The following is a 72,089-nucleotide window of genomic DNA, read 5'->3' as shown; positions in this document are numbered from 1 at the left end:
AGGATAATCACCATCAATTTGAATAACTTGAAAAAAGTATATATTATGTGGGCATTGAAGTACCTCATGAATGTTTGAATGAGGGAAATGTTAAGCTTTGCACCACGTAGAAATTCCTTCACATCTTCTTTGCTGATCCATGCAATTGCATCCTCATCATAGTGGAACATTGCCTTAGGAAGTGCAACTTCCATGGGATCGACCAAATGACAAGCACGGTTGTGAAGAAAGGTCATGTCAGTAGAGAGCGATTGAAGAACAATGTCTTCAACAAGTGGAGTAGGTGGCATGGGTGAACCTTTCGAAGAGTGCAACTTCGACGCTTGTTCACTCTTGGACCGTTGTTCACTTAGCTTCTTCTTAGGTTGATCAATTCTTTTAGGCTTCTCCACCCTCTTTCTCTTTGAAGTTTTGCTTCCATTGGAAATCTGAAATAGTTTGAGAAATAATAAGTTTCAACTCACAATCACTTATACATATGTAATTATGATATGGTTTGAGAATGTATAAGTTTAGTAGTTGAGAAATGAAGAAAATAGCCAAGTGAGTAGCCATTTCGGCTCAAAATGGCTTTATTTTGATGAATTGGACCCAAAAACTTAGAACTTGGCGATTTTTATGTAATTTCAAATGAAAAACACTTATAAATATGTTATTATGAGTTTTTTTGAGATGCAAGGAGTTTATAAGTTGAGAAATGAAGAAAAAATAGGCAAGTAAGTAGCCATTTCAGCTCGAATTGGGTTTATTTTGATGAAATGCGCCAAAAACATTAGAAGTTTGCTTCTTTTATGCAATTTCATGTCACAATCACTTATACATATGTAATTATGATATGGTTTGAGAATGTATAAGTTTATTAGTTGAGAAATGAAGAAAATAGGCAAGTGAGTAGCCATTTCGGCTCAAAATGGCTTTTCTTTGATGAATTGGACCCAAAACCTTAGAACTTAGCGATTTTAATGTAATTTCAAATGAAAAACACTTATAAATATGTGATTATGAGTTGTTTTGAGATGCAAGGAGTTTATAAGTTGAGAAATGAAGAAAATAGGCAAGTAAGTAGCCATTTCGGCTCGAATTGGCTTTATTTTGATGAAATGCGCCAAAAACATTAGAAGTTTGCTTCTTTTATGCAATTTCATGTCACAATCACTTATACATATGTAATTATGATATGGTTTAAGAATGTATAAGTTTATTAGTTGAGAAATGAAGAAAATAGGCAAGTGAGTAGCCATTTCGGCTCAAAGTGGCTTTAGTTTGATGAATTGGACCCAAAACCTTAGAACTTAGCGATTTTAATGTAATTTCAAATGACAAACACTTATAAATATGTGATTATGAGTTTTTTTGAGATGCAAGGAGTTTATAAGTTGAGAAATGAAGAAAATAGGCAAGTAAGTAAATAATTTACCTCCTTATTAATCAACTTCACCCATGCACGTGGCCAATCAACGAAGCTACCTACAGCTTGCCAAAACCTTGTTATCTCAACCTCCTCTATCGGTACGGGTAGTGGGATGTCTTCGAACCCCGCAACCACTGAATCGATCTCAACCGAGTAATGATGTGGCCCCGCCGTAGCACCCGTCGTCGGTTGGGCACTACCATACGCCACCAAACTCAACACGGTACTATTTGCATGCCCCGGGGCTAGAAGTTCACACCGGGTGTCTTCCTACACAAGTATATATATAAAAAGAAGATAGTTAAATAGGACTTTTACAACAACATAGATATAACAAAATTCATTAAGGTAGAGGGTTACAAATCACCTGTAACTCTGGAAATTCATGCGGTGTTGGATTTTCAAGCTCCCTCGAGTCCGCATGTGTAGGAGTAGGAACCTGCAACAGTACATCAATCATTGCACCTCAAATCTCAATTAACTCGGTATTTTAAAACTTTTAATAACCCAATTGATTTTACCTCAGGTGGCACATCTTCACCACGTATCTCATCTCCTCCATGTCTATCACCTTCTCCTTGTCCTTTTGGTTCAGAACATGAGTCGACCGGGGTACTAGTGAGGAACGGCAAAGTCGGTAAGTTCATCAGCTTCGCCCAAGCATTCAATTCACCAACTAACTCGTTGCGTACTTGTTCCTTAATTGATGCCACCTTGGCATCCAACTCCCCCGGTGAGTTAACACTGGCTCGAGATCTACCCGATTTTGTGTATTCGGGACCCATCACCTTATTCCATCCAAGAAATGACCCTCCTGAACCTACTACTCGTCCTGGATGGTATGGCCTTCCCAAAGCCATGGTGAAAGGGTCATTCTCCACACTTGGTTCAAATTTGCCCTCCACCATCTCTTGAGTGTGCTCAAGCTATAGCATAAGGAAAAATGAGGTCAGTAAAACAGTTAATGGTTTGTACAGTGATTAGATGCAAAAGTGACTTAATTTCAACAATTCATAGGTAACTTACTAGCTTATCCGCCAGTTTTTTGGCTTCCGGACCCTTGATGAACCATTTTTCGGTTTTCTTATCAAACGAATGGAGAGAACAAAAGAAATCACCGGCACGACTCACCAATGTAGTGATCGTGGAACTAGAGGGTTCCTTCGATGCCACTAGAAGCGCTTTAAGGTATAAACCCGAAGCGGCCCACTCAGGTCTCTTTTCAGCAAAAGTCTTAGGACCCATACGATGGACGTATTCCTTCTTTTCTGCATTTGCTTGATTTTGCTCTCGAAGTTCCTACAAAACAAAAAATGTTAGTCTCATTAATACAAAAAGCGTCAAGCTATTATTCAATTGAGATCAGATTTACACAAACTTACAATGGCTTTCTTTTGACTCTTCATTCTAACGAACTCTTCCCAATCATCTTTTGACACGGTCGACCATATTTGCCACGGGAGACGGTCATCCTCTTTGTCATTCTTCTTCTTTGTTTGCACCTTCTTCTTCTTGTGGATCCACCGATTAGTCAACTTGGTCTTAAAGCCTCTGAGTCTTTCCCCTAATAAAGAGACAAACACCCTTTTCTTCTCGGGATCATTAGGAATAGAAAACTGCCTCTGCAAGCACAAATTAAAACCGATTATTAGTTTCTATTTAGTAACAACCATAAGGTTAAGGTATCTTAAATTGTCTAAATGTGCCAAAAACACACTTACCCTTGTATCATCCCAAAATGCTTGAATCAAACCCGGAGGTACTTGCCGCATTACAAGTGTAATGGGGATTTTCCGCGAACATAAGCCAACTTGATTAGCATATTGTCGACGCCATTTGGGCCCGGGTTGGCCTTTGTTGTCATACTCCAAGACCATGGGACCGTCCGGTTTCTTAAAGATTCTCGTCGGACCCCTTCTTTTTGTTTCAGCCGGTGCCTTTTCCCCCCCTCCACCACCTGTGTTGTTTTCATCTTGTCCTTGGCCTTGACTTTCAGGAGTCGGGTTCTCACCAACAATCTCACGTTCTGTATTTACAATGGCCGGTGCACGTTCAACTGACATTTCAAAATCGTCAAGCCTACGCTCGAACTCATCTTGAGCCTGATCCTCTGGCTCACCCAAGTCATCCTCCTTATTCACATCATAAGGCACATCACTATCATCGGAGTCGTCATCCTCGTACTCGTCCTCATACTCATCATCGCCAATGTCCTCTACCAAAGGAGGATCATGATCGTCCGCCATGAGATATAAGCACCTGTCAAAGCAATCATAAAACAATATTAGTGTATAGTAAAGTATATGCATGATAGTTATTATGGTTATGTAGAAGCTATTTTAGCCATTTTCACCTACTTATTATGGTCCTATAACCTTGTATATGCATGATAATGAGTACAAAATGCCAATTTCAATCTACATATGGAAAATAGGTTGTTAGAATGAATAAATGTTAGTTCATACACAAAACAAAGGAGTTGGGTTAAGTAGAAGCTATTTATGCCAGTTTCACCTACTTATGGTCCTATAACCTTGTATATGCATGATAATGAGTACACATAGGCAATTTCAAACTACAAATATATCATTTTCGCCTACTTATGCTCCTATATACATGATAGCTAAACTATATTTGCAATGAAACCATTACTAACTTTTAATCAAACTACCTCATTCTGAAATTCCTTCGTTGTGGTCTGATCGCATATAACCTGCTTCGTTGTCTATGTCATTTAGTACAACAGGTCTAGGAATAGTGAAAGGTGCTGAATCATCAAACGCATCATATTCTTCCTCATCCTCAACATCTCTAATGCCTAGGATTCTTCTTTTGCCAGCTAGCACTATAGACCATTTTGAATCCATTGGGTCAGTTACGTAGAACACTTGCTTAGCTTGAGATGCAAGGATAAATGGTTCCGCACTATCATTCAAGTGGCCAAGATCTACAAGAGTAAATTCCTCATGTTTGACGTTACGCCTGATATTATCAACCCACTTACACTTGAAAAGAGCAACCGTGAAGTCACAATAATCAAGCTCCCATATTTCTTGAATTCGACCATAGTATGACAAATCTGCATCGACAGGTGATTTATCCTTAGAACTTGCAAACTCCCTTGACGATGCCACAAGAGTTACACCACTGTTTTGGGTGGAGGAAGATTTCAAATCACGAGCCTCGGTCCAAAAAGTGTACCCATTGATGTCATATCCCTCAAATGAACGGACATCATCCCTAGGACCGTACGCAAGCCACCGTACTGTATCGGTCACATTAGTATCATTCAATCCACTCATTACTCGTTCACGAAACCAATCAACAAATTTCTTATTATGCAACTACATAAGTGCCCTTTCACCTTTGGATGGAAATTTGGCACGCAAACAAGCCCTGTGCTCGTCTAAATATGGGTGCACATCTGAAACATGGTGCAATACATAAAGGTGTGCTTGTAAGAACTGATCTCGGTCTGGTGACATTCGTTTCGACCCAATTGTGCCATGACCATCAAGTCTACCTTCATGTCGAGAAGTAGGAAGACCAATAGGTTGAGCAAGGGCTATGTAGTCCGCCACAAAGTTACCTATCTCCTCACCCACTGTCCCTTGCATTATACTTCCTTCAGGGTGAGCTCGGTTCTGTACTTTATCTTGTAATCTACCCATGTGTCTTTCAAAAGGGTAGCACCACCTCATGAACACTGGACCGCACAACTTAATCTCACGCACCAAATGAAGAACCAGATGAACCATTATGTCAAAAAATGAGGGTGGGAAATACATCTCAAATTTGCACAAAGTCACAACCACATCTGCTTGCAAAGCATCTAGTGTACAAGGATCAAGAACTTTGCTACAAATTGTATTGAAAAATGAACAAAGGCTTGTAATCGCTTCCCTCACGTGTTTCGGTAGAATACCACGGATTGCAATCGGTAGGAATACTTGCATCATAATGTGACAATCATGGGATTTCATACTTGTCAGCTTCAATTCTCCATTTAAGGTTACAAATCTTTTCATGTTAGATGAGTACCCTGAGGGAACCTTAATGTCGTACAAACATGCACAAAACATACGTTTCTCTACCCTTGACAATGTATAGCAAGCCGGGGGTAAATAATTCTTTTCATCCTTCCCTTTACCCTTAACTTTCTTCTTTGACGCATCTTTGGCCTTTCCCTTTCCCTTGCTCTTCTCCTTCCCTTTTTTCGAAACACTTTCATCTTCTATTCTCGGCTCCTTCCCCTTTCTAACCTTTTCTTGAGGCCACAATTCTGGACGAATCCCCATCTCTTTCAAATCTAACCGTGCACCCTTTCCGTCCTTTGTTTTGCCTGGGATATTCATAAGCGTCCCCAAAAGAGCATCACACACATTCTTCTCTATATGCATCACATCAAGACAATGCCTAACGTCATGTTCTCTCCAGTACGGCAGCTTCCAAAAGATTGATTCTTTCTTAAACAGAGCAGCTGAGACCACAATTTTTTCTGATTTTCCAAACACCGTTCGTATCCCTTTCACCCGAGCACTAATCTCAGCACCAGTCAATGGTCTAGGCGCAGTATCCTCTTCCACGGTTCCATCGAATGCCTTTTTCTGCCTACAGTACGGGTGATCACGCCTAACGAACCTTCGAGTCCGTAGGTAGACATCTTTGTGAGAATGAGTCAGGTATACGCTTGATGTGTCATCAGTACATATGGGGCATGCTTTTTTCCCTTTGACCTTGTACCCACACAAGTTGTCATATGCAGGGAAGTCATTCATGGTCCACATAAGGGCTGCACGCAATGTGAACATCTCGTTCTGATGAGCATCGAAAACGGAAACCCCTTCGTCCCACATCTTTCTCAAGTCGTCAATAAGCGGCGCAAGGTAAACATCTATGTCGTTTCCAGGTTGCTTAGGACCAGTTATTAGCAATGAAAGCATTACATACTTACGTTTCATGCACAGCCAAGGAGGCAAATTATAAATCACTAAAAGTACCGGCCATGTGCTGTGTTGGGTACTAAGAGTGCCAAATGGATTCATCCCGTCCGTGCACAACCCAAGCCTTAAATTTCTAACTTCATTACCAAATTCCTCAAACTTCAAATCAATGTTCTTCCACTGTGGAGAGTCAGCTGGATGCTTCAGCATTCTGTTTTTCTTTCTTCCCTCTGCATGCCACCTCAAGTTTTTAGCGTCTTTTGGTATTGAGAACAGACGCTTAAACCTTGGAATAATGGGAAGATACCACAACACCTTAGCAGGAGGTCCCTCCGTGCCAGGATTGCAACTCATGCGCTTGTACCGCGACCGCTTGCATCGTGGACACTCCTGCAGTTTTTCATACTCATTTCGATACAAAATACAGTCATTAGGGCATGCATGTATCTTCTTATACTCCAAACCAAAGGGACACATGAGCTTCTTTGCGTAATAATAAGACTTAGGAATTTCATTCCCATCAGGCAACATATCACTTAATGCGGTCAACAAAGAAGTTAAACTGATGTCCGTCCACCCATGCTTCGACTTAATGTTGAAAAGTGTTAGCACGGCCGATAGTTTGGAGTATTTTTTGCACCCGGGATACAAAGGCTTTTTGGAAGCCTCCGATAATAATTCAAACACTTCACCTTCAACACCTTGCAACATCTCATCCACTTGTTCATCCTCGACCTCATCCGCCTGATCTTCATCGGCTCCATCCTCACCATTATCAACAATATACTCATCATTCTCGTATTCCTCGTCCACATGAATCTCAGTGCATCTAACATTCACATCATTCCGATCAAGATCCCCACTGTACTCTCCACTTTCTCCGTGCCAAATCCACACATGGTATAATTGCCTAAACCCACGACATAATACATGATCTCTAATGATTTCAACACTATCGACCACATTCACACAATTACAATCAACACAAGGACAATAAAGGCCTTTGCCTCCCAATTTGCGTTGATAAGCTAAAGCCCTCTCGCAAAACTCTTGAACCCCATTCCAAAATTCCAATGTATCGCGTCTACCATACATCCAACCACGATCCTTATCCATTTAGTAAATTGTCTCTAAACATATATATAGCACCATATAATTATAATGTGTAAGTGCTACATATTTTATGTAAATCAAATTCAAGTACAAAACGTGAATATACCATTCATATAGTGAAAAAATGCATGTTTCCAAAGGGTCCTTATCACTCCAACCTAACCCATCCTTGAATGTCTACTCTCACTAGTGAATGTATGTCAACTTTCCAATTTTAAGGAAAATCCGGCAGCATTTCCCCCTAGTTCTCCAAGTACACGATGTAGATAATTAATTACCTACATATGTACCCTGAGAACATAGTGAGGAAATGGTAAGCCAAGATGTTCCTTAAAATCGAAAAGAAAACATACATTCACCACCTAAGTGAGAGTACACATTCAAGAACAGTCCCAATCGGGGACTATTCAAGACTTTCTCCTAATGAGAAAGCCTTGAACGGGTATCTAGGCATATGATGATGCAATTAAAGTATTCTATATATTGTTGTATTTATTTGCAATTAAACAATATACAAGTTGCAATTTCATGAATAAACTTTTATTAAATGGATGAATAGAAAGAAATATAGCTAAGTAAAGTTTAGTAGTCATACCAATATAGCAACTACCCACTTGAGCTCAATATGTAGTCCTCAAGCTAATTAAACTCTTGCTTCAATTCACATATGAATCTATATATTAAAAAAACAAAAAACAAAAATTAGGTTAAATATTATGTATGTACTTCTCATAACAAGTCAATTCACTAATTTATTTCTAAGCGAAAACACATCATTCATCGAACTAACAATTGCTAAACTATGTATTCACTACTTTAATTTGTTCAAAATTCATTTTTTTATTCAAAATTGCTAAACTAAAAAGGTTACTAATCTCTAATTTTTTTCATTTTAATTATTCAAAATTGCTAAACTAAAATGGTTACTAATCTCTAACCATTATACCAAACCAAAATTCAACTAATTAAGTAACAAGGCTAATATTCTCTACTTTATTCAAAATTACACATCAAAACAAATTAAATTAACCATTAAAACATACTAATATCCAACTAAATGAGTAACAAAGTTACTAATTTCTAATATTTTCACAATTTCCCAATAAAAAAAAAAACCAATTATTGAAACAAATTGAAGTAAAATTATATTCTAACCTAAATTTTAATTTTCCTAACAATTCTTCAACATGCAAAACAAATTAATATAAGTTCATAAATGGGAAATTATTGAGAATAAATAAAAAAAATTATACCTAAAACACTCAAATTAAGATTTTAGTGGTCAGTGGTGCGGTGGTCAGTGGTGCGGTGGTGCGGAGGCAACCTTCAGCAGGGCGGTGGTGCGGCGGCAACCTTCAGCAAGGCGGTGGTGCGGCGGCAACCTTCAGCAGGGCGGTGGTGCGGCGTCGAAGAGATGAGGTCGGCGTGGAGGGGGTTGAGCTGAGGGGAGAAACACCACGACAGGGGAGAAGAGAATGCCAGGGGAGAAAGAGAAGGCCAGGGGTGGCGGCGGTGATGGTGGCCGGCGACTGTTGCGGCAAGAGTGCAGGTGAGGTGAGGGGTTTCGTAGGTGAGGTGAGGGGTTTAGAGAATGGAACAGTGAAGAAGAGAACGAGAATGGAACAGCGAAAATGAAAGAAAGAGAAAGAGAAGGAAGAAGGAAGAAAGAAAGACGCGGTTTTTTTATTGTTTAAATTAGGCATCGGTTCATTTGGCACCGGTTCAAACTGGTGCCTTTTACAATTTTGGCACCGGTTTGAGTTGAACCGGTGCCTTTTCCCTTTGTTTAAAAACCCGCCCAATTTTGGGCCGATTTTTGGCATCGGTTTGGGCTGAACCGGTGCCATATGGGGGGTGCCAAATGCAATTTTTCTACTAGTGATAAATACGTGCAAAATTCATTAAAATCGGCGTGAGTTTGGAGGAAACTTACATAGATCGGGAAAATGGATGGAATAAGGTTTGATTTGCAACAAATTTGAGCGAATTTGGTTGAGAAACGAGCAAGAACGGATTAAATGAAGTTCTGAGAATTCTCGAGCAAGAAACGCGAACAACAGCAGCAGAAATGAAGAAGAGAAGGGTATTTAAGGAAAACCCGACTCTAGCGCCAAGCGCCAGACCTTGGCGTCCGTCGATAAGCTTAGCGTCTGGCGCTACAGCCAGATAAGTGGCACTGATGTTATTTCAGCGGCGCCAGAATGTTCAGCCACTCAGTACGGTTGTTCCAACTTTTTGCAATATGTTTCGGGTTCCTTGGTACGCCAATTAGCCCCTCTAAGAAATTTGACACGATTTTAGTAATCGACTTGATTACATAAAGTGATCGACCTGATGAAAGATCGTCTCACTTAGCTTAAAGCGCCTAAGCATTGGCTCATCGCAAAAGGCACCGACATACTAGTTCATTCAGCAAAAGGCACCGATATACTGGTTCATAATTCAGCAAAAGGCACCGACATATAGGTTCACAAGCAGCAGAAGCACCGACGTACAGGCATAGCGGAAGCAAAGTTCAAGCGAGCTTTTAAAGATCGACAAGCGGAGGTCTTCGTTAATTTCCTTTGGAATATTATCGCAACGAATGAGGATAGCTTCAAGCGAGGATATCTTCAACAGCATTCCCTAGCTTGTGGAGAGTTGTCACAAACAACTGAAGGTGATTTCAAGCGAAGTTGTCCTCGATCGTGTTCCCTAAGATGTGGAAGATGGTCACAAAGTGAAAGAGGATCGTTTCAAGCAAAGCAATCTTCGATAGTGTTCCCTGGCTTGCGGAAGATTATCATGGCGGAATTGGAAGCAGTTACAAGCGTAGCGGTTTTCAAGCGGGATGACATTCTCTAGCTTGCAAGAGGTCATCAAAACAACAAGGATACAACAGCAAATTGGTTACTTTCAGAGACGTGTGCTCGACGGTGAAAGATATGCGTTTCTTAACTCTCTTATCTGTTTAACTAACGCTATTTTGCAGGTATCGGCGTTGTAAGAGTGATTTAGGATCGCAGAACATTCTGAATTATTCTCCGTCCCTATCGATACTTTGACTTTTGTTTTTGAAACTTGCATTTCTCCAAACTCAGTCAAAGTGGGGGCTTCTGTAGACACCCATTTGTGTCTCCCCAAAACCAAACTCGGTGATGAGTACCTTTCGCGTCGAATCATAATCAAATGAAGTGAAAGTGTGGAAAGTTTAGTGTTGCGGATAGTTTTAATTTCTTTCCTGTTCTCTCTGTTTTTGAAAACATATTTTAAGAAAACAGCCAATCCAGTTTGGTTGGTCCATGATATGGGTCCAATAGTAGTGTAGTTGGATAGGGCTTGAAAAGACCTTTCCGACGATATATTATAAGCCCAATTCCGATGAATATTGAGGAAGTTATGGCCAAATTACTGAACTGGGCCCGGTTTGAGCCTTATATGCGGCCCAATGATCTAGAAGAGGGCCTAATATAGATTTATCATTCCTAATGCAATTAGGAATGGTTTTAGTCTTCTAGATTCTTCTAGAAGGTTCTTTTCATTCCTAATTCAATTAGCATTGATAAATTGACTTTTGTTGACTTTTTAGAGTTTTAATCAGAATTAAAGAATGTTTTTGAGGAAAATACGATTTTATCCTCCTGTACGGCAATTTCTGTCTGATTTTAGAAAACGCGTCAATAATTAAGTTAGGGCCAAACGCCAGCATTAGCGCCTGACGCTAATGTCAGCGTCTGGCGCTAATCTGGTTTTACGCGTCAGAACTTTGTTTTGATTTTTTATCTTTTTGGTTGATTTTCTTTATAAATAGCCTCCTAAAAACTCCGTTTTCATTCATCAATTCTCATCAGTTTTCACCAATTCTCTCTATTCATTCACCAACTCTCATCAAGATTTTCTTGATTACTCTCTCTCTCTCTCTCTTTTCTAAACTAGCTTTTCTCAAATACAAAAATTCCGCATTCGCAAGACTTAGAAACACCTAGCCATATTCGAAGTTGCCTTCGCCCTAGACGTGAAAGGTAATTTCTGAGGGTTTGGTCCCAAATCTCTCTTTCAATTATTTAATTTAATTGTTTTGATTATTATTTTCCTTGAAGTTACTAACGTGTGTATTTTGTTATTAGAAAGAGGTACGAGGCATCCAAGTAAGTACTTTTAATGGTTTTTATTGATGTTATTGTATAGAAATCATGCTTAGGTTGTTATTATAATTCCTAGTATCATGTCTAGGGTAACTTTAATATCAAGTATGATTAAAAGTATGATGCTTCCTATGCTCTTCCTAATATTTATGATTGTTAGTATCATGTTAGGGTTAAAGCTTTGATTTTTATTGTTTAGTGACATGATAAGGTTTGTTATTAATCTTGTTAGTATCATGCCTAGGGTCTTGCTATTATTATTATGCTTTAACATGATTATTATTATTATTATTATTATTATTATTATTATTATTATTATTATTATTATTATTATTATTATTATTATTATTATTATTATTATTATTATTGTTATTATTATTGTAATTTTTATTATTATTTTAATTATTATTATTATTATTATTATTATTATTATTATTATTATTACTCTGTTGCTTGATACATATTTATTTTATTGCTTGATCACGCCTTTTATGCATGTTTAAAGGGAATTGGTACTTGTAATCACGTTTAATAAGATAATTAATAATCTTGTTTAGGGTTAATATGATTATAATTCAAGTGATCGTCAATAATAGATTTATTTGTGCGTTAATATTCAACCAACATAGATAAACAGGTTTAGGGTAATCTTATTGATTGTATGTTAGTCAGAAAGCGCACATGAATACGATCAGAATAAAGTAGAGGCCTATTATTAGGGCAGGTTCAATCTCTTTTAGGTTGGATTTGTACCTTCATCCCCGAACTTCCAGTCATGGTTCAAGACCTATTGGAGTTGACGATCTCTTGGATCGTTAAGGGGTGTAACCTTCACCTCGTGAACGGTTTACAAGTTCCTAAAACTTGTTAGCGACTCTTTTGCTCTATCTTCTTTCCCTTTGGACGCCACCGTACTTAAGTGTATGATCACAGTGGGTTTCAAGTTAGGGATAATGCTTGAAATATTCCCTACACTTGCTGTTTTAGAAATTCAAGAAGAATTGAAAGAATTGCATAGAGCTAAACAGCAAAGTGATGAAGCTTTGGTAACTTATAAAGAAAACAGTGAGTGGGTCGATAATATGAAATTTGATATTCAATATAGATTCTTTAGTCTGTTTGATGACAATAATTATTTGAAAGAAACTATAGGCAGGTTGAAACATGATAACATAATGTTAAATGTGGAACTATCCTTGATGAAACTCTGTCTTGAAACTCTTGAATCTGAAGTTCCTCTCATTGCTCAATATCTGAATTTTAATAAAAAACTAAAGTCTGATTTGGAAGATATAAAAGCGGATAGGGCAAGACTTGAGGGGGAACTTGAGAAAGCCAGGAAAGGTAAACAACCTATAAACTACAGAGTTCCAGATTGGATAACTAAATCCCAAATAAAGAGAACAGAAGGTTTGGGTTTCAAAAAGAAGTTCCAAAAGGAAAAGAAGTATGTTGACCTGCCTATTAGTATTGTTTGTTATTTCGGTGGAAAAACTGGACACAAGCAGGCTAAGTGCCCTAAGAAAGAAAAGAGTACACAGAAAAATGAAAAACATGTAGAACAGAATTGGATCAAGAAGAATGATGAACCTGCTGCTGTTACACAGGAACCCAAGGAAACCTGGGTTCCTAAAACTAACGTTTGATTTCTCATGCAGGTTCCAGTGAGGGGGAACAACACTTGGTACCTCGGCAGTGGTTGTTCTAAGCACATGACTGGAGACAAATCTAGATTTCTGTCACTGGATGCCTACTATGGGGGAACTGTGACCTTTGGTGATAACATGACAGGAGATATAGTTGCGATTGGCAAAGTAGGAAGGTCAAGTTCCCATGCTATTGATAATGTATTTTTGGTCGAGGTTTTCAAGAACAACTTGTTAAGTATCTCACAATTTTGTGACAAAGGTAACTCTGTAAGCTTTACTTCCAATAAGTGCAGAATCATTCACAATGAAATTGGGAACATTATTTTAGAAGGAACTCGTAAAGGGAACACATATGTTGTGGATCTTAACGAGGTTCCTAACAGCAGTCTAACATGTCTCAGTGTCATTGAGGATGATCCTCTATTATGGCACAAGAGGTTTGGCCATGCAAGCTTTACTTTACTTGATAAATTGAGATCTAAGGAACTAGTGGAAGGACTTCCTTGCATTAAGTTTCTGTATGACAAAGTGTGTGATGCTTGTGTTAGAGGTAAACAAACTTGAATTTCTTTTAAGTCCAAGAAGATGGTAAGTACCAAAAGACCTTTGGAACTCATTCATATGGATCTATGTGGTCCTATGAGAATCCAAAGCAGAAGTGGTAAGAGATATGTTATGGTTATTGTTGATGATTTTTCAAGATTTACTTGGGTTTTCTTTCTTGTTAGTAAAGATGAAACGTTTGATGAATTTTTAGCTTTTGTAAAGAAAGAACAGAGAAGAACATGTAATTCATTGATTCACCTCAAATCAGATAATGGAACTGAATTTGAAAATTCAAAATTTGATGACTTTTGAACTAAGCACGGAATGGATCACAACTTCTCTGCCCCAAGAACTCCACAACAAAATGGAGTGGTGGAATGCAAGAACAGAAGCCTTGAAGACATGGCTAGAATAATGCTGATCTCAAGTGGTCTGCCTAGGAACTTCTAGGCAGAAGCAGTGAATACAGCTTGTTATATTCTGAATAGAGTATCAGTTAGAGTCATCACCAACAAAACTCCTTATGAGCTGATCAAAGGGAGAAAGCCTAATATTTCTTACTTTATATCTTTTGGTTGTAAATGTTTTGTTCATAACAATGGTAAAAGGAATCTAGGAAAGTTTGATGAACGTAGTGATGAGGCTGTATTCTTATGATATGCCTCTAATAGTAAAGCATATAGAGTTTATAACAAAAGGACAATGTGTGTTGAGGAATCTGTACATATTATATTTGATGAAACTGAACAATTGAATGATGTACAGGATTGTGATGATGATTTTGAAATTGGACTTGTACGCAAGACAGATCCAGATGAAGAATCAACATCATTGCAGAAGCAGCAAGTTGAAGTTGCTGAGCAAACGAATCCTGAAGCAAATGAAGGTTAAGAAATGGAGATTGCACCAGGAACTCCCCCTCAAGAACTGAATCTAAATCAGAATGAGGGAGATCCTATTGAAGTTCCAACTAAGACTTAAGAACTAGTTCTTACAGAAGAATCAGTCAACAATGATCAGGATAAATTGTATCCAGTCAAGGACTTTACACCTAAGCGATGGAAATATCAGAAGGGTCATCCTGTAGATGCAATTATGAGTGATATCTCAAGAGGAACTCAAACCAGATCTCAACTTAGAAACTTCTGTGCATTCTATGCATTCCTCTCTTCTATGGAACCTAAGAACTATGTTGAAACTTTAACTGACGCAGACTGCATTAATGCTATGCAAGCTGAACTAAATGAGTTTGAAAGAAATAAAGTTTGGCATCTGGAACCTAGACCCAAGAATAAGAAGACTATAGGTTTAAAGTGGGTGTTTAGGAACAAGCTAGATGAGCATGGTATTATTATCAGAAATAAAGCAAGACTTGTTGTACAAGGTTTCCATCAACAAGAAGGAATAAACTATGAAGAAACATTTGCTCCAGTAGCCAGGTTAGAGGCTATTCGTTTACTCATTGCTTTTGCTGCTTATATGGGATTCACGTTGTTCCAGAGGGATGTTAAATGTGCATTTTTAAATGGATTTCTAAATGAAGAAGTCTATGTGGAACAACCTCATGGATTTGAAAGTCATGAGTTCCCAAACCATGTCTATAAGCTTGACAAAGCTATTTATGGGTTGAAGCAAGCTCCTATAGCATGGTATGAAAGTTTATCAAAGTTCCTTTGGAAAAATGATGTTAAACGAGGCAAAATTGATAAAACTTTGTTTTTGAAATCAAATGGAACTGATATCCTAGTTGTACAGATTTATGTAGATGATATTTTATTTGGTGCAACTAACGAATCTTTGTGCAATTATTTTGCTAACCTTATGAGTGGAGAGTTTGAAATGAGTATGATGGGAGAATTAAATTTCTTCCTCGGATTGAAAATCAAGGAAACTGAAGAAGGAATCATGATCCATCAACAAAAGTACATCAAGGAACTGATCAAGAAATACAAGCTTGAAAATGCAAAGACCAATGATACTCCAATGGGTTTAGCAACTAGATTGGATGAAGATCCAACTGGAACTTGTGTTGACCAACCTATGTATCGAGGTATGATAGGATCTCTACTTTACCTAACAGCTAGTAGACCTGACATATCTTTCAGTGTAGGTTTGTGTGCCAGGTTCCAAGAAAATCCAAAGGAGTCTCACCTGAAAGCAGTAAAGAGAATCCTTAGATATTTGAAAGGAACTGATGACTTGTGTCTCTTCTATCCTAGAAGTGACTCATTTGATTTACATGGCTTTACTGATGCTGACTATGCAGGTGATTTGGTTAATAGAAAAAGCACTTCAGGTATGGTACAGTTTTTAGGACCTTGTTTAGTTTCTTGGGGTTCCAAGAAGCAAAACACAGTTGCATTATCTACAGCTGAAGCTGAGTATGTGGCAGCAGCAGCATGCTGTTCACAAGTACTCTGGATAAAGCAACAGGTTAGAGATTTTGGTCTTATTTTTGAATGTGTGCCTATTTACTGTGATAACACAAGTGCTGTATGTATTTCTAAGGATCCAGTTCAGCACTCTAAGGTAAAACACATCCACATTAGGCATCACTTTCTAAAAGATAATGTGGATCAAGGGAATATTAAATTGGAATTTTGTAATACGGAATATCAACTTGCAGATTTTTTGACCAAACCCTTGAACAGAGAAAGATTTGAGAAACTAAGACTGGAACTTGGGATGATCAAGCTGAATTGATTGCTTCTGAAGTTCCAAGATATGGAAAAGTCGAAAATAATGTAAATAGAGCAAAAAGAGCATTTAGCATAATCTTAGTGTGCTAAACATAGCTGAAGTGTCACCGTTGTTGATCACTGGAGGTTAGTTCATTAAACGCTCAATTAAATTTGCTAGTAGTAATGTACATTGCATGTGTGTAGAAAGCGTGTTCCAATTGCGTGTTTATTTTCAGAAAGTTTTTTTAATTAAATGAATTTGGAAAGAAAATAATTTTTGTAAATTCATCTTGCCAAATTGATTTTGAAAAATTAATTGAACGTGTTCAATTAAATGACTGAATAGTGACCCATTAACTCCATCACACCGCTTCATTAATTATTAAAGCATCTTTCACCCATTTTTTTCACCTCACTGTCAAATCAATTTAACCCACCTTCAGTAAAAATCATCAAAGCTCAAAACCACCTTTGAAAAACCATGGTCATCATTGCAGAAATCGTTTCCTCAGAGAACTCCCATAATTCTGAAAGAACTATCCAAGAAGAAACCCCTCCCCTAACCATGGTAAACTACAAAGCCTCACCTTCAATCATCAAAGAATCTGAAAATCCTTAACCCTCGTTGTCTGAACCTAAATCATCAATGCCAAACCCTAAACTCGATGATGAAGCAGAAAGCAAGAAAGAAGCCTCTGTTTTTGAATGAATTAAAGAATGGAAGGAAAAGAGATTGAGAGGAAAGACGTTCGAGGAGAAGATGGCAGAGGTGGATGCTTTTGCTAGAGGAGAAAATTCAGATGATGAAAAAGATGAAGAAGAAGAAGAAGAAGAAGAAGAAGAAGAAGAAGAAGAAGAAGAAGAAGAAGAAGAAGAAGAAGAAGAAGAAGAAGAAGAAGAAGAGGGTGAAGAGGAACAAAACGAATCAGAAAATAGAGAGGAGTTTGAAGAAGAAGAAGAAGAAGATGGTGAGCAATCGGAACTTAGTGCTGATGCTAAGAGGTATGTTGTTGGACATAGACTCAATTTAGATTGGTGCAAGAAGACTAGGTTTTTGGAATTTCTTGATTTGATTAAATATCAAGGGTGGGAGTATTTGTTAACAACTGCTTCAAACAATGTTATGTATCCGTCTACAATGACTGAATTTTGTTCTAAGTTTCAAGTAAAACAAGGAAAAATTTCTAGTATGGTTAACAAAAGGAAAATTGAGATGGGTATGAGATGTATTTGAAAGGAAAGGGAACGGTGAAAGTAGGGAAATATCTAGGGGTGATATTGTTGAAACCCTAGGAGGAAAAAGGGGAAAGAATTTCATGAGTCACAATGATTTAAGTCCTTTGAACAAGTTGTTGTTCAACTTGGTTCGACAAACAATTCTGCCTAGGACACAAAAGAAGGGTGAAGCATGTTTGATGGATATGGATATGGATATTTTCTTCTGTCTTTCTCAGAAAATTAAAGTGAACTTTCCATCACTAATGTATCAACATCTAGCACACTGTGTTCTAGGGAAGAACAAAGTGGGCTATGGAGCTGTCCTGTCTACTATTTTGAATCACTAGGTGTAAAATTAAAGGGAGTCTATGAGGGTTTGGAAGAGAAACCTGAGAATGTGATAGATGGTGAGACACTGTAGGGCATCAGTCTAGAGGTTATGAATGGAAAAGTCAGAAGAGTAGAAGAGAAAAAGAGTGCGGGAGGAAAAAGAAAAGGGAAAGAAGTTCCAGAGCAGCCTATGAGGAAGAGCAGGAGACTATCTGCTAGTTCTGCTCCTAAGACAAGTATGAAAGAACCTCTGGAACTTGATGTTGAAGAAGACAAGGTACTAGCTGGGCAAGTTGCAGAGCTGCTTGATCGGGTTGAAGTTGCTGAGAAGCAGCTCAAATGAGCCTTGGGGGAAATCAAAGCTGTAACTGGAAAGGTACAGCAGTTGGAGAAAAATGTGCACACACTTGAGAGTAGTCTCAGGTCTCAGAAGATGGAGTTCCAGATGGCTGTCAAACGTATGGAAGATAAAATGGAAGCTTCTGCACAGCAAACCAAGGAGGACAACCTGAGAATCCTAGAGCTCCTTCAGACCTGATTCACCTTCAATCCTAGCCTAGCTTATTTTAGCCTTTTCTTATTTCAGTCTTGAACATTTCAATTTTTATTTTTAAGTTTTTGGAATAAATTTTGTAAAAAAAAATTTCTGCAGGATGGTTAATCTTTTGTTTTTTTGTATGAATGCTTTTGGAACTGCCTATACATGTGTGTATATTATGAATGCTTATGCAGGAAAGTGGAACTAACTAAAGGGAAGTTAGCAGCGCTGCCTTCAGTTTCCTACACTCGATGAATTGCTTGTGGGGCTGTGGCTAGATGCTTAATAAATTTGAAAAAGCAAGACTTTTTTATAATGCCAAAAGGGGGAAAAGAAGAAGCAAACTTGGATGTTGAGGTTGTTTTGGGTTCCAGTTGAGAAACTATCACTATCAGAAATTTCTCTGATATGATGCTATAGTAGTTTAGTTTTATTCCTGTTTAGTTTACTTTGTTTATTTTTGCTCATTGTTTATTTTTGCTCTTTTTGTTTTTGTTTTTATTTCAGTCTGTGTTTACTTTCAGTCAATAAACCAAAAACTCAAAAATACGACCTTTTATTTTGTTTAATTTGTTTCTAGAGTTTGCTTAAGTTTGTCATCATCAAAAAGGGGGAAATTGTTGAAGCATAAAGATTTTGATGATGAGGAACTTAAACTAAAGCAAACTCGACTAATAAAGGTTTTCAAGTGTTTGATTAGTTAAGGTGAAGTTGATCATAGTGATGGAAGAAGTAGCTGGAACTAAGAAGACATGAAGAGATCTTTATCAAAGAAGTTAAACAAATTAGAAGAAGAGTTCTCTAACAAGAACTGAGTTCCCTAACAGGAACTTGAAGACAACAAGCTTAAGTTCTTTGGTGGAACTTAATAAGCTTGGAGCTCAAGTAATCTACCTAGACAAAGGCGCGGCGCAACAATTATTTTAGTTAAGGTTTTTATCTTTTAGATTATTGTTAATATGTTAAGTAGGTTATTGCACGAAATTTATTAGAGGCGTGACAAGTTGGCTTGGTAAATAAAATAATACGGAAAGTAATAAAAGATAGATTTTAGGAAAAGATTTTCTAAAAAGTTTTATTTCCTTTAAATCGGGTTGTTAAAAAGATAATTCTTTTTAACAAAATATCTTTTTATCTTTATTTTCCGGAAAAGATTTTATTCACTTGATTTACATAAAACCGTGTTTTAAAGATAAGTTAAGTTAACTTATTTATCTTTTAGAAAACCTACTTTCTATATGAGTGTTACATGTATAAATAGTGGAGGATAAAATGGTTTTAGGTTTTTGTGAGTTTATGCGTGAAGAAATCATTGTGATATAATTGAGTAAGTTTACCAAGCTTCTAAACTTGTCATACTAGTTTCGGATTTTGTGCATTGCTTACCTATCATACTAGGTGTCGTACACCTGTATTGGGTTGGTTTATTTGGGTGAGTTTATTGTTTATTTTACACACAGTTTTGTATGCTTCTTGGTGAGGCTGATAGTTTTGTACTTTGGCAGTACGTGTAGTACTTTGGTGGTACGAGTGAATTTAAGTGTGGTGCTTAGATTGGGTAGGATAGGGTCCTATCAAGTAGCAAGTCTAGTGAGGATCTTGTGAAACTAAAGGTCCATGTCTAATAGGTTGTAACTTGGTGTTTGCCCTATTATAGTGAAGTTTGTGTGTTTGAAATCCCTAAGGCAGGGTCGAGGTTTTACTTCCAGTTGGGCCCTGGAAGGTTTCCTCGTAAAATCTGTGTGTGTTAGCAAGTTCCTATATGAATTGTTTATTAATCCGCAAAAAGTAGTCATTAGGAACTTAATACAATTCACCCCCCCTCTTGTATTAATCGTCTCAACTAACAATATTCGCAATTATTGTTGTAATGCATATCCTCAAAACGATATTTGTAAATCATTAAATCTTGGATCGAACAATGGCAAGCAAAGTTTGATTCCTACTTCTTACATTTTAATTGTAATGTTTCCAGATTGTGAACTAATTTCAACAATTCCCTTTAGATGATCATTTATTTTGAGTTAAATATTTATCACAACAATCATATTGTGGTGTTAAATTGTTTATCTCAAACTGTTTTCACATTTCATTTTTGGAATTTTGAACATTTCAATGATTCCAAACTTTACTACATTAAGTAATTATCAATATAGTTTCTTAAATCGTTAGTAAAAGCAATGAAATAATTAAATCTCTTTGCTAATTCTTGAACTTATTGGTCCACACACATCATATGTATGAGTTTCAAAAGGTCATTATAGCTCTTTTACCCTTTCAACTAAAAGGCAAGTAGGTCATTTTACCTTATCATGCATGACTTCTAATTCTTAAGTGATTCATAATCATGTAAGAATAAGAGTCCATCCAATTTAACTTTGGATGTGCAAATTGGTTTATGTGACCTAACCTTACTTTATTTTAAGTAAGTTTGCTTTAAATCATCTAATTGCTTTTATGATCTATTTATATTAATGTCATAAAACAAAATTAACTCATATCTAGCAAAATGAAAACAATTTATTACCTTGATCATGGATCAACACTTGTTCATGCCAAGTAAACCAAATCAGTATTCAAAATAAGAAAACCAAAATATTTTCTCAACAAAAACGGAAATTGTTCATTCTAATGTCATGATAAATTAATCAGAAATCAGAACTATGAAGCTATCTCTGGCCACTCAAAACTTCTAGTGCACCTTCAAGCTCCATCTCCATGCTAGCCTCACTTGTTTGCAGTTCCTGTGCAACATTAATAATGTTAAACACTGCAACTTGGTATCACATACCTAAGTGAAAGTTAAAATGTTGATAACATTAGGTAACTCTTACCTCGTTACTCATCGTAGTGGGGACATCCTTGTTCAAGCACTGGCTTATTCTTCTTTCAGGTAATCCTCTGCATGATTCTTCAGTAAATCAACTAGTTTGACTGCAGAATCTTCATCATCTTGACAAAGTTTCTCAAGGTCAAAACCATCATGTAGAGAATGCAGAATTATATCATGAACCTGATGATTTTCATATGGTCTCCCTAACATACTCATGCGATCAAATAGTTCAACCATTGTATCCACATGAATCTGTACTGACTAGCCTGGCAAGAGTTTTCTCGAAATTATCTCGCCATTGATCTTGTAGGTTTCAAACCTAATACTTCAACTCCAGGAGTCGTCATTCTTGGGAACCATATTAATGATTTCCTTGACGTTTCCATCCATTTCTCCATCAACATGGGAATTCAGAATTCCATAGCAAAAATCACGTAAGCTTTTGAATAAGAGAAAAGGTTCATAGTACATGAATCTCCTAGCCCAATCCTATGGAATAGAGGACAACATCACATGCGCGACTCTCTTAGAATCTGAAACATTTCTCCAATGCTTCTCAAGAGTCATGTCTGGACTAGATCTGCCCTCGATTGGTAAGTCTAAACAAAAATCAAGATATTCGTTAATTAGAACACTTCTAAGTTCGCTTTCCCAATCGTTGAAGTTAAGAAAATTAAGCCTTGTTTTCATCGTTGGTGGTAAAGAATTACAGTCATCATTGTTACGGCTACCCATCTAAGTCAAAATAAGGCAAAGTTTAATAATTATGTTTAATTAAGATGATTAAAACGAATTAATATGATAACTTTAAAGCACTAAATTCAATTATTAAATGATCCCAATTGAATTTTATGTGATTCCAAGACCCTTTATTCGTGCAATAAATGACCGGACTTTGGCCCTACCATCAACCATTACATTTTCAAGGTGAGTAAACTCTTTACTGATTACAACTCTTGTAACTCTTGGTTGAATAATTAATCATCACATGTTTAATTATTTCCCTTTGCTTTAAGGTTCTAAACTCTTTAGGTAACCTTGTTGAGCATAACCAATTAAAATTGTACAATTTGATTTACCCCAACTTCCCAAAGATATAATATGACACCCAGCTTTGGCATGACCCATCACAAATATCGAAGGTTTCATTGGGTTTTTAATTGGAAAAGCAATCTCAATATTTCCGGGACCTAGATTCATTATGTTGTGATTATTTAGTGAACTCTAGCGCATTATCAATCAACATAAATAAAATCTAACATGCATAATCTACTAATGCAATAATATAAAGCATGACATAGTATGGCCCCTTAGTCCTAAGAAAACTAGAAATGAAGATGCTCCCACTTGAATTATCATGGATCTCCATCCACCTTGCTCCTTTGGGCCTTCACTTCATGGGCTTCTTTGGACTAACACCATTTAAATAACTAATCTATTTACTTTAAATAAAAATTAGAAAATTACTTAACGGTGCGTAGACCGTATTTAGATTACAAAAATATATCACGATGCGCAGATCGTATTTTAGAATCTATGGGCCACACTAGTCTATATATAGCAACATAATATCATATATTATAAAAGTGTCATATAATAAATCACTTAACATGCTTGTCTAAAGTACAACATCGAATGTTCATAATTAAGGTAACGCATTTCCTAAAATATCTTATATTTTAATCATAATTAGATAATATCATATATTATTCATGACGGTTTATAAAATATCATATATTTAATTTAGTCATGAGATAGAATCAAATCACATTTTAATCTAGAAATATAAATCATATTTAATCTTCCATGATTATCCTAACAAACTTAGGAGATTCTATCCTAATTATTAGACAATCAAATAATTTTAAAATCAATTATATCCTAATCTAATTATGGGATAATAACATTATTTAAATCAATTATTATCCTTTTGGAATATGCTCAGAATATCCTAATCAATCTTATCCAAAATTAACCATTTAATTATGGATAATTACCAATCTAACAACTTTAAATATGGATAATATCAAATATAACAACTTTTGAATATTTGATTTTATCCTACAAGATTTTAGCCAAATAAAACCGATTTTATCTTTCAAAATAAAATATCATATTTTCAAAATATTTTATCTTATCCAAAATAAATCATATTTATCTTGAAACATTTTTAAAATAAAATAATAATAATTTTTACTTTTTGAAATTCGTGCACCACCACAACGGCCACCGTGGTTGGCTAGCCGAAGCTAGCCACGGTGGCTAGCTGCAAATAGCGGCCACTGCAGCAAGGGCAGCAGCGCGGCAGTAGCACTAGCAGCCGTGGCAGCAGCCGTGCAACACTTGCGCGCTGCTGCCCACAACCACCTTGGACCGCCTACCCTCCCTCTCGGACTGCCACCTGGTCGGCAGCCGCCGTGGCTGCGCCACCCAGCCACGGTTGGCGACTTTAAAATTGTTTTTTTTTGTGTGTTTTAATTTAATTAAAATAACTTTTATCACAATTAATTTAAATCAGTCCATAAGATTAAAATTAAATCACATACAACTTTAAAATTAGGGTTCATCATAGAACCAATCCCAATTTAATTCTAACTTTCAAAATTAAATCGATGATCATACATAAAACATTTTTACGCATAAATCAATCCGATTAAAATTATGAATCATAAAATAAATCGAATTAAATCAAAAATCAAGCACAAAATTATATTTTAGGCTTTGAATTTTTGAAAAATATCGAAATTAGGGTTAGGGTGTTCGAAAATTTTGAGCAATTAAGGGCTAAATTTTGGTCTCTTCATGGCTATTTTTAGCATAATTAAATCACATTTAATCAATTTCAAGAGTTTAATCACATTAAATATAATAATTGAACCATAATTAAATTAATTTCTCCCTCTTAATTGATTATAAAATTAACGTGGACATCAAATAATCGTATTATTATGATTAAGCGTGTTCATGCAAGAGGCTAACTGATACCACTATAGGAGTTTATAGGTACTACGCAGCAGAAATAACATGAATCATATTCAATTAAGCACCTAATCCTAAGAATCACATGCATAACACACAAGACACATAATCATACATTTGAAGCGTGAATTCCACGTAGCTATTCGACAGGCAAATCAGGGAGAGAATAGATGTAGACACCCATTTCTGTCTCCCCAAAACCAAACCCAGTGATGAGTACCTTTCGCGTCGAATCATAATCGAATGAAGCGAAAGTGTGGAAAGTTTAGTGTTGCGGAAAGTTTTAATTTCTTTTCTCTTCTCTCTATTTTTGAAAACTTATTTTAAGAAAACAGCCAATCCAGTTTGGTTGGTCCATTATATGGGTCCAATAGTAGTGTAGTTGGATGGGGCTTGAAAAGAGCTTTCCAACGATATATTATAAGCCCAATTCCGATGAATATTGAGGAAGTTATGGCCAAATTACTGAACTGGGCCCGGTTTGAGCTTTATATGCGGCCCAATGATCTAGGGGAGGGCCTAATATGATTTATCATTCCTAATGCAATTAGGAATGGTTTTAGTCTTCTAGATTCTTCTAGAAGGTTCTTTTCATTCCTAATTCAATTAGCATTGATAAATTGACTTTTGTTGACTTTTCAGAGTTTTAATTAAAATCAAAGAGCGTTTTTGAGGGAAATACGATTTTATCCTCCTGTACGGCAATTTTTATCTGATTTTAAGAAAACGCGTGGTTTTCTGAATCAGCGCCAAACGCCAGTTGTAGCGCCTGGCGCTACGCTTGGCGCCTGGCGCCTGGCGCTGATGTTGGTGCCTGGCGCCTGGCGCTGATGTTGGCGCCTGGCGCCAATCAGCCAGCGTTGGCGCTGGTTCGGTTTTGCGTGCGCCAGAACTCTGTTTTGATATTTTATCTTTTTGGCTGATTTTCTCTATAAATAACGTCGTAAAAACTCCGTTTTCGATAACCAGTTTTCACCTACAATAATCGATTCTCTCTTTTTTTCACCAACTCTCATCAAGATTTCCTTTATCTCTCTCTCTCTCTCTTTTCTAAACTAGCTTTTCTCAAATACAAAATTCCGCATTCATTAGATCTAGATACACCTAGCCATATTCGAAGTTGCCTTCGCCCTAGACGTGAAAGGTTTAATTTCTGAGGCTTTGGTCCCAAATCTCTCTTTCAATTATTTAATTTAATTGTTTGTTTATTATTTTCCTTGAAGTTGCTAACGTGTGTATTTTGTTATTAGAAAGAGGTACGAGGCATCAAAGTAAGTATTTTAATGGTTTTAATTGATGTTATGATGTAGTAATCATGTTTAAATTGTTATTATGATATTCCTAGTATCATGTCTATGGTAATTTTAATACTAAATATGATTGTTATGATTCCTATGATGCTTCCTATGTTCTTCCTAATACTTATGATTGTTAGTATCATGTTAGGGTTAAAGATTTGATTTTTATTGCTTAGTGACATGCTAGGGTTTGTTATTAATCTTGTTAGTATCATGCCTAGGATCTTTCTATTATTATGCTTTAACGTTGATATGATTATTTTAACTATGATTTTATGATTATATTATTTATTATAATTATTATTATTATTATTATTATTATTATTATTATTATTATTATATTGCTTGATATTTATTGTTATTGCTTGATCACGCCTTTTATGCATGTTTAAAGGGAATTAGTACTTGTAATCACGCTTAATAAGATAATTAATAATCTTGTTTAGGGTTAATTATGATTATAACTCAAGTGATCGCCAGTAATAGTTTTATTTGTGCATTAATATTCAACCAACATAGATAAACAGGTTTAGGGTTAATCCTATTGATTGCATGTTAGTCAAAAAGCGCACATGAATACGATCAGAATAAAGTAGAGGCCTATTATTGGGGCAGGTTCAATCTCTTTTAGGTTGGATTTGTACCTTCATCCCCGAACCCTTATTTGGTTCAAGACCTTATGGAGTTGACGATCTCTTGGATCGTTAAGGGGTGTAACCTTCACCCTGTGAACGGTTAACAAGTTCCTAAAACTTGTTGGCGACTCTTTTGCTCTATCTTCTTCCCTTTTGGACGCCACAGTACTTTAGTGTATGATCACAGTGGGGTTCAAGTTTGGGGTAATGCTTGAAATATTCCCTACAGTTTTTGGCGACTCCACTGGGAGGATTTCTATTTTAATTCCTGAATTTGTTTCGGCAATGATTTAGAATGAGTGGATGAGACTCGAAACGTTCTAAGTATTTCATGTGCGTAATTTTGATTAACATTATTGTCATATGCATAAAAAAGATCTCATTGGAAAGACCATCCGTAATGAGTTAAAACATAGGATTTTACACGTAGGAAATTTGAGAAATATCTTTCACAACTAGGACCGAAATAACACTGCGCGAAACTGGAAAATTTTATCGAGCATAGAAAGCTACTGAGGCGTGTAGGAATTAGCGTCAGGGACCAGAGCATTAGCGCCAGAATTTTAACTGTAGCGCCAGACGACAGTTCTGTCGCCAGGCGCTACAGCTAAAACTTAGCGCCAATCTCTCTTTGCTGGCGTCAAATTCTTCCAATACCGAGCCAGAAATATGCGTTCTAATTTCGACTAGTTTTTCGTATTGTTTGCTCGATCCTACTTCCTTATTGAGTTTTTATCACTTTTCTGAAACCCATATGTGTTTTACATATGGACATAACCCTCTGGGAATTCATGCTTCATCTACCTGATTGAACGCTCTGACCAACAAAGGGTACATCCGACAATGTTGAATTCACCAAACCATGGAAACGAGATTTTTCTAAAACTCGCGGTGTCCCATCCACTCGTGCCAACCCTTCACGGTTAGGCTTCCGCGCGGTGTATCTGGACAATTAACCATGGACCCTCTATTGACTAAACCATATCCCGAACTTTAGAGAACTAGAGCCATGGTTAGGTTGCAAACTCATTGCATCATATTGTGCCTACTTGACTATTTGTGCATTATTTGTTGTGCATATACTATGTTTTCTTAACCATTTGTTTGACTTGTGTTGAGATTAAATAAATTAATGACTTAAAGAACTTTGCCTAATTAATTAATTAATTTGAATAAATAAAGTCTAATATTTTAATCAGAATTGACCAAGTACGACTTTAGGCATGCCCCTGTTGATTAATGACACTGAAAACAGTCTCGGATTGAAGCTCCAGCATTGGCGCCAAAGTCTGAACTGTAGCGCCACTCTGTGGAGTGTGGCGCCTGGCGACAGCTCTATCGTCTGGCGCTACACTGCAAAGAGAGGCGTCAGTCCTGTCGTTTTGACGACAGTTCGGATTATTGATCGAGTCATCACTTTGTGTCTAATTAACCAGTTCGCTAATTAATTCGGTTAATTTTCGCTGTCAATAGTACTTGGTTGAGTCATTAATTGAGTTTAGGCACTAAGTCCCATGGTCTTACACAAGAGTCCAAATATGTCACTTACACTCAACGCACACACCAATACACACACTTTAACCATGTCTAAGAGAGTCTTGTATGCGCGTTTTTTCCGTTATTTTTTTTAGGGGGGTAAGTCGGATATTAATCCTCCAATTTAAAAACTATACTTAGTTCCCTAAAAATATACACATTATTTTTGCCTAAGAAATATGCACCCATTTTTTAATTTTTTTCCTCTTTTTAAAAACCGTAAAGTCAAGTCAATTCGAGTCAAGTAATTAAAACGCAAATTGGTTTAAATTACAGCGCGTGGTCAAGAAAGGAAGGACGGTTAATCAAAGACAACCTTTTCGTACAAGTCCCACTTTTCGACAAACCCATAGCTCGTAAGAGGAAAGCTAGGAAAATAATGGCAACACAAGAAGAAGTCAATGAACTTAGGAACCAACTAGTTACCATGACTGAGGCACTAAAGCTCCTCATACTTAAGATTGATGACCCCGTGAAGCAACAACAGATGGACCTCATGCAAGAGAGTCTAAGCAAGCTATCAAGCGACTACAAGTTTCAAGGGCTTACTTCACAAGGGGTCTCGGTGGACAAAGATCTTCTTCCGCAGAAGTTCAATGCCAACGACATCCCGAAATTCAAAGCAACTGATAACCCTTATTTTCATTTAAGAGCCTTCGAAACAATAATGAGTATTAAGGGTATCGATAAGAAGGTGTTCCCATCTCTGTTCTCACTATCTCTCGAGACCGTTTGCCAACAATGGTTCTTTTCTCTCGAAAAAGAAAAGACCTCCACCTGGGAGTCCATAGCAAACGCTTTCGTTGATAAGTACAAATGCAACATTCAAGTTGAGACTGACCATAGGGAGCTTGAAATCCTCAAGCAGAAAGAGAACGAAGGCTTCACCTCTTTCTTTAATAAATGGAGAGAAACCTCCTCTAAGATGATCGAGGTGCCGAGTGAAAAAGAGTCTGTAAGGTTGTTCATCAAAAACCTTCAAGAAAAATATTCCAAGCATCTCAAATATCAAAACAATCTCCATACCTTCAAGGCTGTCTACGACATTGGGATCAATATTGAAGACGACTTGGCTAAGTTAAAAGCTGCCAACAATAACTCCAATAGTGGCTGGAAAGGAAAGAAGAACGACAATCCTTCTTCTTCCAAAACCACCCACTCAAACAACGTTAGCACTTTTAACCTAGGTGAAGTCCTTGCTATGAATAACCAAGGACAAAAGAAACCATTTAGGAGGAACTTTACTCCTATTGGCATGAGTTATGACACCGCATTCGATCTATTAAATGCAAAAGGTCTTATAACTCCTATTGGACCATTTAGGGACCAACTAGTCGAAAAGAGGTCGGCTATTGGAACCCCAATGCACATTGCAAGTACCATCAAGGCAGGGGCCATCTCACCGAAAACTGTTGGAAGCTTAAGGAAGCTATCCAAGACTTAATCGATAACAACAAGCTACCATTGCCCCCTGCCAGTAAGAAGCCAAGTATTGATAATGCACCTCTCGCTCATGCCTTGGCTATCTTTGATGAGGAAAACGAGGTTGACCCCTCGTCTCTCATTAAACCTGTCAAAGAAATCCATGCCATCGAAGAAGAGGAGGAAATCTTTTTCGACGCCATGGATAACCTTCCAGAACCAGCAAGTAAAGAGGACATACAATCGCTCACACTGTCTATGATGGAAGGATCGCATTTGCTACGTGAAACTCTCAAGGCTATAAAGGAACTTCAAAAAAAATATGACGAGGTTCCACTCCCGAAAGATGAACTCAAGAGAGAATTCACACCCATGAGAACGACTTATGAGGCAAGACATTTTCCTTTACAAGTCACTGAAAAACCCAAGAAGAGTAATAGAATTTACACTCCAATTGGGATCCCATATGCACAAATGTTCGAAATGCTCTCCGAGAGTGGCGAGATCAAACCTCTCGAACCGAGACCATTCGAATCATTGAAAAGGACAGATAGATATTACTGTCAGTATCATCAATCAGGGGGTCACACTATCGAAAACTGTTTTAAGTTCAAGGATTTAGTTCAGAAAATGATTAATGAAAAGAAACTAGTCCAAGTTCCACAAGAAGACGATGCAACCATTAATGGAGTTTGGGACAGTGATGAAAAAGATGTCTATTCAAAAGACATAGTAGGATCTCCACCTTCTGTGTCATACGCCATGGATGACTTTTGGGCTGAAGAAGACTCATCGATAGATGTCCTCACAAGATCCGGGAGAATGCAACCTCCCGTTTCAACATAACCCATGCCAACCATACCACAAGTTCCCATAACTATCATTGAAGACAACGATATTGTCAAGCAGTTTAAGAAAATAAAAGTTGAGATGAACGTATGGAAACTTTTTGCGACATCTCGAGAACATAGGTTGGCTGTAATGAATGTCTTGGACAAAATAGGGATAGATTCTAACACCACTCCTGAGGGGTTGGCCAACTTCCTCACGAGTGATCTTCCTTGTCCAATCAATTTGATCACCTTTTCTGACAAGGATTTACCTCCAGAAGGTGACATACATTACAAGGCATTAAACCTCACGGTGGTCAGTAAGAGAATGAACGTCCCTATGACTCTTGTAGACAATGGATCGGCCATCAACGTCTATCCACTTAAAACTGCAAGGATGTTAGGCATAAGGGATGAAGATTTAACTCCGTCTAAACAAGGAATAAGGGCCTACGACAACACTCGTCGTCAAGCTCTAGGTAAAATTACCATGAATGTAACGGCGGGAGCGATAGAACATGCTACTACTTTCCAAGTAGTTGACATTAAAGCTTCGTTCAATTTGCTGTTGGGGCGCCCTTGGCTTCATGACCTAAAGGCCGTCCCCTCATCTCTCCACCAACAAGTAAAAGCTATAGCTGGAGGAATTCCTATCACCATCGATGCTTCACCCATGAGAATCAAGTCTATAGAAAATCCCATAATTAACGTGGAGCACGACGAGGATGATGAAGACTTATGGGGCTTTAACGAAGAAGTCTCCTTAATCCAAGAGGATGAAAGGACCCCTCTTTGCCATGACCCCCATTCCAACATGATTGTAAATGCTATTCTGAAGAAACAAGGACATTTTCCTAGGATGACCCTAGGAAAGAAGAAGGGAATAGCAAAATCACTAGAGTCACCTGGCCTCCCTAAGTTAGACACTTTCGGACTTGGTTTCGAACCGACTCGGAAAGACCTCAAGCGAGCCTAGGAAAAATCAAAAGCATGTAGAGACGCTTGCACTCAAAGGAAAGCAATCCCAATGGATCAGTACCCTCTCACGCTTAATGGTCAATTTATAAAAGAAGGAGAGGACTATCCATGTCATGAATTTCCCGAGCCATTTGTCGTAAACGGCATAAGGCAACCGGGATTTGAAATTTTCTTGGATTTTTATATCATAGATGAAATCCCAACTCCTGTCCATAAGGAGAAATCACCCCCATGCTTTGACTTTAACGTCATGGGATTATTGTTTGGGCGAGAAAAGAATGAGCCAACTTACAAAGAGGATAACTCCTCGCTCTTTCAAACGGTCCTAAAGAGCGAAAGCTTTGATCCCTCGAAGCTAATTACTCCAGCTGAAGGATCACTACAAGGGTGGCGCAAGACCGTCGAGGTGACTACTCCAAGTGGAAGGAAAATATCCATCACGACAGGACAAGGACCAATGTTTGAAGAGTCGTCTGAGTCAGAGTCTGAGTCGGAGTCTCTCCCTATAGAGTCATCTAGGTCTTTAGTAGTAGCACCTTCCCCCTCTATTTCTTTTCCTAGGATAGTTAGTGATCAAGTCCCTGAGGACATATCACTCTTTGATGTAATGATCTCAGAGTATAATAATATTTCTTCTTCTCCTTATTTCTTGTGTTCTTCTCTAACCCAAGATGACGAGCATTGCTTAACTAACAATGAAAAAGACAAAGAAATTATTAAAGCAATGGAAACACTCGAAAAGAACACACCGATAATTGAAGAAACTGAGACGGTTGATATCTCAAATGATTCAACCAATAAAAGAGAAGTTAAAATCGGACTAACACTTAACGAACAAGAAAGAACCGATTTAATTAACTTACTTAGAGAATTTATCGATGTATTTGCTTGGTCATACGAAGATATGCCTGGCATTAATAGAGAAATAGCTCAACACACAATACCACTAATTCCAAGAATGAAACCTGTAAAACAAAAGTTACGTCGAATGAAACCCGACGTAGCTCTTAAAATAAAAGAAGAAGTCCAAAAACAAATAACTGCAGGTTTCATCCAGGTAAATAAATACCCTGAATAAGTCGCCAACGTCATCCCAGTTCCGATGGAAGGGTAAGAATGTGTGTCGACTATTGAGATCTAAATAAGGCAAGTCCAAAGGACGACTTCCCTTTACCACACATCGATATTCTGGTAGATAACACGGCGAATCACGCACTTCTCTCGTTCATGGACGGATACGCAGGTTACAATCAGATTCTTATGGCACAAGAAGACATGGAGAAAAAAACCTTCATAACACCATGGGGCACTTACTGCTACACGGTAATGCCATTCGGGTTGAAAAACGTGGGTGCTACTTACCAACGTGCAGCAACTGCCTTACTCCATGACATGATGCATAAAGAAGTCGAAGTATATGTCGACGACATGATTGTGAAATCAAAAGACCGTCAAGGCCATCAAGTAGCATTAAGGAAATTTTTTGAAAGGCTAAGAAAATATAATATGAGGTTGAACCCATCTAAGTGTACTTTTGGAGTCACCTCAGGCAAGCTTTTGGGTTATGTCATAAGCTCTAAAGGAATATATATAGATCCAGCCAAGATTAAAGCAATCATGTCAATGCCACCTCCCAAAACTGAGAAACAGATTCGAGGATTTATTGGCCGGTTGCAATACATAAGTAGGTTCATATCAAAATTGACGACGATATGTGAACTGATCTTCAAGAAGCTTAAGAAAAATGTACCAGTAATATGGGATGACGAGTGTCAAAAATCCTTTGAAAAGATCAAAGCCTATCTCACAAATCCTCCCGTATTAGCACCAGCACTTCTCGGAATACTTCTTAGGTTGTATTTGACGGTTACCAAAGAAACAATGGGAGCTATGCTAGACAAGAAGTAGAAGGCAAAGAAAAAGCAATCTACTATCTAAGCAAGAAAATGCTCGAATATGAAGCACGTTACACACCACTTGAGAAGTTGTGCCTCGCCTTGGTGTGGGCCACAACCAAGTTAAGACATTACATGTTAGTGCATACTGTCTTTGTAGTCTCCCGATTAGATACACTCAAGTATCTCTTTGAGAAATCTACACTCAATGGACGCATATCAAGAAGGATAGTCAATTTAGCCCAGTTTGATGTAAGGTTTATGCCACAAAAAGCTATCAAAGGATCTGTGGTGTCAGACTTTCTAGCAGATTTTCCAGTAGAAGACTCGACGCCAATACAAGACAATGGATTTCCAGATGAAGACTTAATGGTCACCGAAGATGATACTTGGACCTTGTACTTCGACGGAGCCTCAAACCAAAAGGGATGTGGCGTTGGAGTATTACTAGTATCACCTAAAGAAGAGCATGTCCCAATCTCCATAAAACCTGATTTCGACGTTACCAACAACGCTGCTGAATACGAAGCGTGCGTGGTAGGCCTTGAAACAGCTTTGGCATTGGGAGTAAAAAAGTAAAGGATATTCGGAGACTCTTCATTAATCATCAATCAAATATCCAAAAGGTGGAAAGTAAGGAGTGTAAGTCTAGCCCCTTACCAAACCTATCTGGAAACTCTTACTGATCAGTTAGAGAAGGTAGAGTACACATACCTACCTAGGGAAGAAAATCAATTTGCTGATGCCTTGGCAAGACTAGCCTCAATGGTTAGGATTCCCACGAAAATCGAGAAAATGCCTCTAACTATAGAGAAAAGGCACAAACCAGCATACATCCAGGCTATAGAAGATGACGAAGTAGTCCAAGACGAAGAAGAAGAAGAACTGTGGTACACGGATATACTCAATTATGTAACCAAAGGAGAATACCCTCCCCATGCTGACAAAAGAGCAAAACGAGCATTAAGGCTCTTGGCTTCCCAATATGTACTCATAGACAACGAGCTACATAAAAGGGTACCTAAAGGTCGAGCTCTCTTATGTGTAGGAAAAAAGGATGCACAAAGAGCAATGAGGATAGTCCACGAAGGAATCTGTGGCACTCATATAAATGGCAAAATGTTAGTCCAAAAGATAATGCGAGAAGGATATTATTGGACTACAATGAATAGGGATTGCCATCAATACGTAAAAAGATGCCCTAAGTGCCAAATCTATGCCAATTTACAACATGTTCCTCCATCCTTGCTCTACACCTACACGTCACCATGGCCATTCTCTATATGGGGAATTGACATCATCGGCAAGATCACTCCCCCAGGAACAGGAGGCCATGAATATATCTTAGTAGCAATTGATTACTTCACAAAGTGGGTCAAAGCGCAATCATACGCTAAACTCACTGCAAAACATGTAGTACTCTTTATCGAGAGAAATATTATTTGTCGTTATGGAGTCTCACATGAAATGATAAGTGACAATGGAACTCACTTTCAAGCCGAATGTGAAGAATTACTACAAAAATATGGCATTCAACATCATCATTCTTCCCCGTATAGGCCTCAAGCAAATGGAGCAGTAGAGGCAGCCAATAAAAATCTAAAGACTATCATCGAGAAAATGACGGAAAATTATAAAGAGTGGCCTGACAAACTTCACTTCGCATTGTGGGGTTACCGCACGTCAATTCGCACATCAACAGGAAATACGTCATTTTCCTTGGTATATGGAATGGATGCCGTACAACCTGTCGAACTAGAGATTCCATCTCTACGCATCGCGTTAGAGAGTAAACTCGATGAAATTGAATGGACTAGGGCAAGATATGAAGAATTAATTCTACTCGATGAAAAACGACTAGAAGCTCTACATCACACTCAGTGTTATCAAACTCGTATGGCTAGGCATTTTAATAAGAAGGTCAAGACAATAAACATCAAAGTAGGAGACTTTGTGTTAAAAGCATTAAGGAAAAATGTTCTAGATCCAAGGGGAAAATTTAGACCTAATTGGTCTGGACCCTACATTGTCAAAACTATCCTGTCAGGAGGTGCAGCAAAATTAACTGACATGGATGGCAATGAGTTCTCGAATATGAGAAATCTTGACCAACTTAAGAAATACTACTGATAGGGTAAAGTCGTATCCCCTAATCAAAAGTAAATACCTAAATCCTCTAACTAAAGTAGATAGGGAAGTAGGGTCGATCTCCACAGGGAAACAAGTCTTTTTACTCCTAATTAATTATTATAATCTAAATTATCTAAGTAACCAATATTTATATTTGAGTATGAAACTAAACTACAAAGAATAGGAATAGGGAGAAAACAATATATAAAAGGATCTAGGGCATAGATTCACCAATAAATAATACTCCAGGGTAAAACATAGTAATCAATCATTGACATTGCATAAATAACATGATTAACAGGCTCTCGCAATTTATTAATCAATATAGATCTAACAGGCTCTCGCAATTTACTAGATCTAAGTTCTTATTGAAAATAGCTTTTAATATCAAATTAACATATGCTCGATTCATCAATTTAATACTGCTATACTTTTACAAGCCGCAATTGTAAAACATTAAAACAATTCAACAAGAAATTATCATGCAATACCAATAATCAATAATAGTCAATAATCAATGCATCAATTAACCAGATTGTAAAGGGCTTTCGCTACGTATTACAATCACACAATTAATTTACCGGTATTAAATCTCATCTCTCGAATCTCGACTTAACCATTTATAAATTAACCTGCCTATTGAAACTAGACCTAAACATCAATTCTCATCTCTCGAATCTTGAATCAATATTGTCAAACTCATGCATAAAAGATAGGCCTAATCTAGTCACAGAGCATTAAATCAATCAATAGGAAATTAATCTAGCATTGATAATCAACAACAATAATTTACCCCTTCATATTATTTATTAGATCCCCATAAACCCTAGAAATTAAACTACTCACACATATTAAAAACTAAACAAATCAAAGCAATAAAATAAGACATGATTAAAGGAATAGAATAAATAACTAAGATTAAGAGAAGAGGAATCGTTACCAAAATAAATCTGGAATTAAAAGTAGAATTAAGAACAAAGGTTTAGAGAGAGAATTCTAAGAGAATAATTAAGAGAGTAAAGAAAGTAAAGAGGAGGGGAAGAAGAGGTGATAAAAACGTATCACGGAGGAGTATTTATACTCCGTACAAAAATCCTAAACTAAAACAAATTAAAACTACGTTAATCATCTACTAAGAAAACACGCGCCCGATCGGGCGAGGCACCGCCCGATCGGGCGCGCCTTTTTTGTCTCTAATACTAATCTTGCGCCAGGCCGGGCGCGTCACCGGGCGCTAGACTAAGCTTCTCCCGCCCGGCCGGGCGCGCCTCCGGGCGCCAGCCTTTTTTGCCGGGTGGCTCATTTGGGCCACTATTTGGACTTCGATTGGGCTCCAATTCTTCGGGCCAATCTGGGTTTCCTCTTTGGGTCTTGAATACTCGGTCCAAATGCCCCGGTATCACCTATACCGAGCCCTTAATCACCGGTTCGATGGCTCTAACCGGCCCTGGGCTATAAACTCTAGCCGTGCTTCTCCAACGTTCGTGATTGCTCCAAAATATCTCGGGAAAATACTCCAAAAGAATAAATCCCTGCAAAAGTCAACCAAATCTACGAAAACACTATAAAACACCAGTTAGTAATAAAAGTGGCTCTAAAGAGCCAAAAACACTACTAATTATAACCAAGGGACGGGGGTGAAATAATATATAAAATAGACACATCAAACTCCCCCAAGCCAAACCTTTGCTTGTCCCTAAGCAAAGATCTCATCAATGAATCAATAAATATACTTCACCCCTAAAGTAAAAATCAAGCACAAACGATCCAGGGTAAATCAAATAAACATGCTTCAGAATCAACCAATCAAATCCCTCTAATTACCAATCTTCCCTAACAATTGTCAAACAGAGCAAACCACAAGAGCATATAGAATTCAAGACTAGTGCTCACACACTCAACTCTCATTTATGTGGCGAGTAAAAGATGTATTCGATCGCTCTCCATCCAACCCCTTATGTGAACAATGCCCTCCCAACTCACACTCTCGTGTGTATAAAACAATGAACGTTCAATCCTACTAGTCGACTCGAAATATGTCAAATCATAACTTGCATTGATAAAAAATACTTTCACATTCATACAACTCTATGCACAAAGGTCGGAAGGTCTTTAAAGCTTGTAATGTAAGGCTAGGGTAACGGGTAGGATAAATTTGGGAATAAGTGAGAGAAAAGCTATGCTTAAAGGAGCCATATCCTAATAAAACCCATGATCAAAATAAATAGTGATCATACATCTCCAACAACATAACCAACTCTAACATCAACCAAATAAACTCCAATCATAATAAACAATCCCAACACTTACAATTTCACTCATAAAAATATAATAATGAAGAAGTGGAGTGAATAATCAAACTTTATTTCCAAACTTGAATATTTTCATTGAAGCTCTATTATTTTCTTTTGATCAACCTCCAACTAGAACATTTGAACATTTTTTCCTTTTCGAAGTTCACTTATTTTTCACATTTTTTTTTCTTTGAACTCCTTTTTTTTCATAATATCATGCTTTATTTTTTCAAGAAAATATAACTCTCAAACTCAGCTCATTAAAAATAAACATGATAAAAAACAAACAACTTCTCAAAACCCACCCAAGTTGTGCAAATAATAAGCACACTACAAACTCCCTCACCTCTCTCACTGATAGCTCCCCCAAGCCAAGCTTGAGACTAGTAACCAATGGGGTAAAATAGGCTTGTAATGTGGCTAATAAACAACAAAAGGGCACAAGCAACAACATGGGTAGCAAGAAGGGAACAAATGCATCTACAATCATCTGGAGGCTACCTAAAAGAACAAATGCCTTCGTCCTCCTCAATGTGCATAATAATGAATCATATAAACATTACTAATAGTTGCAAACCAATACTCAAATTCATTGACATACCAGGAACTATGGAACTATCACACATTCCTAACCAAATCAACTAGTCAAGCACTATATTCACAAGTAGTTGGACAAAATTGACGCATGTTAAGGTTTCAAGGCAATCAAACATCAAATCATGATCAACTAATCCACAATGCTTATCATCAAATACCAGGAATCAAGACAATTTTCTCAAATAAGGGGCACAGGGAAGCATAATTTATAATTCATTGGAACGTGTTTTTGGATTTTTTTATTCGTCAATTTTTTTTGTATTTTTATATATAAAGAAAGCAATAAAACTAACCTAGAAAGCAAGAAAACTAACCTAAGAAAACACACCAAAAATAAAAGAAAAGAGAAAAAGAAAAATACCAAACCAAAATCTCCCCCAAGCCAAAATCAGACAATGTCCTCAGTGGATCGGAAACTAGCCCAGCATAGCTAGTCCTCATCATCCTCGTCCATCGAGCCGAAACCCGCACCTCCACTGCCACCTGCACCACCTGCACCAGAAGAGCTACCACCAAAATAATCAGCGTGAAAACTCCCCCCCCCCGCCGGTCCCCCGAAAGGAATGTCCTGCCCGTACCCGAAAAAAGAAGAATAGTCAGTGTAAATACCACGGGCAGTGGGATCCCTATCGTATCCCTGGGGTGGTGGCTGAAACCAGTCAGGGTGAATAGCGTCGTCGGGAATGTTGCCCCGACAAGCATAATCATCGTACATAGGGTAGAGAGCTCTACCCTGGTTCCTCTCTAGATACCCTAACCTCTGGTCTAAGGAGCCTACCATCCTCCTAAGGTCAGTATGTGAATTCTCGATACGTCCTAGGGCCTGACCTATACTCTGAAGATCCCAAACTGGGTCAGAGTCAACATGAGGGACGGAATGGGACATACGAGGTGGAGAGAAAGCAACCTCGGGCTGAGGCTGGGGTGGTTCCTGCCCCCTAGCGTTGGCAACTAAAGCATCATAAGTGTAAGAAAGACGCCCTGGGGAAAGGCGGTCAAGTCTGGACTGGGTAGGGGAAAAATGGGCAAAGGTTGCTCGTTCCCAGTCCGAATACACCAAAAGGGTGTTTGCTCGCTATCCGGTCTAACCCACCCCACATCCTCAAAATACTTAGCAGTCATGTAGGTATCTGGTCCATAGTTAGTCAGCTGGTGGGGTCCGTCTACTACAAAACCGGCCTTTTTCACCGCTATTCGAGTGATAAGGCCACCTAAACGGATAGGGGACTTGGAAGTGGTGCTGGCTGTGGCATGCCTACTCAAATGGTGAACTATAAAACTGCCTATGTTCAATTTCCCGAACTCGTACATATAATGTCCTATGACAGCTAGTTCGATAGTTTGAGCGTTATGAGGCTCGGCCCTACCTAAAAAACACAAACCCGCAAATCTTTGCCAGATTTTTGGGACAGGGTGGTGAATAGGTTTGGTACTAGCTTGCTGGGGGTCGGGGGCAGGTAAACCAGTCAAAGCATAATATAATTCACCCATTTTATAGTATGCATGCCACTGGTGAGATAATTTAGAATTTAATTCAAAAATTTTACAAAATTCAACAAAAGTTAAACTAATATTTCTATTATTTAACCTGAAAAATAAATTAGGCCCATTCCTACTACTAACAACATGAAAAATGGACAGGAATTCACAGGTAAGTTCTCGGTATGTAGGATAGTGCATGTCAACAAATTTTCTCATGCCAATATCATTCAAAAATCGTTTAACAAAATCATACAAACCAAATGATTCTAGGGTAGGGCGGTGTAACCACCGAGAAGGAATTACCTCACGACCGACCAAATGCTCTAGCCGTTCCTTTTGTTCCCGGCTCACAATCCGGATCGTCGGCCAATACGGGAATTGCAATTCCGGGTCGTATTCCTCCCTCGAACTGGAGCTCCTACCAAAAATGGACCTAGCCCTCTTTGAAGCCATGTTAAAGAAATGGGTTGAAAATTTATTGAATTAAAACTGAAAAATTTTTATATGAAAGTGAAGAGGATGAAGAGAGGATCACAAATATATAAAGAGTTTTGAATTTGGGTTAGTAATGGAGGAGAAATCTTAGAGAGAAGGTAGAGAAAATTTGAGTTTTAGAGAGAGAAAGTAATGGAGGAAAGAAGAAATGGAGAAAGAAAGAAGAAAAGAAGGAAGAAGAAGGGGGCGGAATCACTCGCGCCCGGTCGGGAGGTGGGTCGCCCGGTCGGGCGATCTGATAAATTTTGCAAATGCTTGATCCGTAGGCCTAGTAGGCTGTGCTGGCAAGGCTCCCTGTTGGCGGGCTTGTAGAGTAGCGGAGAGTTGCGCAATTTGATTATCTACAATTTTATTATGCGCTAGAATTTGATCAATTGTCGCATCTCTGCTCTCCATGAGCTTTTGCATATTGACCAACATTGCTCTAATTTCCGCCAGAGAATGATCGGAAGATGAGGAGGGTTGTTGTGGCTGGTTCTTCTGGCTAGCATTGGGATGATAATATTTCTGCTGTTGTTGTTGCGGCGCCTGTGGTTCTTGTAGTGGTGGATTTTGAACATTGGTGCTCCGGTAGGAAAGGTATGGATGATTCCGATACCCAGGATTGTAAGTGTTGGAGTATGGGTTATTCTGCCTATAAGCTTGGAAGGCATTAACTTGCTCCACGGAACTCCTGCAATCCTGCTCCCAATGACCTACAATACCACAATTTTCACAGAAAGCCTCATTAGAATTATTATTAATCGCAGAAACATTAGCTACATTAGCAGTGCTCAGGTTATCTAATTTTTGGCAAATAGAGGTTAATTGAGCTTGCAAAAAGGATACAGAGTCGACACTATGCTTCCCCTTGTTAGCAAATCCTCTGGGATTCCCATATTGGGAATTGTGTATCGCCATATCTTCAATAACCTGACCTGCATCATCAACATTAAGATTCATAAATCTCCCACTAGCTGCAGAGTCTAAAATTATTCTAGAGGAATTTCCAATGTCGTTATAAAAGGCTTGGATTAACTGCCATTGTGCTAAATTATGGTGAGGGCATTCTCTTTGTAAGTCCTTGAACCTCTCCCAAGCCTCATATAAAGACTCATCGGCTTCTTGGGCAAAGTTCTGAATCGCACTCTGTAGTATTGTTGTTCTCTCTGCAGGATAATACTTGTTATAGAAATTCAAAACAAGAGTTTCCCAGTCAGTTATACCAAGTGTAGTTCTATTTAAGCCATTAAACCACAATTTAGCTTTTCCAGTTAAAGAGAAAGGAAAGAGAATCTCCCTGATTTGGTCATGAGTGACCCCGGCTTGCCTGATGGTGTTGCAATATTGACAATAGTCGGCAATGTGAAGATTCGGGTCTTCACCCTTGGCTCCACTGAATTGCTTCCTCTCTATCATCGTTATAAATTGAGGTTTAATTTCAAATTGAACCCCATCAAGAGCCGGAGTAGGGGTGAGGTGTGGAAAATCCGTAAGCTTTGGTTGTGAATAATCACTAAGCTTCTTTGGAGCTGTCATCTCTGATTCTGCGTCTGATGATGCCTCTAAATCGCTGGAATCAGTTGGAGGGTCGCGGTGATTATTGTTATTATCACCAGAATCCGCCAGGATTTGCTTGTAGAAATTTTTCTGTCTATGGAAGGAACATTCGATCTCAAGATCGAATGGGATATAACCTGATCTGGAACACCTGGGCATAAACAAAAACTAGAAGCAAATATGAGATTTGTCTCAGAGAACTAACGCTCTCTGAGACAAAAGAGAAATAATCTAGACTACAAAAACAATCAGAAATAAAAATAAAACCGTTTCCCCGGCAACGGCGCCAAATTTTGACAGGGTAAAGTCGTATTCCCTAATCAAAAGTAAATACCTAAATCTTCTAACTAAAGTAGATAGGGAAGTAGGGTCGATCTCCACAGGGAAACAAGTCTTTTTACTCCTAATTAATTATTATAATCTAAATTATCTAAGTAACCAATATTTATATTTGAGTATGAAACTAAACTACAAAGAATAGGAATAGGGAGAAAACAATATATAAAAGGATCTAGGGCATAGATTCACCAATAAATAATACTCCAGGGTAAAACATAGTAATCAATCATTGACATTGCATAAATAACATGATTAACAGGCTCTCGCAATTTATTAATCAACATAGATCTAACAGGCTCTCGCAATTTACTAGATCTAAGTTCTTATTGAAAATAGCCTTTAATATCAAATTAACATCTGCTCGATTCATCAATTTAATACTGCTATACTTTTACAAGCCGCAATTGTAAAACATTAAAACAATTCAACGAGAAATTATCATGTAATACCAATAATCAATAATAGTCAATCATCAATGCATCAATTAACCAGATTGTAAAGGGCTTTCGCTGCGTATTACAATCACACAATTAATTTACCGGTATTAAATCTCATCTCTCGAATCTCGACTTAACCATTTATAAATTAACCAGCCTATTGAAACTACACATAAACATCAATTCTCATCTCTCGAATCTTGAATCAATATTGTCAAACTCATGCATAAAAGATAGGCCTAATCTAGTCACAGAGCATTAAATCAATCAATAGGAAATTAATCTAGCATTGATAATCAACAACAATAATTTACCCCTTCATATTATTTATTAGATCCCCATAAACCCTAGAAATTAAACTACTCACACATATTAAAAACTAAACAAATCAAAGCAATAAAATAAGACATGATTAAAGGAATAGAATAAATAACTAAGATTAAGAGAAGAGGAATCGTTACCAAAATAAATCTGGAATTAAAAGTAGAATTAAGAACAAAGGTTTAGAGAGAGAATTCTAAGAGAATAATTAAGAAAGTAAAGAGGAGAGGAAGAAGAGGTGATAAAAACGTATTACGGAGGAGTATTTATACTCCGTACAAAAATCCTAAACTAAAACAAATTAAAACTACGTTAATCGTCTACTAAGAAAACACGCGCCCGATCGGGCGAGGCACCGCCCGATCGGGCGCGCCTTTTTTGTCTCTAATACTAATCTCGCGCCCGGCCGGGCGCGTCACCGGGCGCCAGACTAAGCTTCTCCCGCCCGGCCGGGCGCGCCTCCGGGCGCCAGCCTTTTTGGTCGGGCGGCTCATTTGGGCCACTATTTGGACTTCGATTGGGCTCCAATTCTTCGGGCCAATCTGGGTTTCCTCTTTTGGTCTTGAATACTCGGTCCAAATGCCCCGGTATCACCTATACCGAGCACTTAATCACCGGTTCTATGGCTCTAACCGGCCCTGGGCTATAAACTCTGGTCGTGCTTCTCCAATGTTCGTGATTGCTCCAAAATATCTCGGGAAAATACTCCAAAAGCATAAATCCCTGCAAAAGTCAACCAAATCTACGAAAACACTAGAAAACACCAATTAGTAATAAAAGTGGCTCTAAAGAGCCAAAAACACTACTAATTATAACCAAGGGACGAGGGTGAAATAATATATAAAATAGACACATCAACTACCCATAATTACTTGAGTAGGATACTCAAGAGAGCTACGTTTGGCCTGATTCCTTAAGAAAGGATACGTAGGCAGCCCTTTACGGGTGCGGCCACTTTATTTTTTTTTTTTAAAAAAATCTCGCGCCTCAGAATTAATTAAAAAAAATTCGACAGAAGATCGGCGAAATATCAGCGTCGCAGAAAAAAGTCTGGCGCCAGACTATGACCATCAGCGCCAGACGACGGCTTCCATCGTCTGACGCTAGACTGTCGTGGCCGGCGCCAGTCGCAGATAGGTGGCGCCAATTCACAGTTTAAATTCTGGGAATATTTCGGTGTTTTTCGGAAAATTTTCGACTTCTGTACTCGAAAAATTTCTGGAAAATTAATTTCTTTCGGTTTTCATTGCTTTAATAAAATAAATTTAAAGTAAATAATTTAATTAAAAGCTGAAATTTCATTAATAAAATAAAATTACATTATTGATGGAATTTAAATAAAGCTTAAATAAATTAACTTTAAATAATAAACTAAGTCTAATAATTGAAAATTAAGCAATGCTCTTAAACTTCTTTTTCTTTCCTAGCCCTTTTCCAATATTTGTCTGCTTCTTCCTCCTCATCCATAACCTTAGCTAGTAGGCATCCTTTAGAGGACCTACATTCAATCTTGGAGTAGATAGTTTCCCCTTCAGCTAGGACTCCATGTTTCTTTTCTACCCAAGCTTTTTTCTCTATGGTGTCAACTTTCCTTTTTTCCTTATCTTTCGTAGTACTTTTCTTCCTAGGCATTGCAGGTGTTTTGAATTCAACTCTTTCACCTAAGCGTTCCTTAGCAGGAATCACCCTGTCACCTAGACGACTCTTCACATCAGTTTTACCCTGATTTTTCTTCAAGTCCTTTGAAGGCTTCTTCAACAGCCACTTTTTCACATCATTGGGCAAGGAAGGAGGAACCTTTTGGGTAATCACTTCCCATAGAGGTCTAGCACTCCAATATGCATCAAATTTGTCTACTTCCTAGGAGACAGGGAACTCGTAGGGAGGACGAAGATCTCCGAAAGGAATAGTCTGAAGTAGGTCGTATTGTCATTTTACCCAGCAGGGATAATAATAAGTCATACGGGACAAGCTTGGAAGACGGCAGAATGGTTTCTTGTTGACACCAACCATCCTTTCTATTTTCCACCAAGGGATGACCCACTTGATGGCAAAATTGCAGGAGTCGAAAACTTTCTTCCATTCGTGGCGCCCCATCTTAGAGAAGCGTTTCTTCCTCCTCACGAAACAATTCAGAGTGTACTTCTCAATATTGTCTGGTGGGCTAATTAATTTCAGCCTTTCCATTAGCCACATCTGTTAAAAAAAATTGCAATGCAAATAAATTATTATTAATATACAAAAATATATTTTTGATTTCTGTAATTAAAAATATTATTTTTCTACCTGTAATAAAATTGGAGAGCCCCGAAAAGGTGCTTTTGGATTCCTCTTCAAATCATCAAGACCAATCATAGTCTCTCCAACTATTAATGGCATTGGATTTCTCCCTGATTCAATTTGTTCTAATACGGTGGTTATAATTGATTGACCCTCATTATTTTTACCACTACTAAGAAAAAATTGATTAAGCATACAAAATAAGAAAGCCCTTCTTCTATAAATATGAAAAGATTCGGAGTAAGGTTTATCAAAATAATGGCGAGCAAATTCTTTCAAGTTAACTATGTTGCCATCTACTACTTTTGATAGATCCCTTTCTTTTAAATTGAAGAAGCGTTCAAAATCCTTGTAATAATATGCATCTATTCTAGAGATTACTATGAGATCTATTGCAGGGAAACCTAAAATAGCACAAAATTCTTCCGGCAAAGGGCTAATTTCATCATACCCTATTCTAAAGCAATGGGTATCAACATCCCAATATTCTAGAGCGGTATGAATAAAATCTAAGTCAAGATCTACCCCTTTGATACCTTAAATTCCCCCCAAGTGGAACACATCTAATTCTTTTCTTTCTTTGGCATTAAGAGACCGACACCATTCATGGGTGTATTGGGTAAAAGTTTTGGTGACTAGAGACATGATATTATTTTTTCTAAAGCTAAGAATTATTTTATTTGCTGAAATTATGTAAAGAATCGGCTGGGCAGGGGGCTATTTATGCACGAAATCGGAGCAGTTTTAATCTAACAAGGATACGGGGTCAACGCTATTTGGCGCCAGACGTTATTATTGGCGCCTGACGCCAGAGCTTGGCGCCAAACGCTAAGTGTAGCGCCTGGCACTACACCAAAACGCGTGGCGCCAGCTGGCGCCAATTTGCCTTGTCGTACGCGCTTTCTGAAAAACCGCGTTTTTAACTTAATTCGAGTATGCTAACGACTTTACGGCTTCCTTATCTTTTTCTAAATATTCATTTATTCCTTTTTTTTAATTAATATAGCTATTATATTAATTATATTATTTTTTTGGATTTTATTTAGACTTATTCTCAAGTTTTTATAAATCCGATATTTTATTTGACTTTTCCTTTTTTTCATTTTTTTCTTTTTTGGAGGAGAAAGTTGGATACCCTCCATCAATAATAAAAATGACGGAATTTTTGTGCAAAATTATTTGTCACACTTTCTTGCACACACAAACATGCACATAATAATGATAATAATAAAAAATGAAAAAACATGATAAATAAAATAAACTCATGTATATACAAAATGTGTCTAAAATAAAATGATGAGTCTAACTAAAAGCCAAAGTTCTATACAAAGTCAAAAATAAGCAAAAAGCACAAGTACAAACTACGGCGCCGGGGGAGGTAAACCCATCATCGCATAGAACTCCGTCGTACGAGGAGTAACCTCTTCACCTGCTCCGGCTCCAGCTCCAGTATCGGCTCCAGTCTCCGCAGGAGGAGGAAAGCTCAACGTGGGACCCGTCCATCCGAGATCAATCTGAGGCTGAGGCTGCGGAGGCTGTTGTGATGACGAGCCAACCTCGTACATCTCACCACCTCTAAGAGCCGAGGTAGCCTCTCCCTGGCCTACTGGCGCAGCATGTGCACCCTCAGAGGAAGAACCTGAGCCCTCTACCCGAGCAGCCTCAGAACGACCACCCCTACCTCCCGAAGTAGTGCGGCGACGTCTCGAGCTAGACCTCGCCGGATCCCTCCGCACTTCAGGTCTCGTGCGGGTACGAGAAGGAATGGGCTGACCCTGCAAAAGAAATTAAAATCAGAAATAGGCAAAATCAAAGTAGGTAATGTAAAACATATGAAAGAAAGACTACCTCCTGAACGGCGTCGTCCCGACGGCAGGTAGCCACGTTCCTCATCCGGACAAGCTGGCTCCGGAAAGCATCTATACATCGTGCCATCGCCGAAACCACCTCACGTGAGAACTGTCAAATGAATAAAATCAGTAAACATGCATAATGTATATGGACAAAAGTTGCAAATAAACAAACTTACCCGAGTCTGGTGGCGAGGAATCAACCGTTCCACGAAGCGCTCGTCCTCAAGAGCCGGAGGAATCATCTCCTCAATCGGCCCATATGTCCCCTGGTAATAGATAGACATACGGGGTGGCACGAACTCCGCAACGTCGTCCTAACAAGGCAAAGCAAAGTCAGTAAAACATCACTTGGAGGCTACTTAACGAAAGGTAAAAGTTGAAAAATCGTACCGCCACATCCTCAGCCAGTACAGGAACTGGAGCTAACAACGGTAGTAGCTCCTCCGCATAGCATTGCCCAGAGATCGTGTAAGATCGCCAAGGGGTACCAGCTCCCTCTGACATGCTCAACAACCTCGCGGCGTTAAACATGTGACGTGGTGGAGGAGCAGGAACGACAAAGGTATCGGAGGAATGCTGTCTAGCAACCCTCTCTCCAAGTTATGCAGTCACTCCATAAGTCCCTAAGAAATAGCGACGCTCAGCAGAATACTGTGCGGCTAACCCAGGGACTGCCAGGCCGACCCACAACCGGTACAGCACCTCAGGCTCCTGCAAAGAGCGTCAATCAGGCAAAAATCTAAGGCATCACAAAATGGAAAATAAGAAAAGAATCATACCGCGATGATCCAATCTCGGACTTACGCAGTGGACATCCCCACACGGCGGCTGCCCCAAGAAACACTAACTGGAAACCTGCACGGCGACGGTCTCGCCGGCGCAACAGAAGGGAAATACTCGTAGAACCAGATCTACAAGAAGCTAGAATTATCAATAAATGTCGGCTAAAATGTAGAGCAAAACTTTATAAGGAATAGTGTTTACCTCTACGACCCTCCAAAAGCTGGACAAAGCAACATTCGTCCCAAAGGACCGATGTCAACACGAGTCCCTCAGCGCTCGAACGAAATCAGCATAGGCCAAGCTGGCCTAGTCATAAGTCCCGATCCGATGTAGATCGCGGACGGCATGAAGGTAGTAAAGCAGCGCCCTACTACCCTTGTTAGGGGAGAACGTCCCTGACAGCAAGATAAGTGCAAATATGCGCACCCGCTGCTCTCGGGTAGTCGCACCATCGTCAAAAGCCGCTGCCAAAGTCGAGCGGCGAATCCCCCTAGCGCTGAACTGAGACGACTCTACCTCAGCTCGAGCACGAATGGTAATCGGCCCCAACATCTCCTCGACCTCAGGGGAAAAGACGTCGATCCCGATGTCAAACGATAGTGGTACGGAGCTAAACTCCAGTCCTGTGATGAGACTGAAGTCGGTAGGAGTGACCATCATCTCACCCCAAGGAAAGTGGAAAGTGTTGGTGGTGTCCCAAAAAAACTCCACCAGAGCACGAACTACATGGTGACCTCCGCTGGAGGCAACCATCGCCTCGGAGGTCTCGTACAACGCAGTAAGACCGCAAGACTCCCATAAAAGTCTCGTCTCGACATCTCTGGCGATGTACATCTTGTACAGATCGCCCAAGCCGTCACAGCCGGAGCCATGACAGCGCGTCCTCCCAAAAGTGATGCCCCGTCTCACCCTCTCAGAAATGTGGTGGACGGGGGAAAAGAACAAGGTCCGCTCATCCCACTCGGGGAGTCGACCGAGCGAAGTGGACGGCTCGGCATCGTCCACCACGAGCTCATGCTCCCGTCGAATGTCTCGGGACCGTGAACCAGAACCTCGCTGTCTAGCCATACTACATTATGCAGAATTATCATAAATTAAGGTTCTATAGTATCTAAGGTTCGCCTAGCCGCATGATATTATGTTCGCAAAAAACAGAGTACGTAGTACTAAAATAGAGCACAAATTCAAATTGAGCATAACGGCATTTTTCAAGCAATCAAACAATTTCTTGCAATACTATAGTAATTATTGTGACAAATTGGACAAGAATTGCTAGAAAAAACATCAAGAACGAGCCACATTGTATTCCCGGCCTTAAGAGGTCCAACAATGGCAATTCGTTCATTTCTTCACCAAATTGAGTCAAACAAGTCTCAAATTACTCCCAAGGCAATATATAAACATAATCAAGAAATTTCATGACATAAAATTTTACAAACAAAGAGAATTGAGCATTCTAAGTTTCGAATTTTCATGAAATTTGAGAATAAACACATGCCAAATTCATTAAAACCGATGTGAATTCGAAGAAAACTTACATAGATCGGGAGAATGGATGAAATGAGCTTTGATTTGCAACAAATTTGAGTGAATTTGGTTGAGAAACGAGCAAGAACGAAGCAAATGAATTTCTTGAAATTTTCGAGCAAAAACGCAACGAGCAGCAGCGAAAATGAAGAAGAAAGGGGTATTTAAGGAATACCCTATTCTGGCGCCAAGCACTAGACCTTGTCGTCGACAAATAGGCTTGGCGCCTGGCGCTAATCCCAGCGTCTGGCGCTACAGCCTGACGTTATTTCAGCGGCGCCAGAATGTTCAGCCACTCAGTGCGGTTGTTCTAGTTTTTTGCAATATGTTTTGGGTTCCTTGGTACGCCAGTTATCCCCTTTAAGCAATTTGACACGATTTTTAGTAATCGGCTTGGTTACATAAAGTGATCGACCTGATGAAAGATCGTCTCACTTAGCTTAAAGCGCCTAAGCATTGGCTCATTAACAAAAGGCACTGACATATGTTGGGGTTTAGTGAGTCCGACTCACCGCGGAAACAAACCCCGACCCGAGGAACCACTCGCAATAATTAAAATCATAAAGCATAAATAAATAATCACAAAGAAAAGATAACGAATCTTACCCTCGAAGCGAGCTTCGCCCAAAAACCGGGGCTCTTACTTGAAAGCTACGAGCACGTCAAGCGCCGCGCCTCCGACGGTATCCACCCACAAAAGGCGAACACAACTTTAAGGTCCGCTACCTTGGGGTTAACAAGGTCCGACCAAAACCCGAGTGTTATATGAGTTTAAGAGTTTTCCCAAAAATTATGGAATGCTCTTTTTAACTCCCACTCAAGCACATCACTCCAAATGCCAAGGTTGGTATTTATAGAGGAAAGTATGAGTGGGAATTTCTATCCCATCAATGTGGGATCATGAAATTCCACAAATTAATTTAAAGCTAAATTAAATTAAAATTGCAAACTAATAATAAATCTACAAGTGGCATTACCATGTGAGATGGGTTGGTGAGGACCACATGGAGAGTAGGGGACCATACTTGCTCCCAACTCAATGCTCTCCTTGTGCCACATGTCCTCACCCACTTACTCCCATATTCCAAGCTTCCCCTTATTCACGGCCCTATGGCCCGAGCCAAGCCACGAGCCAAGCCCGAGCCCGGCCCGAGCCCAACCCGCACCTGGCCCGCACCCAGCCCGCACCAGCTGCTGCTGTGGCGCGGTGCGGCTGCGGCTGCTGCCGTGGCACGATGCGGCTGCGGCTGCTGCCGTGGCACGGTGCGGCTGCGGCTGCTGCCGTGGCGCGGCGCGGCTGCTGCTGTGCCTAGCTGCGGCTGGCCGTGGCTGCCAGCACGGTGCGCTAGCTCGTCTTGCCCCTAGCATTCGGATGCTCGGGGCACTCCGATGCTAGGGGTATTTTCAGGAATATGGTCGATTTATTATTATTTTGCGCGTCTCGTCTTTTATCATTTAGACTCGACTTCCGACGATCGGTTTCGACGCTCTAAGCTCGAATTACCGACGTCTAAATATTTAACACTCGGGCGACGAATTAATTTCTTCCGAATTAATTCATCGAGTTGGTTCGTATATTTTGCTTGGGTGTGACCCGAAGGGTTCAGTCAAGATTAAGTTGTAATATTAATTGTATTAATATTACTAATCGGAAGCAGCCTCCACCCAGGCATTCCGATCACTTGACCTTACTGAATATATTAGCTTTCTAATAATTCTGACCCCGCTATCAGAATAATACACTTGTTCGAAGGACACCATTCCTTTCAATCTCCCACTTGTCCTTCCGGACAAGTGTGCATTTAGTGTATAGCCCTTATCCTATGTCTCTTCATGTCTCTTCATGAACTACAGAGTAAGATTACTAGTCATCTCTGTTACGTCCAGAAGTGTTTCTCAAAATCCGAGTTTGACTGTTAATAAGCAGATGATTTCTAAAATCCATCTGAGCACGGCCATGCATTTTTCACAGTCTCGCTCTTCGAGAGGCCTTGTAAACAACAAGACATGTTCCCTATTGTTAGTAGGGGGACATTTCCAGTCTTGTAATGTAGCTTCTCTTACTAAGAGGACTCACCCGCCTGATATCTTTCTTTATAATCCCCAGTTACGGCAGACGTTTGGCGGATACCAAAGCGGACCAGTACTCAAACAAGAGATCTCCCACTACTCATGGTCAAAGGAAAAGAGTTCCGATAGTAATAATGAGAAAATACTTATGACAATTTTTAAATCTCTTAAAGTATCCTCATAGGTCGATCTAGTATGGTTCTAAACCAATACCTGTGCAAATGATTTATATCTTCATAGCACAAGAAACGGTGCTACAAATCATACTACACATTAATCTCTGATGGTCATCAATCGTCCACAAAATATGACCTTGATTAGGGATAATTTTCGATTAAAATATTCAATGTTCACTTAATAGGTGTTTCTTTATCCAAGCCATTGACTTGATACCCTATTTTGAATATTTATTAAAGTCGAATGGACTCATTATTTAATTCTAAACCACAATTAAATAGAGACGGAGTGATTTAAATTGCATGAAAAAATTTAATTACTCCAAAACTGAATGGTTCATCATGGTGCTTTACATCAACATTGTTCAAAATTTGATTAAAACACTATAAAATGGAATTCAAAGCCAGTTCACGACATGCTTGATTCCCATTGCCTCAATGTGTTTGTTGTGCTTCACTTAAGACAAAGGTTTAGTAAGTGGATCGGCTACATTGTCATCCGTTCCAACTTTGCAAATTCTGATTTCACCTTCTGACTTCCATTCTCGAATCATATGAAATCGCCTCTGGACATGTTTGACCTTCTGATGTTCTCGTGGCTCTCTAGCCTGAGCAATAGCTCCATTGTTGTCACAATAGAGGTCTATTGGACCCTTGATGGAGGGTACAACACCAAGTTCATCAATGAACTTGCGAATCCAAACTGCCTCCTTGGCTGCCTCAGATGCTGCCAAGTACTCGGCTTCAGTTGAAGAATCAGCGGTTGTGCTTTGCTTTGCACTCTTCCAACTAAACGCTCCTCCATTGAGACAGAATATGTATCCTGATTGAGACTTGAAGTCGTCTCTGTCTGTCTGGAAGCTTGCGTCGGTATATCCCTCAACAACCAATTCATCTTTACCACCATAAACCAGGAATTTATCCTTGTTCCTTTTCATGTACTTTAGAATATTCTTGGCCGCAGTCCAATGCGCCTCTCCTGGGTCTGATTGGTATCGGCTCGTAGCACTTAAGGCATACGATACATCTGGCCTAGTACATATCATGGCATACATGATCGATCCAATAAGCGAAGCATATGGAATTCGACTCATCCTTTCTCGCTCATTAGGTGTCTTTGGACACTGCTTCTTGCTTAAGGTTATGCCATGTGACATGGGTAGGTGCCCTCTCTTGGCTCCTTCCATTTGGAATCGAGCCAGTACCTTATCGATGTAAGTACTCTGACTCATTCCAATCATCCTTTTTGATCTATCCCTATAGATCTTGATGCCTAATATGTACTGAGCCTCTCCCAAGTCTTTTATTAAAAAACATTTCCCGAGCCAAGCCTTTACAGACTCTAGCAATGGAATGCTATTTCCAATGAGCAAAATGTCATCGACATATAAGACTAGGAAGGCGATGTCACTCCCACTGACCTTCTTGTAGACACAAGACTCATCTGGATTCTTGATAAAACCAAACTTACTGATGGCTTCATCAAATCGCAGATTCCAACTTCTGCTTGCTTGCTTTAATCCATAAATGGACTTCTTAAGCTTTCATACCTTCTTAGGATTATTCTGGTCGACAAAACCTTCAGGTTGTGTCATATACACAGTTTCTTCCAAAATCCCATTGAGGAAGGCGGTTTTGACGTCCATCTGCCATACTTCATAATTGTAATATGCAGCAATCGCTAGAAGAATTCAAACGGACTTAAGCATAGCAACTGGAGAAAAGGTTTCATCATAATCAACACCGTGAATTTGCCTGTAACCTTTTGCTACCAGCCTTGCTTTGTAAATAAATACATTTCCATCTTTGTCGGTTTTCATCTTGAAAATCCATTTACATCCGATAGGTGTGTAACCTGTGGGTAAATCAACCAAGTCCCATACTTGATTTTCAAACATGGAGTCCATTTCGTATTTCATGGCCTCTTGCCATTTTGCAGAGTCGGGGCTCGTCATAGCTTGCTTGTAGGTTGTCGGCTCATCTCCATCCACTACTAGGATGTCCTGATCTTTGGTTAATACAACACCGAGATATCTGTCAGGTTGAGATCTTGGTCGAGTCGACCTACGTAGGGTAATGGACTTAGCATTTGCATTGTCGGGTTTGCATATTTTGACTTTGACCAATGTCAACAGTTGCTTGGTAAGCACTTTGATTGTCAACTTGTCCTTGTTGCTCGTCCTCTCGAACTTCGTCGAGTTCGATTTTCCTCCCACTTGTCATTTTGGAGAGATGCTCCTTCTCCAAGAAGACACCATCACGAGCAACAAACACTTTGTTCTCGGATTTGTTGTAGAAGTAATACCCTTTGGTTTCTTTTGGATAACCCACAAAGTAAACTTTGTCAGATTTCGGATGAAGTTTGTCAGAAATGAGTTTCTTGACATATGCTTCGCATCCCCAAATCTTGAGAAAAGACAACCTTGGCGGTTTGCTTGTCCATAATTCATATGGAGTCTTTTCCACTGCTTTTGACGGAGCACGATTTAGAGTGAGTGCCGCAGTTAAAAGTGCATGTCCCCAGAAAGAGATTGGAAGTTCACTAAGACCCATAGTAGATCGGACCATGTCTAACAGGGTTCGATTCCTCCTTTCAGATACTCCATTCCATTGAGGAGTTCCCGGAGGTGTCAACTCTGAAAGTATTCCATGTTCTTTCAGATGGTCATCGAACTCTTGGCTCAAATATTCGCTACCTTGATCCGATCGAAGCGCTTTGATTTTCTTGCCGAGTTGGTTTTCAACTTCTTTCTGAAATTCTTTGAATTTATCAAACGATTCAGATTTGTGCGACATTAGATAGACATAACCATATCTACTAAAGTCGTCCGTGAAGGTTATGAAATACCGATAACCACTCCTTGCGGGTGTACTCATTGGTCCACATACATCGGTGTGTATTAGTCCCAACAAGTCACTGGCCCTTTCTCCTAACTTGGAGAATGGTTGCTTTATCATCTTGCCTAATAAACATCCTTCGCAATTCTCAAAGGATTCTAAATCAAATGAGTCAAGAATACCTTCTTGTAGAAGTTTCTTGATGCGTTTGATGTTAATGTGGCCAAGGCGACAATGCCACAAGTAAGTTTGACTAGACTGTGTAGTCTTAGCTTTCTTTGCAGGATTATTAACGTTATAAATTTCCTTGTCTAGTGATAACACATAAAGAACATTTTCTGAATGTGCCGTACCATATAAAACATTATCGAGATAAAATGAACATGTTTGGTCTTTAACTCGAAATTCAAAACCTTTGGCGTCCAACGCCGAAATTGAAATGATGTTTTTGGTAATGTTGGGAACACAATAAACATTGTCAAGTTCCAAAACTAGCCCTGTGGGCAAAGACAAACTAAGAGATCCTATGGAAATAGCACCAATCCTTGCTCCATTTCCTACCCGGAGCTCGATCTCTCCCTTCGCTAGCCTCCTAGTGTTCCTTAGTGCCTGTGAATTGGAACAAAGGTGTGAGCCACATCCGGTATCTAATACCCATGAAGCCGAGCTAGTGAAGTTAAAGTCTATAACGTAAATACCTGATGTAGAAGCAACGGTTTCGTTCTTCTTATCTTCCTTGAATTTGAGGCAGTCTCTCTTCCAATGTCCCTTCTTCTTGCAATAGAAGCATTCGGAATCAGACTTAGAAGATGCTACCTTTTTCTCCTTGTTGTCTTTGGTAGCTTTCGGCTTAGGCGGAAAGTTCTTCTTCCCTTTCCCCTTGAAGCCCTTCTTCCTTTTGCCTGCCCTTTTGAACGGCTTACCCTTCTTAATCATGAGCATATCATGCTTTCCCTCATCCTTGAGCGTCTGCTCAGCTTGCTTCAACATCCCATGAAGCTCGGTGAGGGTTTTCTCCATGCTATGCATGTTGTAGTTCATCTTGAACTGGTCATAGCCTTTGTGAAGGGAATGGAGAATGATGTCAATAGCCATTTCAGTTGAATACCCCGCATCAAGCCTTCCCATGTTCTCAAATAATCCGATCATTTTGAGCACATGTGGGCTGACTGGCTCTCCTTTCTTGAGTTTAGTCTCAAGGATCTGCCTGTGGGTTTCAAACCTTTCAGTTCGAGCCTGCTCTTGAAACATATTCTGTAACTCAGAAATGATCTCATAGGTCGATTCCTTCTCGAAGAAGGTTTTCTGAAGTTCAGGAGACATAGTGGCTAGCATTACGCACTTGACATCCCGATCGGCTACTTGCCATCGGTTAAGGGCCGCTTGAGTTACCTCCTCATTGGGAGCGTCGGGCATTTCCTCATCAAGGACATACTCTTTCTGTTCTTGCATAAGAACGATGCGCAAATTCCTTTGCCAATCAAGGAAATTGGTACCACTCAACTTCTCCTTGTCGAGAATTGAGCGTAATGAAAACTGATTGTTTGGGGTTGAAGACATGATTCTACAATTGAAATAATTTTAATGAAAAACCATTCAAAAATACTTAAATAAGATTGAATTTTATTCATGCAAATTTTCAATACTTATTTGACGTCTTATTCACACGTAAAATTTGTCCCTATTTTGTGAAAATAAGGCGATTCCAAGATCCAAAGAAACAAAGAGTGGTTAAGCATGCTTTGGCTTGTCTTAAACACTCAATCTTCTAGGGTAAGCATTGCCTTGCTAATGGCTCTAAGCCACTCTTGGTTAGACAATCGTCGCATCTAATGCATCTTTGACGATGTATCTCTTTTGCCACGGTATGTGAGGACTCCTCACTCATACCGATGAGTTAAACCAAAACCAACGTGCACACCCGGTGTGCCTTATGCCCCTTGGAGAAGTGATGGCACCTCGCTTTGGCGTAGCCTACCATCACCATCGTCCGGTTAGTAAGTGTTGTTTTGGAAAGGCAAGTTTGACTCAATATTATTAGGGACCTAGGATTTCTATGTTGGTTGATTTAAGTGAACTTAACTAATCATCGCAACATCAAGAAAACCTAAAACATGCATCTAACGAATAATTCACATACATATATATATATAAGCATAAAATATAGAGCGAAATTATAGATGCATATTGGCAACTAGCATGACCCCTTGAAATCTTCATATCTTCAAAAGGTCTTCATTTGCAATTCAAGGCTTTGTCTTCCAAGATACGCCGTCTTCAAGACTTAACCAAACTATGCAAAAACTAGTGTCTACAACTAGGAATAATCTAAATATTAAAGTACAAAAATACTTAACGGTGCGTAGACCGTATTTAGATTTACAAAAATACATAACGGCACGTAGTCCGTATTTTCTATCCTAGTCGGGTCCCACTAGTTGCCATTTCATAAAACCTGTGAGAGAGAATATATATATTCCATTCATCCATTCACTGTTTGTGAATGGCCCATGCAATGTACAAATTTAAAACAAAGTAAAAATGCATTTAAACAACGCGCGCACTAGTAACTAATCTAGGTGGTTAATCCGATTAACACGCCTAATTAAAACTAGTCAAAGTTGTTTAACCGATTATATAATTTACGTCATTAATAATTGAAGCTCCCACTAAATTCCGCATTTCCTTAATTAATCTAATTAATTAAGTCGGTAGCACCCAAACTTGTCAAAATGAAAATTTTGCCAATGCCGCTCAAAAAACCGAGGCCTAGCCTCCCAAAATTTTAATTAAAATAAACAAAATTAATTAAAATAAATAAACGGCAAAATAATTAACATCAAGCCTACTACGGCTAGCCACCTCACCGCACCAAGAATACGCACACGCCAAGACCACGAACACAAGGCCCACGGCACACGGCCGCGAGCTTCTGCCACGGCACAGCCGCGCGTGGCTGCTGCAGCCCGCGTGCTGCTGCCGCGCGTGTGCTGCTGCCGTGCGTGGCTTCTGCCGCGCGTGTGGCCGCAAGCAAGGCGGCGCTGCCACCTTGGCAGCCACATATGGGTTGTTGTGCAGCCCGGCTCGCCAAGGTGATGCATTGCCTCGTTTTGCGTGCCACGGCCTCGAGATTTGATCCCTTTTCGCGAGACAACAATAATTAATTCTAAATTAATTTTAGAACTAATTTAGAGAGCAAAATAAAATTTTAAACAAGTCTAACTTAATAAAATTTTCAAAGTGCAAATAACCAAAATAATTCCAAGAACCATTCTTAATTAAATTGGTTTAGCTTGGTGCAACATAAAATTGAGGCAATTTCTCACTTTCAATTTAATCAATTTAAATTAAACTTGAGAATTTGACAAAGTAAGGGGAAGTTGGAAAAATATGAACTTTAATGTTCATAATGAAAATTCCAACATCTAAATTTTTTGTGAATCCTTGAAAATTATATCTTCCAACATGAAGATAACCAAATTTGTGTCACAAAAATCGAAACTTTATGTTTCCAATCAACTCAAAATGATTAAAACATCAAAGTTTAACACAAAATAACATGGAATTTAGTGGTTTTTAAAGTTTCAATCACTTATCACAAATAAAGATTGAATCTTTAACACTTAGGAAGCCTCAAAAATAACACTTTCACACTAAAAAGCAATTAGTTTGCAATTATGTGAAAATAAATCAACCTTTAAGCATCAAATACTACCAAGTAAGTGTGCTTTAAGGGGACATAAAAATGCAGAAAATAATGCAAATAATCAACCATATAATCAACAATTTATGCCATTAATTTCAAGGTTAGAAAAGACTTAAAATTTTTCGTCAAAAACGAAAAACCCCTTGAAAAAGGCATTTCTGGTAAGAATTTGGCTAAAATCACAGGTCCCTTGGGGGTAAAAACCTTTCCAGAACACGTTTTCCACCCAAAATTCACTAGTCTTGCGCGAAAATCTGGGTTCTGGGCCAAACTCGACATTAAAAACGGGATTAAAATAAATAAAACCGAGCTACTAATCTAATTAGCAACTTAAACCAGAAAATTAAGCCAAAATAAACCTTGAAAAACATGATTATAAAAATAAACGAGCGGGGCTCCGATACCGCTGTTGGGGTTTAGTGAGTCCGACTCACCGTGGAAACAAACCCCGACCCGAGGAACCACTCGCGATAATTAAAATCATAAAGCATAAATAAATAATCACAAAGAAAAGATAACGAATCTTACCCTCGAAGCGAGCTTCGCCCAAAAACCGGGGCTCTTACTTGAAAGCTACGAGCACGTCAAGCGCCGCGCCTCCGACGGTATCCACCCACAAAAGGCGAACACAACTTTAAGGTCCGCTACCTTGGGGTTAACAAGGTCCGACCAAAACCCGAGTGTTATATGAGTTTAAGAGTTTTCCCAAAAATTATGGAATGCTCTTTTTAACTCCCACTCAAGCACATCACTCCAAATGCCAAGGTTGGTATTTATAGAGGAAAGTATGAGTGGGAATTTCTATCCCATCAATGTGGGATCATGAAATTCCACAAATTAATTTAAAGCTAAATTAAATTAAAATTGCAAACTAATAATAAATCTACAAGTGGCATTACCATGTGAGATGGGTTGGTGAGGACCACATGGAGAGTAGGGGACCATACTTGCTCCCCACTCAATGCTCTCCTTGTGCCACATGTCCTCACCCACTTACTCCCATATTCCAAGCTTCCCCTTATTCACGGCCCTATGGCCCGAGCCAATCCACGAGCCAAGCCCGAGCCCGGCCCGAGCCCAACCCGCACCTGGCCCGCACCCAGCCCGCACCAGCTGCTGCTGTGGCGCGGTGCGGCTGCGGCTGCTGTCGTGGTGCGGCTGCTGCTGTGCCTAGCCGCGGTTGGCCGTGGCTGCCAGCACGGTGCGCTAGCTCGTCTTGCCCCTAGCATTCGGATGCTCGGGGCACTCCGATGCTAGGGGTATTTTCGGGAATATGGTCGATTTATTATTATTTTGCGCGTCTCGTCTTTTATCATTTAGACTCGACTTCCGACGATCGGTTTCGACGCTCTAAGCTCGAATTACCGACGTCTTAATATTTAACACTCGGGCGACGAATTAATTTCTTCCGAATTAATTCGTCGAGTTGGTTCGTATATTTTGCTTGAGTGTGACCCGAAGGGTTCAGTCAAGATTAAGCTGTAATATTAATTGTATTAATATTACTAATCGGAAGCGGCCTCCACCCAGGCATTCCGATCACTTGACCTTACTGAATATATTAGCTTTCTAATAATTCTGAACCCGCTATCAGAATAATACACTTGTTTGAAGGACACCATTCCTTTGAATATAGTGGTTCATTCATAAAAGGCACCGACGTACAGGTTCAAGAACAACAAGAGCGCCGACGTACAGGCATAGCGGAAGCAAAGTTCAGGCGAGCTTTTAAAGATCGACAAGCGGAGATCTTCGGTAATTTCCTTGGAAAATTATCGCAACAAATGAGGATATCTTCAAGCGAGGATATCTTCAACGGCATTCCCTATATTGCAGAGAGCTGTCAAAAAACAACTGAAGGTGATTTCAAGCAAAGTTGTCTTCGATCATGTTCCCTTAGACGTGGAAGATGGTCACAAAGCGGGAGAGGATTGTTTCAAGCGAAGCAATCTTCGATAGTATTCCCTTAGACATGGAATATTATCAAAGCGAAGGAGGATCGTTTCAAGCGAAGCAATCTTCAATATTGGAAGCAGTTACAAGCGTAGCGGTTTTCAAGCGAGATGGCATTCTCTTGGCAGGAGGTCATCAAAACAAGGAAGCAGCAGCAAATCGGTTACTTTCAGAGACGTGTACTCGACGGTGCAAGATACGCGTTTCTTAACTCTTTTATCTGTTTAACTAACGCTAGGTTGCAGGTATCAGCGTTACAAGAGTGATTTAGGATCGCATAACGTTCTGAATCATTCTCCGTCCCTATCGCTACATTGACTTTTGTTTTCGAAACTCGCGTTTCTCCAAATTCAGTCAAAGTGGGGGCTTCTGTAGACACCCATTTGTGTCTCCCCAAAACCAAACCCAGTGATGAGTACCTTTCACGTCGAATCATAATCGAATGAAGTGAAAGTGTGGAAAGTTTAGTGTTGCGGATAGTTTTAATTTCTTTTCTCTTCTCTCTGTTTTTGAAAATTTATTTTAAGAAAACAGCAAATCCAGTTTGGTTAGTCCATGATATGGATCCAATAATAGTGTAGTTGGATGGGGCTTGACAAGAGCTTTCCAACGATATATTATAAGCCCAATTCCGATGAATATTGAGGAAGTTATGGCCAAATTACTGAACTGGGCCCGGTTTGAGCCTTATGTGCGGCCCAATGATCTAGAGGAGGGCCTAATATGGATTTATCATTCCTAATGCAATTAGGAATGGTTTTAGTCTTCTAAATTCTTCTTGAAGGTTCTTTTCATTCCTAATTCAATTAGCATTGATAAATTGACTTTTGTTGACTTTTTCAGAGTTTTAATTAGAATCAAAGAACATTTTTGAGGAAAAATACGATTTTATCCTCCTGTACAACAATTTCTATCTGATTTTAAGAAAACGCGTGAATTTCTAAGTCAGCGCCTGAAGCTACGCTTGGCTCCTGGCGCCAAGTTCAGCGTTTGGCGCTAATTCCTGTTTTACGCGTCAGAACTCTGTTTTTTGAAATTTTATCTTTTTGGCTGATTTTCTTTATAAATAACGTCGTAAAAACTCCGTTTTGAATCATCTACAATCATCGACAATCACGAATTTTCACCAACTCTCATCAAGATTTTCTTGATTACTTTCTCTCTCTTTTCTAAACTAGCCTTCTCTCAAATACGCATTCATTAGACTTAGAAACACCTAGCCATATTCGAAGTTGTCTTCGCCCTAGACGTGAAAGGTTTAATTTCTGAGGGTTTGGTCCCAAATCTCTATTTCAATTATTTAATTTAATTGTTTTAATTATTATTTTCCTTGAAGTTACTAACGTGTGTATTTTGTTATTAGAAAGAGATACGAGGCATCAAAGTAAGTATTTTAATGGTTTTTATTGATGTTATGATGTAGAAATCATGTTTAGGTTGTTATTATGATATTCCTAGTATCATGTCTAGGGTAACTTTAATACCAAGTATGATTAAAAGTATGATGCCTTTTATTCTCTTCCTAATATTTATCATGTTAGTATCATGTTAGGATTAAAGCTTTGATCTTTATTGTTTTGTGACATGCTAGGGTTTGTTATTAATCTTGTTAGTATCATGCCTAGGATCTTGCTATTATTATACTTTATTTTTAACATGAACATGATTATGTTAATTATAATTAATTTTATTATTTTAATTATGATTTTAATTGTTATAATTTATGATCGTGATTATTATGATTATGATTATTTTAATTATGATGATTATTTTAATTATGATTATCATTATTTTATGATTTATTATGTTGCTTGATATTTATTGTTATTGCTTGATCACGCCTTTTATGCATGTTTAAAGGGAATTGGTACTTGTAAGCACGCTTAATAAGATAATTAATAATCTTGTTTAGGGTTAATGTGATTATAATTTAAGTGATCGCCAATAATAGTTTATTTGTGCATTTAAATTCAACCAACATAGATAAACAGGTTTAGGGTTAAACCTATTGATTGCATGTTAGTTAGAAAGCGCACATGAATACGATCAGGATAAAGTAGAGGCCTATTATTAGGGCAGGTTCAATCTCTTTTAGGTTGGATTTGTACCTTCATCCCCGAACCCTATTTGGTTCAAGACCTTATTGGAGTTGACGATCTCATGGATCGTTAAGGGGTGTAACCTTCACCTTGTGAACGGTTTATAAGTTCCTAAAACTTGTTGGCGACTCTTTTGCTCTATCTTCTTTCCCTTTGGACGCCACCGTACTTTAGTGTATGATCACAGTGGGGTTCAAGTTTGGGGTAATGCTTGAAATATTCCCTACAGCATGCAAACAAGTATTTGTAAGCAAAATTTCCGCAGTGACATGTCTGTTGAGATTGCTAATGTCTCTGACACCACAAAGGTTTACAAGCTCCGAGACACCCTTCAGAGTAGACCCGCAAAAGATAACTTACTTCCCTTATTGGGTCGTTCCATTATTGAAGGGTCCGTGAGATGGGGATCCGCTGTTCTAAAGATGTATGGTGAATCATGCTTCATCCTAGGCTATCGAGAGTGGACTGAGGACGTTCTCTGTCGCTCGAGGGAAAATCTGAAATCCGCATCAATCTACAATGCTGTCTATGCCTCACTTTACTCCTATGACAAAACTCACATATTTTACGAGCATTGTGTGAGAGTTGGTGTCCTACCACAAACACACTCCATATAGTGGCAGGAGAGTGGTCCATTTCACTGTGGGATTTACACAGAGTTGGTGGCTTACCCATTTATGGGAAAATTTATGATGAGACTGTCCCTCATTTTGCGACCCTAACAGCAACAAATGAGGACAATAAACAGTACATTTAGAAGGCTTGTGAGCATTTGTTTTTTGCTTATCATTGCCTTTACAAAGAATCGGGCTCAAGGAAGGAGGTTCCAGCCAAAGAATGGATTAGATTTTGGTACCAGAAGAAAATTCGCTATGCCGCACCGCCAAAGAGGACAAGATATCTCTCGACTCCTCCGCAATCTACACATGACCCTGACGAAATGTTACCAAACATACCTACGGCGTGGACAAATGAAGAGTTATCCATGTTTGAGCGTTTAGGCCTTCCTGACAACAATAGAAGGGGATAGCCTATACTGCTGCATTCTAGTCTTGTTGGTTATGCGTATTTGTACTTCCACAGTGTGATAGTAGATCGATAAGACCCGCGACATTTGAGATTGCAACCCTGATGGCTTGTGGTAAACCATTCAGCTTGGCAGTTCCTGTCCTGGGAAGCATTTATCATGGTCTGAACAACATTTCGAGATCTCTCAAACCTTCTTATTCTGGTTCATTCTTCCCGGCCCATTACTTGTATAGTTGCCTTGCATACTATTTCGGAACTCATCACAATCTGGATTTAGCTTTCCCAGGCCCTTTAATGACTGTATTCTCGGGCTCCCAAAGTTCAAAGCTTTTTAAGGATAAAGAAGCACGAGATCTGATACATGAAGGGACCGCAGCAAGGGTTGGGTGTACCGTGACGAATAATAACAAGAACATCGCTTTGTTTGATGATGGGAAGCTCGAGATTCCACAGTTTGGCTACCTCATCTCCCTTCGCTCTAGCTACATTCCTGTACGTTCTGGTGACAAATTTTTCATAGAGCCTTACAATCCTCATCGATTTGGTAGACAGTTTGGGTTTTGTCAAGATGTTCCCGGTATGCTTACGCGTGCCATGGATGATCGTCAATCTGTAGGCTATTATGAAGCTCTTCGGCATTGGGACTTGATTTTGTTTTGTGGCAGTAAATCCCGGGTGTTGACTCCTTGTCTTTCCTTGAATTGGCGTGACCTTGTAACTCGGGATTTTCGGTCTTGGTGGTCTAAAGTGACAGTTAATGACCTTAGAGATAAGGTTGACGTTCTTTGCGCAAGTATTGAAACTGATCCCAACAAGTCTAGGAAGAGCCAGGAACATGCTGGTGACACAAGTGCTCCTCGACCGAAGACCAATGCTGATGGTAAAAGGAGTCATGAGCCTCTGTCCAGACAAGGCAACTCTAAATCGATGACGGCTAAAGATGTCAGCCAAGGAGGAAGCTCTAGTGATGGAGAATCTAACTTCAACTACAAGCATAAACGTAGGAGTAAGAGGCGATCAGGCGTTGTTGATGAAGAGGACATCACTTTAAATGATGCAGACTCCTTTGGCGATCTTCAAGATTTTCCTATCGTTCCTACTAACATACCGCTTGTAAGTATTCAATACTTCTTTTTTTTTTTGAATTGATTTTTTTTTTTTAGGATGATCAAGACTTCGAGAGTGTCGCCGCTGAATTCTTAGAGGTTGAAGCTATTTTACATGTACCGAGACCAACTGCTGGCAAGGGGAAAGCAATAAGGATCGCCACGAATAAAGTTAGTGACAATTCTCCCAGTTTACCGAGGAAGGAAATACAGTCTCCTACTCAAAGCCTAAAGTCAGTAGATGGTCCTCATTCTCTTGAGCTTGCCTCCCACGATTTAGAGGTTCGACAATCAGTTGGTGATGACCGTACAGCTTCATCTCAACGTGTTTGCGCTCCTACTATGTCTGCAAACACGTTTCGACCAGGCCCCTTCTCTAGTACTATTTTTGCAGATGCAATAAAGCACGTAGGCGCTCAATACTTGGCAATGTTGCAAGCGTCACCTTATTCGGAGGTACCCAAAAGGTTTGAAGAAGCGTCTATGGTGTATCGAGGTATACAAAACCTCAAGGGTGACCCGGCTCCACTGGAGCGTAAAGTTGAGTCTTATGTTTGTTCAGTCAAATCCTACCTTGCTTTGAAGGAGGCTGCAGCAAAACGACAAAGATCTGAACAAGTAACAAGAGACATACTTGCTCAATCTGAGTTTCTCAAGCAGGCGGAGTCCAACCTTGCTAATGAGCAGAAAAGGCAAGAGCAATTGAAGGAACAAGATGCCTTAGTCACAAAAAGAGTAGAAGACCTTGAAGCTGAATTGACGAAAGCTTGCGAAGAGAAGAATCGCCTAACAGATGACTTGGTGGCTAGCAAAGGATCTATCACATCGATTGAAGAACAAATGAACGCTGCAAAGCAGATTTTGGACGCCTTACATGCAACTCATGTTCTGAGTGCTGATGAGATAGTCCAATTGGAGCAACAGAAAGTTCAACTTCACGAGCTTCAGTCAATGCTCAAACCTTCTGAGTGGATGGATTGAGAATAGACTACCCCTTATTTATTTATTTATTTATTTATTTATTTATGGTTAAGCAGTTGAACAACACTACTTTTTTGACATTTTATTTTATTCATTCTATCATATGGATTTATTTCATTACTATTTTGTCGTACACAGTTTATACTCTTGCGGGCCAGGAGTAGGGATTTTTTTTTTTGTTTAGCCGTACACAGTTTATACTCTTGCGGGCCAGGAGTAGTACAAAGATGATGATTTTTTTTTTTTTTGATGTGGCTGCACTTGATTTTTTTTTTCAAGCTGCCTACGTACTCGCTAAATAAACGGGTTATCTTGCAAGATCAAGCCAACGTAGTTCAAACAATGCTTTTTTTTATTTTTTTTTTATGAGTAGTTTATCCTCTTACTTGGGAGTTTACAAGGCTTTCACTTCATGAATAGTAGCGCTTTAAAAACTTGCCATTAATTGGACCTACGCGCAATCCCTCAACATCAACAATTTTGTATGCTCCATTAGTGTAGACTTCTCGTACCACATAAGGACCATCCCATTTTGATGTGAACTTATTTCCAGTTTTGCGCGAAGTAATGATAGGCCTTCTCACTGCCAGGACCATGTCTCCCACTTGAAAAGAACGAGGTCGAACCTTTTTGTTGAATGCACGTGTCATGCGAGCTTGATAGCATTGCAATTTCTGTTGAGCTTGTAATCTTTTCTCATCAAGTGCTTCAAGCTCAGCCAATCGAAGCTTGTCATTTTCATCACTAGTTATCCTCTTGAATGGCAATTCTTAGTGATGGAATTTGAACTTCTAAGGGTAGGACAGCCTCAACACCATACACCAACGAATATAGGGTAGATTGTGTTGCATTCTTGTATGTCGTCCTATATGCCCAAAGTGCTTCCCCTATCTTTTCATGCCAGTCACGCTTAGACTTTGCAACGACCTTGCTTAGAAGATTACAAAGTGTTTTGTTAATTGCTTCAGCTAGACCATTTGCAGGAGCATTGTACATGGATGACTTATGTTGCGTGGACTTGAACTTTTGGCAAAGGCTATCCATCAAGTTGTTGACGAATGGCTTTCCATTGTCAGTGACAATTCTTTGAGGAATTCCATACCTATAAATGATATGGGTGCGAATGAAATCGACAACATTTTCTTTTTTCACCTCACGAAGGGGAATAGCTTCAGCCCACTTAGAAAAGTAATCAGTGGCAGCCAATATATAAGCGTGAGCACCAGATGACTTTGGTGTGATCGGACCAACCACGTCAAGACCCCATCCCTCGAATGGCCATGATGTCACAGTTGGATGTAGTGGTTCCGGAGGTTGGTGAATGAAGTTTGCATGAAATTGACATGCTTCACACTTTTTAACAAACTCTATGCAATCTTGAACCATTGAGGGCCAATAATACCCCGCCCTTTTGATATGATCATGAAGCTTAGGACCAGATTGATGAGCTCCACAAATCCCTGAATGAAATTCCTCTATTGTTTTGGCTGCCTCTTCATCTTCTAGACATCTCGACCACAGCTTGTCAAAAGATCGTCTATAAATAGTCCCTTTGAAGAGAATAAAACGAGAGGCTCGACGGCGGATTTCTGTTCGATGTCGTGGATCATTAGGCAGCTTTTGGTGATCCAAATAGTCGATGATTGGTTGACGCCAATCTTCTTTGTCAATTTGGCAGACAGTGATCATGTCAACCTCCTCCGCCTTGTCATCTTCAACTTCATATTCTTCAGGTGCAACTACCCAAGGATTGCAAACAGGCACAGACATGGTTTCCTCTGTCCCCAGTGCCAAAGTGGTTGCAAGACCAGCAAGTGCGTCAGTCATCTTGTTGGCACTCCTTGGAACATGGTTTAGCTTGACAATGTCAAACTTGTCAAGCAATCTTGATGCATGTTTGTGATAAGGAATTAAATCCTCTTTCTTGACTTCATATTCGCCTAAAAGTTGACTTATAACGAGTTGCGAATCTCCATAAACATCAAGATCTTGAATTCCCATTTCAACCGCCATTTGAAGACCCATAATAAGAGCTTGGTACTCAGCCATGTTGTTTGAGCACAACTGAGTTAGCACAAATGAGTAAGGTAAAACGTGCTTTTCTGGCGACACAAAGACTACCCCTGCTCCTGCGCCGTCTTGACGAGCAGCCCCATCAAAATACATTTCCCATGGTGGTAGTATTTCGATGTTAAACACATCTTCTTTAGGCAAATCAACGGACATCTCCCATTCAGGTGGTACTGGGTGGTCGGCAGAGAAGTCAGCGATGGCTTGTCCTTTGACAGACTTTTGTGGTACGAAAATTATATCGTACTGTTTGATGTGAACAGCCCATTTAGCTAGTCTTCCTGAAAACACCGGTCTTGAGAGGATGTACTTGATTGGGTCGGCTTTTGAGATGACATGGACTGTATGAGCTTGCATGTAATGCTTCAACTTTTGAATGGCAAAAATTAATGCAAGACAAATTTTTTCAATTGGTGAATAATTTAGCTCAGCACCCACCAACGTTTGACTCAAGTAATAAAGAGCTATCTCCTTGCGATCTTCAATTTCTTAAGCGCACATTGCCCCCAATGATCTTTCTTGAGCAGCTATGTAAAGGATTAGAGGTTTTCCTTTAACTGGTACCCCCAAAATCGGCGGGGAGGACAAATACTTCTTTATATTGTCGAACGCTTTTTGACATGACTCATCCCATTTGAATGGAGCATCCTTTTTCATGAGATGACTAAATGGTTGACATCTGCCTGCAAGATCGGAGATGAACTTCCGAATATATGCAAGGCGCCCTTGGAGACCGCGAAGTTCTTTGAGATTTCGTGGTACAGGCGTTTCTTGAATTGCCTTAATTTTGGTTTGGTCAATTTCAATTCCCCTATGTTTTACGATGAAACCTAAAAATTTTCTTGAGGTAACACCGAACGCACATTTGAGAGGATTCATTTTCAATTGACATTTGCGTAGTCTTTCAAAGATTTTGCGAAGGTTACCTAGGTGATCCTCCCTCTTTTTAGACTTGAACACTAAATCGTCCATGTATCACTCCACGATTTTGTGCATCATATCTTCGAAGATCTTTTGCATTGCACGTTGATATGTGGCCCCGACATTTTTTAAACCAAACGGCATAACTTTGTAGCAAAATATCCCTTTTGGGGTGCGAAACGCCGTGGCTTCTTGATCTTCAGGCGCCATGTGAATTTGATTGTATCCAGCTGTGCAATGCATGAATGACAATGCTTCATGTCCAGTGGTGGCATCGATCATGATTTCTGTGACTGGAAGTGGGAAGTCATCCTTGGGACATGCTTCATTCAAATCGCGGAAGTCCACACAAACTCGCAGTTGCCCATTTTTCTTCCTCACAGGGACAATGTTTGCTATCCATGTAGGGTATTTGACTTCACGAATGAACCCTGCATCGATGAGTTTGTTTACCTCATATTCAATTTCGGGGATCAACTCTAGCTTGAATCGCCTTTGTGATTGCTTTTTTGGACTCACACCTTTTTTAATTGCTAATCGATGGACGGCGACTTTCGGGATAAGACCTGGCATTTCTTTGTAACTCCATGCAAAGACATCTTTGTACTCAGAGAGTAATTTGAAGTACTCTTGATCTTCCGCTTGGGTAAGAAGAGCACTAATGTATATAGGGCGTGGGTCTTCAAGAGTGTCAAGGTTTAACTCTTTTAACTCATCTACTGTTGCTTGCCCCCCGTCTTCAAGTGTCTTGGGAGCTTCATCAGTTTCTAATTCCTCGTCGGGATTTGGCACCTCTGCAGGCGTCACATGGTTCGTGGAAACAATCTCCTTATGTTCCTCTATAGCATGGTCTGACGGATCATTTTGGTTAGTGAAAACCATAGTGCGAACTCTTGCCTTTAAAGGTTGTTTCTCAGTGATATCTATGTCTTGCTTTCTTTTCATGCGAGAGGGAACAACACTTTTCGACTCATCATTTTTCATAACATTGTCTTCCCTTTTCTTTATGCAACTAAAAGCTGACTGCCTTTGTTCTTTTCTAGAGTCATTTGTCATGCCTACGCGGTTAAAGACAGATAATTTTTGTCTTAAGGGTTGCGAAGTTGAAATTTCTTTCACCCTATGGTCACATTCTCCAAGCCTGTCGAACACTGAGACATGATTCCTCATAGTAGATGGTTGAAGTCGATCAAATACAGAAGTTCTGGGTGTGGGAACATCGTTCTCACCTTCACCTTCCTTGAGTTCCTCGGCAGTAATGTACTGTGAGGAAGAAGCGTCTACTTTACGCCATACACCAATTTTGATTGGTTTGGGGCGCTGAAACCCTAGGCCTGCCTTGGATTCTTGATAACTAGAGCCATAGTCAAGCAGCTTCTTCTGAGTATCATTGAGTCCGTTAGGTTTAATGTCTATGACCTTACCCATGGTTGTTGCGTTTTCAAAGTCATATCCTGCCTTTGCCAATAGCTTGTATGCATTTTGGCCGAACTTTGCTTTGTTAAGCTCTTTTGCCTTAGATGACTCTGTTGATAACTTAGAAATTGGGCTTTGCGCACCTTTACCCAATGGTACAGTTGTTTTACTCTTCAAGTTTTGGAAAGTAGTGTCATCAATTGGCTTTGCTACCTTAGCATCAAGGTTAACCTCTCGACACACAAAATGTGATTCTCCCTCCTTGCGACGTGATTTTGGGATGTATCGCAAAATAGGAGTTGACAACTTTGGCTTTTCTTTTATGACGAGCTGAGAGACACTCTTTTCGTCCACTTCTACCTTTTGTTGAGACTTCTCCTCAACATGAGATGTCTTTTTGTCATTTGAAACCAAAGCAATGATCTCCTTAACTTCTCTTTTTCTTGTTGAAAGGACTTGGGAAGGTAGTATCTCACTTGACGCCTCTTCTTCTTCAAAAAACTTGGCGTCAGCAAAGTAAGAATTTGCTTTGCTAAAGGGTTTGACATCCCCATTTATATTCTTTTCGCCTCCACGATAGTACTTGAAACATTGATGGAAAGTCGATGCTACCACACCATTCTCATGCAACCAAGGGCGTCCTAGTAACATTTTGTATGATGTCTTTGTGTCAATCACATGAAAGAGAGTTGATGACGTTAACTCTCCCATTGTGAGTTCTAGGCATATTATGCCTATTGCACGCTGACTGTCAAGGTTAAATCCTTGGATCACTATGCGACTGCTAGAGAGTTCATCCATCTTGATTCCTAACTCTGTCATAGTGGATTTTGGCATGATGTTGACAGCAGATCCACCATCAACTAAAATGCGACTCACTTTTTGTTCGCGGATATACCCTGACACAAACAAGGGTCTATTGTGGGGTTTTGACCCCATCAACAAATCATCATCTGTGAACGCCAAGGCTGTGTTGCACGACACACATTTCGTGGCATCTTCCGCAGGTTCTCCAGCATTTTTCACCTTATCGGCATACAACTCTGGGTGTTGAAGTGCAAGAGATAACTGTTGACACATTTCTGTAGGCAAATGAAAAATTTGCCTCCATCCCATGCGTGAAGGAAGAGCATCCAAGACAGTAGATATTTTTGGATTTACTATCACCTCGGATTGTTGTACAACTGATTTTGTTGATGTATCATCATCAACTTGTTCCTCCTCACTTTCCACAAAGGAAACCATATTCGTCGTAACCACAATAAAGTAGTCTTCCGGGAAATATTCCTCCAAAGTTACAGGAGACAACGGCTCTTGCTCAAGCAAATCAATAGGGAGGACCTTTTGCTTGCTGGCCTTTTTTGCTTTCTTTTTACCCTTTGAATGCTTGGATTTCCTCTTCTTTTGTTGCTTTCTTTTGTGATAAAAAGGTTGTGGTTTAGGATTATGCACTTGTTTCCTTGGCCTTCTCCTAGTCACCAATGTCCACCCTTCGTCATCATCTTCATCTCGGGAATTAACATGTGTTTGGTGTTCAACCTGAGATGAGACTTCGTGTTGAATAGATTGACTCTCAACAAGTATGATCACAGGCTCCAAACTTCCAAATTGTAAAGTTTGAGCCTGAAATGATGGTTCAGTAGCTACCGAGGCATGATTTGATGTCACTAGCTTGTCGACATCTAGCTCGATTGTCCCATCCTTTGCCAATTGCATAATTTTCTCCTTAAGTGTTATACACTTTTCAATAGGATGACTGATCAACCTATGATACGGACGATAATTGGGATTGGATGTCTTGTTCATCTGCTCAGGGCGCTTTGACTCAGGCAACTCGATGATTTTGTTTTCCAGCAATTTGTCTAACATGCCAGACAAGTCAGAGTCTGGGAAAGGGTACTTATTAGCTTGAAGCTCTTTCAAAGTGGGTTTATCTTTCTTGACAAATCTCGAAGATGAACCCTTACTTTCTTCTTTCTTCTTCCCTGAAATTTTGATGGGTGCAGAAGAAGTAGTCACAGACAACATCTCCTTAGTTGAACTTTTGGAGGACTTGTCATTTTTATAATACTCCTTTTTTTCTTTCCTGTCTTCTGAAGCAAGCCCCTTTTTCTTCCTGTTGTAGGTGATCGAGAGTTCCATGTCATGAGCTCTCGTCGCCAACTCTTGAAAAGATCTTGGTTTGATACCCTTTAGGATGTAATGTAGTTCCCAACTCATCCCATTAATGCACATTTATATAGCAGAAGTTTCAGTGAGTCGATCCTTACATTCCAAACTTAGAGCGCACCAGCGGTTGATGTAATCAATGACTGGCTAGCTCTTCATCCCACTGCATAGTTTGAGTTAGCTCAGTCATGCTAACGACACGCTCAGTGCTGAAGAATCGCCCCAAAAACTCCATTTCCATTTGATCCCAACTGTCAATGGACTCAACCTCTAAGTTGGTGTACCAGTCAAAAGCGGTTCCCTTAAGAGAACGAACGAATTGTTTAACAAGCAAGTCACCCTTGGTACCACCATTGCTGCACGTCTCTATGAAGTGTGCAACATGTTGTTTTGGGTTACCCTTTCCATCAAAGAGTTGAAATTTTGGAGGTTGGTATCCAAACGCATTTTCAGCTCATCTATCCTCCTGGTGTAAGGCTTCACATGACGTCGGCTATTATATGAACCTCCCCCTCCAAG

The 72,089-nt window shown here is 39.3% G+C and overlaps 1 protein-coding gene and 1 non-coding gene across 2 annotated transcripts; one reads left to right on the top strand and one right to left on the bottom strand.

Annotated features, from left to right (window-relative positions):
• Positions 1-40,987: 40,987 nt before the first annotated feature.
• On the top strand, positions 40,988-41,094 carry LOC145607148 (small nucleolar RNA R71). Its single transcript, XR_014105511.1, has one exon. It is a non-coding gene; the product is annotated as a small nucleolar RNA R71 (small nucleolar RNA).
• A 24,644-nt stretch (positions 41,095-65,738) lies between these two features.
• On the bottom strand, positions 65,739-67,421 carry LOC145568761 (uncharacterized). The gene has a single exon (XM_081628174.1). It carries the CDS (start codon positions 67,419-67,421, stop codon positions 65,739-65,741), a length of 1,683 nt encoding a protein of 560 aa, XP_081484300.1.
• Positions 67,422-72,089: the final 4,668 nt, after the last annotated feature.

The sequence above is a fragment of the Chenopodium album genome, chromosome 2 (assembly GCF_948465745.1).
Source record: "Chenopodium album chromosome 2, dcCheAlbu1.1, whole genome shotgun sequence".
Lineage (NCBI taxonomy): Eukaryota > Viridiplantae > Streptophyta > Magnoliopsida > Caryophyllales > Amaranthaceae > Chenopodium > Chenopodium album.
Note: the sequence above shows the minus strand (reverse complement) of the source record. Positions and strands in the feature narration are given on the sequence as shown.

Coding starts and splice junctions, on each gene's coding strand:
- LOC145568761 (XM_081628174.1), bottom strand. CDS start 67,421: ATGCAAGCTCATACAGTCCATGTCATCTCAAAAGCCGACCCAATCAAG.